We start from the raw sequence: 72,089 nt of genomic DNA, 5'->3' as shown, positions 1-72,089 counted from the left end.
CTATTTTAAGAATTTGCATCCAATTCTGTGATAAAATAATAAAGTTAGATCTTTAAAAACAAAACTTTAAACTTGCATTCAGTTTGTAAGTTTATTGTTGTAGCCAAAGGCCATGACAAACTTGTAGCAACAGTATTAATAAAATAATACAAAGCTTACATCCACAATATAAACCAACCTCCAAGATGTCAAAGAGGAGAAGCTACCAGAGACACCAACAAACTCAAATCCAGCTTCATTAAAGCTCTGAATTGTCACAACAGTTTGCAGCCATTTTATCTAACTCCTTCTTCCTGGACATCACTTGGAAGTTCCTTGCATGAAAACGCCTGAGTGGATGGATCTGCCTGAATTTGGCAGGCTTAAACTCTGTTTGCAGCAAAAAAAAAAAAAAAAGCCTGGTGCCTAAAGTTATGTAATGAAGGTGCCAGTTGAGCCTCCCCAGGGAGAGCATTCTACAAACAGGGAGCCACTACTGAGAAGACCTGTTCTCACAGTGCTGCCCTCTGGGCCTCTTGGGGAAGGGGCACAGTTTCAGTTTAATCTTTTTTTTCCCTTCCACTTTCTGCCTAGCTCTGTTAAGAACACATGGATAAAAGATATAGGGTGTTGAGTTTTTTAAAAATAATAAATGCAAAAAGAAATTAGCATTTTTGCACGGAAAATATTGCAAGGCCGCTAGTTGAATACCGAACATCTAAGAACTCTTGCATCAAATCCCCAAACTATTTCTTGAAACTGGGAGACTTTTAAAGAGAAGTTTGAGGATTCTGTGGGAACAGTCTCTCAAAAAGTAATTGCAAAATGTGCAGGGTTGCACCTTTCAATTGTAGCTATTAACTTTAATGCACAAAGCACCACAATCAATGTTATTTTTTGTGCTCAATTGTTACTGACAAATAAAGCACAAAAGACATGTTTCTTTTTAGAGATGTGTAATCTAAACATTGTTCATATCATAATTGGCTGACACATTTTGAGCAGTCTTTGCAACAAAACCAAAATGCTATTTCCCTCCTTTTTGTTTGTCTAGATGTTGCTTGTGTGGTTTGTTTGGGCACTGTTGTTTGGGAACTGTAATGTGAGGGCATGAGAAGGCAGTGATTTGGCTAGGCAACCAGCGATGCTTCATTTTCTTCTGTGTACATAATGATAGGAAGCTTGAACTAGTGGAAATAAACCACCCCCACTGTCTCACAGAGTTTCCCCACAGAGTTACATGTATGGCAACCACTTGATGGTCTGGGGCAGGCTTGGACAGGAGGATCAGAACAGCAAAGTCAAGGAAGTCCACTTAAAAATAAATAAATCTCTGACTCAGATTCATGAGTTGGGGAAAATATATTCTCATATATGGCTTGGAAAGGCTTTTTGTTCAGTCAGGTCAATTGTTTCAGGCAGAACATAAAAACATCAGGAAGGAATGGCAAGCTCTGAAACTGAATGAAGCAAAAATGAGGAAACTGTTTGATGTTGTTTGATTCCAACTTCTATCAGCCCCAGCCAGCATGGTCAATGGCTGGTGGTGATACAGTAGTGAGATTTAGATAGCAAATAAAACCTGTTCCCCAGTCTGGTGGTGTTTTACGGAGCAGTTGGCTGGACCAGAAGATGGGGGCAGAGGTAAACCTTGGGGTCTCAAATGTCAGTGGTGCCCTGTGAGATGCGAAAATTTTCCCCTGCCTCTCACACTCCATTCTAAAGCATAGTTGCAGCACCCCCGAGGCTTCACACCCAGTGTGACCGAACCAGTCATGCTGCCCTAAATCCGCCTCTGACTCCAAATAAAAACCTGGCAAACCAAAGGCCTATATCGCCTAATAGACTTTTATAAAAATAACAGACCTCTGTCAACACAAGAAATACAGGACAATCTAGAAGACACCCAAATGCCCTGGTTAGCACAGCACCAATTAAATGCCCTCTTAAACAATCCAGCAGTAAAATCAGCAGCAACTAGACCCCTGACAACCTTTGAAAACCTCATCCTAATGACAAAAGGACACAGCAAAGGGATGGTATCTGCAATATACAAAATACTACTCAAAAATCCCACGAGCTCCCTAGACACAATCAAAAAACAATGGGAGGATGACATAGGATATGAAATCAACCCTACCCAGTGGACCAGAATGTGGTCTAACCCCCCCTGTAAATCCATATCAATGAAAATAAAAGAACTCACCCTGAAACTAACCTACAGGTGTTACCTAACGCCAAGAAAATTAGTACTAATACGCCCAGGAACCTCACCAAAATGCTGGAGAGGATGCACCTCCACAGGCACATACCTCCACATGTGGTGGGAGTGCCCCAAAATCAAACTATTCTAGACAACAACCATACGAGAAATATGTAAGATAACCAAGCAAGTGCTAGAAATCACCCTAGAATTCGTCTTACTAAACATCTTCCAAGACAACAATGCCCACTCACACCACAAAAAACTCATAACCCACCTACTCTCAGCAGCCAGAAACATCATAACCAGACACTGGAAAGACCTGTCAGGAGTAAGCATGGACCAATGGTACCAAGTAGTATGGGAAACAGCCCTACTAGAAAAACTAACCAGTAAGCTGAAACTGACACTGGGACAAACAGAAGAAGACGCCTTCACCCAGGTATGGCTCCCCTTCATCACACACATCCCAACAAGACAATGACAAAAATCTACCAACAGCATACAAATCAATATGGCTAACCTGATCAAAAACACTCACCCACCCCACTCACACAGGAACCAAAGACCACCACAGCCAACCATAAATGAACAATCACACCCTACGCCAACCCCGACCTCTCTCACCACCAAAGGAGCAAAAGCGAACAACAGAGAACCTGCACAAACCATGCTGACACCAAACCCTACATATATTAAGTAAAATAGAAACATCATCACCCCACCCCACCCACCTCCCCATCCCACCCACCTCTTTCCCCCTTTTCTTCCTAATGTCTCAAGAAACGAAATTGATTCGTAAAAATGTTACATGGAAAAAATATGAGAGAGACATTGCACTACCTTTGTAAATCAAGAAAATCTTTAATAAAAAAATACCTTTAAAAAAATCTGCCTCTGATAGAGGTGGGGTTGGAGCTGGTGTACTGACTGACCTTGATCAGACCTGATTCACAAGGTGGCAGCAGGGCCAGCTCTTATCAGGCTGGCTCTGCCCGGTCCTTCCTCTCTCCACAATTGGGGCTCTCAATTGGATGCAGGCAGTGTGTGGATGCTGCTAGCAGCACTTCCACCCACCCACATTCTCAGCAGGTAGAAAGGTGAGCTCTCTACCAGCAGAGCAATGCTTGCATCACAGGGCAGGTAGTGGTTGCCAGAAGGCCAGTGGGGCTGAGTAAAGGGGTTCAAAGAAGGCTTGGATTGCTGTGCCAGTCCAACACCTGAAGTGCCACTGGTTCCCCATCCCTGAAGTAAGTGGTTAGTAATCAAGTTCTGGGCACATACCTATAGTAGCAATTGGTCTTGTCTGATGAAAGCCGGCCTTGCAAATACAACAGCAGGCCATCAATTTGAAATGACTCCTAATTTAACTGTGAACAAATTAAGAGGGTTTGTTTTTGGGGGGTGTGTGTGCATGTGTTGACAATGCCACCCATATAAAAATGAGCACTGCAAGCAGCTATTGGCAAGTCCCACCAACTTCTCTAGTTTCATTTGCAAGGTTTCCTGATCACCCCCCTACCCCCAGAGACGTTTTGTTGGAGGCATTTCACAGTGCACTTCTCCCAGAGATGGAGGCCCCTGTCTCAGGAATGATATAGTGTATATCTGTTTGACAGAGTTTGAAGACTGTCTCTTTTGTCTGGCAACAAGCCAGATTGACTGAGTCATTACTGTGCAGGAGGGCAGTGCTAACAATGAGGTAGCCATTTAAATTGGTGTCAGAAATCATCACACAATGTACTTGATCAGACTCCTTGCTGCTGTTCAGCAGCACTTTTCCTTTCTCTGGTCATTTATTTGCTCTTGGGACCAATCCTCTTTTTAAAAAAAAAAAACAAAAAAAAAAACCTCACACAAAGACAACACAAAACTCTCTTTTATTGATTTTCTTCTACAAAGGAAGGGGGAAATCCCTCCAGCATATAGAAAAAAAACAAGAGACACACAGAGATGGAACTTTTAGAAGTATGTGGTCAAGATACCCTTTCTTTGTCAATAATTTCAAAAATCCATTTCTAAGAACTTGAAAATGCAGTTTATTTGTAAATAGCTTTGATTTAAAATCATGCACAAACATGTGAGACACCAAGGTCTTATATCATGAGCTTTTGTTCTGGATAGGGCTTAGTATGCTCACATGAAGAATCTGAATGTGTTGTATTGCGGCAGCACATCTTGCCTGTTTAGTTTTACTATTTTAAACTAATTCCTGCACTATATATACTACAGCACAATCCTATGCAGGTCTTCCCAGAAGTAAGGCCCCATTGAGTTAAATTAGATTTCCTTCCAGGTAAGTGTGCATTGGACTGCAGCAGCAATTTTCCATTTACCTGGGGCAGGGGGATTGGTAAAATTTTGGACCTTATAGTAACTGAAGCAGCAAGAAACTGAATTATGTCTAAACCTCATTGAAAGTCAGCCTCTTCTCTTCACGTATGCTTTGATCGGTGTTGACTGTGAACTTCAGAATGTGGGTGATGGTGGAAATGAACTCCTCTAGTTCAGAATTTCTGTGTCCACAGCTGAGCCCCACTGCCCAAAACTGACTTGTATCTCCCCATGGCCTTCTCCATTTCCCATTTATGTTACCTTAGAGGGTTCAAGTTCTTCATCGAAGAGCAAAGCGTTAATTCAAGTATGTACAGAGTAATTCTAGTGCAAACTGAGGGTATTGGGGAGAGAGTAAAGTCTGTACAGAAAATGTGCAGGTCACCTTCACCCATGCAAGTAACTATGCTAGCATGTGGAAAGTGTGCGTCAACAGATCCTCCATAGTTTCCATATCTGGCTGTGGTCTGAGGCATTTGGCAAGGGCTGTAGGCAAGTAAAAGCACAACATTTTGCTCTTTCCCTATTCTCTGCATGTCGAAAAATATTAAACTCAGTTTTCTAAGGGTTTGATGGATCTTCCTGTGGTTTATCCCATCCGGCTGATTCTGTTGGCACAGGACTGTAGGTAATTTATGGCACTTTACTGATTGCAGGCAGGAGACAATGTCAAGGCAGTGAAATTCAATAAGACTTTGTTAACAGGAAAGAAGTCTGGGGAAATATTGACTTGAGTGCAATACACTATGCTTTGAACACATTTAGCATGAAAATCAACATTTTTCCAGGTGAGTTCGCTACAGAAATAAGAATGCTAATACCCTACAACACTGTGTGACAAGCATAGCAATTGTATTTTAATAGCTTACATACTTTCCTAAACACACAAAGGTAGTTTTATTGAAAGGCTTTATTGTATGTTTTGATTTTTTTTAAAGGATCCATTTATAAGCTTTGATATTCTTAAATAAGAATGCTTCGGTTGCTTGCTGTAATGAATAGTTAAGATAACAATATAAGAATCAGAAATGGAAAAATAAAAAAAACCCAATATCCAAGCAAAAAGACAAAGAATTTAACTGTGTAATCTTGTGCATCCTTACTTGGAAGCATTTACCATTGTCTTCAATAAGGCTTCCTCCCAGGTATCTGTGTATAGCAGGGAAGAGGAATCTATAGTCCTCTAGATATTATTGGCCAGAATAAGTGACTTTATCAGTATCTTCAGACATGGAGGGCACCCCTGCTGTAGTCCTTACCACCCCCATGCCATAGGCAACGTGACTACCCAATTTTCCTCTGAAAAATAGACAGCTCCTCAGAGGGGGTGGATTTAACAGCAAGTCCAGAGCAGCCAACTTTCAAAAGGTCTCAGAACGGCTGCTGAGAAAACTGTTGTCATTGGGTAAATTCCAGTCTGCATTTCACATAGTGATCTGTCCAAGGTTCTGACGAACAGGCTGGGCTTTTCCTTGCCTATTCTGATTCTGCATAGCCTATCTTGCCTCTGATCTATTGAACTTGATTCTGCTCTTCCGGATGTGGCCCTGGCCATCTAGTAATTAACTCTGCTTCAAGCTAGCTTCCTCTAAGAACCTGGAGCCCAATTAGGGCAGGACAGCTCTCCACCCTCAGGCAGTTTGTGATCAGGATCTGTCCCATAGTAGAATATTCCAGGGTATAACACAGCGTTTTTTAATCTGCATCATTCTTTTCCTATGTCCAAACATTGTGTGGCCATTTCAGTTTATAGATTTACACCAGTCATTTTTCAAGTGTTAGCTCCTATTCAATTAAATGGAATAAATGTGGCTGTATCATAAGTTTGAGCTATAGACAACAGAAGCTTGAAGAGTTTAGGGGGACATGGGGAAGTCTGCTGGTTTTGACTATAAGGTGTTGTTTATATGCTTATCATATTGCTGCATTGATGTATCTGGAAAGTGAACCTAATGCATAGACTGGTCGAGGGTCATGTTGATGGGGGTGGGAAGAAGACAGTTTTGGAAATTCTGCCCATGGATTCAGATGGTGTAGATGTAACCAATATATCTCAGGTAGAGGAGGGACTCTGAATAACAAGAGCTGAGAGTGCTGTTCTAAGTCAGTTAATATGCTGGCATCCTGTGGAATATCCATGTGAGTAATCATAGCAGCGCCATTGACCTGAAGATAGAAATTCTTCTGAAATACTAGTGTGTGAGAACAAAGAGGCTAGCTGCTCCCTAGCTTCATTGGGGTTAATAAACTGGATGGTTTGGAGTTCCCAGAATTCTTTAGGGAAAGCTTTAAATGTATGGTGTGGATGTGACCACAGGTTTGCACTCTGTGGGGATTAGGTCTTAATCACATCTAACTTTGTCCTACTTTCACACATGTTCATTCATAAGCCCATTCTGTTCCATTTCTGCATTAATCTGTGTTTTTTTTTTTTAAAAAAAAAAACCAACAACACAGACTCGTGCAAAAGCTCACATTTAAATACATATCTATACATGCATTTTGAACGTTAATTTATGTCACGCTAGGCATTCTAGATGGTCATACGTTATTTGAATCTGAGAGCTATGTTGCAAAATTTGGAGAAATGTAAAATTCAAAGGTGAACCACATTCGGATCCACACATTAGTCCAGGAGGTGTGAATCAAGTCAGTTTATATCAGAATTTGCAAAAAAATAAAAATAAAAATCAAACTCCTCAAGCATCTCTACACTCAGCTAGGCAATTTATGACTAACCTAGGTATGAGGTTTATATGTAGCTACTGTGAATTCATTGCTTCAGTCAACATGATAGGAAAACTTTGTTTCTTTTCTCTCTTTCTTTATAAAACCTGCTGATACAAGCTCAGTGTTGTGAAAAGTAAGACCATATAGAGCTTCCACCAAATACAAAACTGTATCTGTTTAATGTTCTAGCTTGAAATCAAAAAAGATAGTTCAACAAAGAGCTGCAATTCCTGTGAAACCGGCTGTGTTCAAAGGTCTGAAGGAGCAATAAAACTGTGAAGGGCATCATTGTTTACCACGATGCTACCTCCTCTGTGGGCCAGCAGAATGATTAATGAAAAAGAAGACCAAAATAATAGAATCAAAGAACAAGATGAAAAGTGGCAGAGAAATAAATTACACAAGATCCATTCAAGCAGAGTTTAAAACCTTAAGGGGGAAGAAAGAGGCTTCTGCTAATAAACTGTGAAGAGCTAGTGGGAATGCAAAAATAATATGGGGGAAAGTGTGCTGTGGCAGATATTTCTGACATAAAAAAAAAAATTACGCTTTTTTTCACTTTTTAAAAATATTGGAAGTGTCTGCCATAGCACACCTTTTCTCTGTATTGTTTTTCATTCCCGATAACTCTTCACAGTCTATATTAGTTGAGGTCTTTTTCTTCCCTGAGGGTTTTGTTGGTCAGGAGATTTTTAGCTGCATATTTACAACTTTTCACTTTGAAAATATATATATATATATATAAATAAAGTACAATACCTAGAATAACATTTATTACACACACACAAACACACACACCCTGCTGCTTTGAGGAACTGTTTCCACACAATATCACAATATTACAATATCACAACATTACCCAACAAAACACAACAGTGAAAAAGCTTTATAACAACAGTGTCAATGAGAGGATCAAAGCATACATATGTAGATGCTGAATTGAGTTCAGTTGGTCCAAAATGGAGGACACAGGTGGGCAGAAAGAGAAACAAGGCTTGAATATTATATATATAAGTCAGGGGTCAGCAAACTTTTTCAGCAGGGGGCCGGTCCACTGTCCCTCAGACCTTGTGGAGGGCCAGACTATATTTTGAAAAAAAAATATGAACGAATTCCTATGCCCCACAAATAACCCAGAGATGCATTTTAAATAAAAGGACACATTCTACTCATGTAAAAACACGCTGATTCCTGGACCATCCGCGGGCCGGATTTAGAAGGCGATTGGGCTGCATCCGGGCCCCGGGCCTTAGTTTGGGGACCCCTGATATAAGTGATCAAGGTGTCTCCCCTGCCAGGTAAGTATGAGTATAAATTACTCAGTACAACATTGTTAACTATTGTAGTAACACTGACACCTCTTGTTTTTATTAATTTTTGTCACTGTGGAATAGATTATGTTTAAAACTAATGACTAATTAATAATGCACACTGTGATTTGTCTTGTTTCCATGCGACCCTGTGTCAACCTTATATGATAGATCAATATTATCATTGGTGAGAAATAGTTCTGACATGGGAAAGAGGCTATTGGACTAGACTAACTGGTCCCACAGGGTTCTTCCTATGCTTTTATTACTGAAGATGGGTGTTTGTGTGTAATATATATGTGTACCAGTGGCTGATATATAGAATGGCTGTTCTAATGTCAATGAGGAAGTCTGTGGATTTTTAATTGGGCGTCTTCCCAGCTTCTACTCTTGGCTTAAGAAAACATTCTCTCTAGTACCCACCACAGGTGGATCCCCCCCCCCAGTGGTGGAGCTTCCTCTTCCTCCGCCACTGTCCCCCCCACCCCAACCCTGCTTAATGTTTCTCAAACTTTTCTATGCCACATATCTACCAATACATTCACAATACTTTCGCAAAAGTAGTTGACTGACTTTCTTCAGGCTAAAGTGCTAGAAGAAAGAATACAATATGGGCTTCCTTGGGCAGTTCAGTGTTAGGATTTGAATATTACTAAAGTGAAAGGTGAAATTCATGATATACCGTGTGTGTGTGTGTGTGTGTGTGTGTGTGGTGTTTGAAGCTTTTAGCTATAGGTAAAATCATATTAATCAGTTTGCCAGTGAATGTTTATACAATACCTGATAATACCAGAGATGATAAGACTCTAAACCTACCTTTTCACCTTACTGCTGTTCCTCCTGCTGGAGTCAACACCAAAGCCATTACCCTCACCCTGGGACTTTTCCAGATGTCTCAATTTCAAAAGGCAGATTTTGCCAAAAGGCTTAAAAACCCATGATATAAAATAAATAAAAACGTGGTTGTGATCAGTTACTTTAATTTATACTGCTGTTGGGCAGAGATATGAATGACTTCAAAGTGAGTAAATATAAGTTCCATAGACCAGTTTCTGTTACGAAAGGTAGAAAGTTTTGAAAATACTGGGAATCACCAGCCAAAAAGGATGAAGGTCAAAGTAAAACTAATGGTGGGATGGGATTCTAGCAAAATGGGGGAATGGGGGGAGGGATAGAGAGAGAGAGAGAGAAATGAAAGAAACTGCATTTCTACTTCAAACAGGCAGAGATAAATGGATGATCATCAGCAAGAAAGAGTCAATTCAATTCATTTCAGTAAGTTACCTAGCTGATAAGAGAGGTTACTGAGTGGCAATTCCCTTGGGATTAAACAGTAAGGCATGGGCTTCTCCCCACTTCTTGTTTGTTTTGAACTACACAAAATTCTTTTGAAATAGAGAATAGAGAAAATGACTTTTGCTACTAGCTAAACATGCTGGGCTCATCAGTACTCTGTTTTCTGCATGATGGAACATTGCCTATAGGGTGAAAAAAAATCTACAGTGTTGAAATGTTAAAAATAACAACAGCAGTCAGTTGTCACAGGAATGTAGATAGAAAAGGACTTGAGAAGAAGCCTCTGCATTTTGTAATTCTGGTGGAAATATGTACCATAGCTTCCCTTTCTCCCAGTCATTTAACAATTCAGAAGAATTTTAATAATTTTTAACATCTTTTATCAGTTGCTTAATCTGGTAGAGACTTGGATTTGGATTATGTTTTTGCCAGAGGAAGGGATTTTATGAATTTGTATTGAGCAAAATGATTATAGTGTTCCCATAAATTTCATTTGTTATGTTGCATGTTCATTAATTGCAACTCTGTCAATTCATATGTGATTTCAGAATTGGAAGTTTTATGGTATTGGTCAGAATCTAAACATCTTGGTTGTTATTACAGAATTCCTAATTGTTGTTGTTGTTCAGTCGTTCAGTCGTGTCTGACTCTTCGTGACCCCATGGACCAGAGCACGCCAGGCACGCCTATCTTTCACTGCCTCCCGCAGTTGTTAGGACTTAGCATAACAAAGACTGTGATGAGCTATCTGAGATGACTGTGATGAGTTATCTGAAGAACTGTGCATGCACACGAAAGCTCATACCAAGAACAAACTTAATTGGTCTCTAAGGTGCTACTGGAAGGAATTTATTTATTTTTTATTTTGTTTTGTGATGAGCTAGTTTTCCTTTATTATAGTGGAGCCCAGTCCATTAGGGGATTGGGGCGTTGCCCTGCCAACTTCAGCTCGCCCTTATTTGTTGCCTTCTTACTTAAATCTAGTTCACAGGGTGACACTGGCTGTAAATTTCTTCTTCCTTAAACTCAGCATTGCCTCAACAGGAAGGAGCATGGGGACACCACTAGAATTAGTTGGCTCTGCCTGTCATTGGCTTTGGCTCTACCTACTAGTGGCCTACATGCCTTCTATCCTACTAGGCCCAAAGTGCACCAGACACAACAACCTCTTATTTTTTTTCAAGGTCGATCAATGCAGTAAACACTTCACTCACTCTTCAAGCTAAACTGCTGTGTTACTTTTTGTTAAAATCTCCACTAAGTATATTTCTGTCCTAATGAATATTATTCCAAAGACAAGCTATTCACACTTGTCTTTTATTTTGGTACATTTCTGTAGCACCAGATGCATGCTTTTAATGATGTTTTCATCTTAGTCAGTAACGGACACCACAACTACGGCATGCTGACTACATTTGAAGTGTGTTTGCATTTGTCATTAATCACACACACTGATTTTTCTCTTCAATTAGTTTTAACCCTTTATATCAGATGTTATCCCTCCAGATGTTGTGGGCCAGCATCCCTGGCCTGTGCTGAGCTGGCTGGTGCTGAGGGGAGTTGGAGTCCAATGACAGCTGGAGGGCCACAGGGTCTGCATTACTGCTTTATATTATCCTGAGAAGTGCTGTTAGTTGTCACCCATGTTACAGAAACTAGGCTGACCTTAAGCAGAAGCTGGGCATTGAGTGTTGCTGGCCCTGTGCTGTGGAACACTCTTTCAGTAGATATTCATCAGGTTTTCTTGCATCCAGGGGTCTCTTCGCCTTTTTTGTGTGCCAACAAGCCATTGCAGTTCTTTAAATTTTCCTGGCATAGCCAATCATCTTCATGATTATTCTATACAGTCATACCTTGGTTTTCAAACAGCTTAGTTCTCGAATGTTTTGGCCCCCGAACGCCTCAAACCTGGAAGTGACTGTCCTGGTTTGCGAACTATTTTTGGAAGCTGAATGTCCAATGGGGCTTCCACAGCTTCCGATTGGCTTTAGGAGCTTCCTGCAGTCAATCAGAAGCCACACTTCGGTTTCCGAATGTTTTGGAAATCAAACAGACTTCCGGAATGGATTCTGTTTGACTTTCAAGGTACGACTGTATTGCTTTTTAAGGTTTTTTATGTGCACTGCCCTAATGCTTTGTAAGAGAGAAGTGTATACTTTATATTATAAAAACAAATATACTAATATAGGAACTTAATTATGTTGCTATGAAAAGATACAAATTACAGTACATTTTGACAATGTGAAGGGCTTCATATCTAGCATATTTGCTTTTGCTTTACAGTAGTTCCATGCAGATGACTAAAATTTATTTACAATCAACGTGTGCATGAGTGAGCAGGCTTCTGCCCATTGGCCTCACTCCCACCATATGTTAATTAGTTCTTTGCATAAGTTACATGAGGTGTACAGGTGTAGGCTATCTCCACATGACTTGAACCCTTGTCCTTTTGCAGTGTATAGATCATATGCATAGGATCTACACATATACAACTTGAATGAGTAGCCACAAAGTGTTCACCCTCAAACACTGCAGAAGAAGGGTGGGTACAGGCTATGCACGGATTGCGTGCAAAGCTGGGAGGGTTTTCTAAGGATGTTTTACTGGCGTGAACTGTGTGTGTGTGCACCTGCAGACTACTTCATAAAACTATTCAACACAGTTCAAGCAGAAGCATGTACGTATGACTCCTCAGATTTGTGCCTCATCAAATGCCCTTTTAATTGCAATTTTACATTATTGCTTGCTGAAAATTAATCTTGCTTACAGTAAGAAGAGAACAAGAATTTTCCAGGATCCAGTCTCTAGCTGCAATGGTGGCTGCTGCCCATTGGGACTGGTAGGGCAATATATGAAGAGACCAATAGTAGGTGAAGCCAGAGCTGTTGATAGTCACAAACACCCTGTGATTGATTGTAAGTAAGAAGGGAAACAGATGGAGATTGGCTAAGGGCAGACTGAGGTTGGTGAGGCAGTGTTCCATTTGCCCTTATGAACCAGCTTCCACTGCCTAACTGAAAAGTGCAACCAACCTCGCATTGGCTCACCATGAAGTTACCTAATTCAGGCTTCAGTAGACCACACACAAAAGCTCCAGAAGAGTACATAGCTTAAGATGACTCAAACACTCTCACTTCCTAAAAGGTTTAGAGAAAGTGAATGGTTTTCACAAATTGACGTTAATCCATCTGGACATCTTGCATGTAAGTTAGATCACTTAAATCAATGAAATGGAGGGAACAGGCAAATCCTTAATCAGGGTTTCTACAAAGTTACACTATTGAGGATTCTGCAGAAGCATAGACCTTGAAAACATCATGAAAGCAGCTCTTCCAAGGTCACTCACTTCTCTGGGTTCACGCTGTGAATAAAGCTTTATAATGAAGCCCAATTTCCTCTATGTTTAGTTATTGTACACAGTAGGAACTATGTTTTGTTGGACTTCCAGAGGTAATGTTTCTCAAAGGCATTTCTCACTTCACATTTTAAAGAAAAGACTGCATTTTGCATAGGCTCTCCTGTGCTCTATCTCATTTTATAACGACGTGGATGTAAAATTATTTTACATTTTAAAGTAAAGGGTGTTCGAGATATCATTCCTGTGTTCCACCTCACTCCATTTTATACATTACATAAAACCTTTGGACACTTGCAATTAGAGCATGCTGAGGTGGTCTGTTTAGCCTAAGAATCCAGTCTGCAATCCTCACTGCTCATCAGTCTGTATTGGGACAGTGCATCCTAGCAAAACAGGTGAGGTATGGTCTGGTTGCACCAGATTATCACAGAACTGTAAAGTTGGAAGGGACTACAAGGATCATTTAGTCCAACTCCCTCCAGTGCAGAAATATTTTGCCCAACGTGGGGCTTGAACCCATGACCCTGAGATTAAGATTCTCATACTCTACCAGATGAGCTATTCCTCTGCTCTTCTGTTTTTCAACTGACTTTGTCTGTGTCTGCTTCCTAGCACAGGGGCCATTTTTTTAAAAGGGATATGATGGTAGTTCACAGTATATTCTATAGATCTTTCAAGATTTGGTGAGGGGGGGGGAGGAGAAGGAGGCAAAGATAAATATGTTCATAAACCCTCTGCGTCTCTTCTTTTCTGCTCTTCCATGTGCGACTCCAACTTCCATCTGTCCCAGCCATCATGGCCAATAACCAGAGATTTTGGAGTTGTATTCCAGCAATATCTGGAGGGCACCAGGTTGGGGAAGGCTGAGTATTTTGCCAAGACAGAAGGGAAGGGCTACCCTGAAGATTGCCTCCATGTAAGTGGCAGTTGCAAACCCTTTGCTACCCCAAAGGAGCCAATCCACGTTGTGGAGTCTTTCCTCTCTGCCTCTTTCTGCAGAAGCTCCTATAAATTGACCAGAATAGGGAAAGAACACTGTAATGAGCTTGGAGTTAAACTAAACAGAGTTTGGGGGTTCCCTCCAATCCTATGATGGATTTTACAGAAGAGGGCTGCTAAAATGGTCAAGCCAGTTTTTGTTAAGTAGGTGTTGGTGGCTGTCCTTCTACAAATCACCTCACCACTGGTTGACACTCTACAGCCATTAACAGGTGTCTATGCTTCAGTTAAGGCCCTGGGGAAGATATCGTGAGGTAACTCCTCCCATGTAGCCTTTTCAGATCAGGTAGCACAGACAGCCAGGAAGGTTGCAGAGTGCTGAAGAAATGTTTACTGAAAAGCAGAACACTACCGCAAGCCTCCTCATAACAAGGCAAGTGCAAAACCCCATGCCCACCAAAATTCAATAGAAATTCACAAAGTGTATTGAGAACGAGGCAGGAAAAATGGAGTCCTCATTCACAGAATTGAGAAGAGATTTTGGGATAGCAAGTGATAGAGATCAGACAGAAAATGTGGTTTTGAAGCAGCAGTCACCTAGGATGGCTGCAAACAGGATGAAAGTGTGTAATAGTCACTCTGAACAATTCAGTGGAAAACATTCAGCACAGCTATACTGAAATCTAGTTGCTTTCAGTGCTCATGCCCCTCTCTGTGTATTCTGTTCATTCTTTGAATCCAAACAGGCTAAATGTCACCTTCCATTTTCCAGGCATGTCCCCAAAAGAGTTTTGAAAGTCACAATTTCTGTTAGTTTTAAACCTTAATGGTGTTGGCTTCTCCTTTGATTCCTGCATATTTTCTGTGTACAGGACAGGCACTTTGCTAAGATATCCAGGATTATAAATTGCTGCTCACTTCTTGAATGTGACAGAAAATAATTCAGTGTTCTCCTTCACTTTCTGTAAAACAGCCTATTAAAGGCTGACAGGCCTCCTGAAACAGTATGCAGTGTAAGCCCAGAAATGAATGATAATGTAAAAATCATCATTATAGGCTTAGAGAAAACAATACGAGTAGCCCTGGCAGCTGTGATCAAAGCTATTTCTCCTTCTCTCTGAGGTAGCAATCTCCAGGTGGCAATCAGGTTTTATAAAGAGGGGCTTATAGGCTACATTCCTAGTGTTCTACCGCCAAAGCGGAATAAGTTGCAAAAAGAAAATCTACCACAGGCTTGGTTGAGAGAGTGATTTATTGAGGCATTAAGCAGTTTTCCAAGTCTGATTTGAAAGCAAAACAAAAAGTCTAGGAGGCTTTTTGCAGCTGGGCCCAGGAATAAAGAGGTGAGAAACAAGTGATGGGTTAAACAAAGGGCATGTTTTATTTATAATATGTGCAGGGGAAATGAGAAGAGTGGGAACCTAACTGAACTTCAGTGTGGGTGAGCCAAACCCTGCCCATTCCAAAGAGTGCAAAGCCTGGGCAACACCTTATGGTGGGTAAGGAGGCCTTCCTGCCCTACAATGCAAGGCAGGTATGATAGGCATGCTGCAAGGATGTTCCACATCCCAGAGAATGGGATGTTCTACAACCCAGAGAAGCTGGCCTTCAGAAACACTCTTCACTCCCAAAGGTGCTCAAGGGCAGTGGCGTAGCAAGCCTCTCCGCTGCTGGGGGCGGCGGCGGCGGCGCAGAGGCACCCCCCTATTATCATGGAATAGGACGTCCCTATTTTCATCAGAGAATTTTGTTGGAGGGTATGCTATTGAGAACTACTTTAGAAAAAGAACTACTTTAGAAAAAGAAAAAGAAACAATTCCTGCTCACCCCCTCCCAACAGGTGGGGCAGAGTTTGTGACCCGTGCGGGCCTTACTTGGCTGGGTGTCTTTGGCCCACCCCTGCCTGGCAGGCCAATGGGCTGCTGGCTGTGGTGTGGCCTGGGACACTAGGTACAGGGGCCAATCCTTTGGCCAATGCTAATTCTTCTTCCTTCTTTTCCAGGATCAAGATGTGTTCTGGCTGACTGGTGGAAGATCCTCCTTGAGGTAAGTTTTTTTTTCCTGTTTTTTTGGGGGACACACACACACACAAAGCGACCCATCCGATCAGCCAACGCAAAGCTGGAAAGAAAAGGCCGCCATGCTCTTTTTTAAAAAATTTAAACCGTATCTTTACATTGCACCTACTATTCTTTAAGAGTAAGGAAAATACAGGCAAATCCACACACCTATTTAAACCAGCATTCTAAAAATACATGGTTGATGGGGCTTCTAATTTTTGGTATGAATCTTGGACTTGTGCTCAGTTATCCACAACTTAAGAGGTCTAGTAGCCTGAACCCCACAAGTTGGAGGCAAACATCTGCAGTGGGGAAGCTGCTCCAGCTGTATAGACTTCTCTCATAATTTATGACCCAGGAAACCCATGTTTCTAAATTTCTTTGAGAGTCTGAACCAGCAGAAAAGGCTTTCTCATCAGTAGTTATCCCTCCAATTCATGGAGGAGGACAGCAGAGGGGATGTAGAGCTAGTGTGCTCATCCCCTCTTGCCCCATGTGAGGGATTAGAATGCTTGATCTGAACTTAGATTGTAATGGAAGATCACACGAACCCCAGGATCGCTTTCTCGAAACTGTTTTGTAACAAGGCAGCAAAATAATCTTTGCACTGCAGATCTTTCAGGCTGGGCTCCTGCTGTCTGTTTTGCAGTAGCAGGCTTGTAAATAAATACTTCGAACAGCAAATGGAGTACAAAGTTGAGCCAAAGGTCCTGGGGTGCAGCAGGCAGCAGAGAACTGTGTGTACATATAATAATTACTTCCAAGGAATTATAAATGAAGCAGCTGTGGCATTTTGGTCCTATTTTGATATTTCCCTTTATAATAATGCAAACATTCTGAATGTGGTCACACAATACTAGCTTATTTTGGTCCTGAGCCCATATTATTATTACAGCACCAAACACACATTCAAATGAGCTCCATTAAACCGCTAAATGAATGCACAGGGGTTATCTTCTGAGTTACAGCCAGTGATGGCTCACGGCTGCTACTTGCTGGGATGCATTGCCCTTGACACTTCTCTGTCGGTAGGTTCTTAGACTGGCACTGTGAGCATCAGTAGAAAAGACTGTTTAAAATACTTTATGGCTTCCCATTTAAAGTGTTTACTTCCTTTGGGTGAATTTTATATATCTCTTCCAAGAGTCCCTGTCTGTCTCCCTTCCTAATTGTTGAATATTATGAAATAAAGTTGCATACCAGTATTGGTGGTGGTGCCCACCCCCCATACAATCAGTCCAATTAAATACAAAGAGCTGAGCTAGCAGCGCTCTTTAGGTTCCACAAATTATTGCAAGGCTAATTTAGACAGATGCGCTATCATTTGTTTTTGGAGTATTCATAGTTAGCTGGAAAGTAACCAGTATCTACAACATTCAAAAGGCCTCTGTCACATTCAGAGCACACCGCATGCTGGAGAGAGGCCTAAATAGCCCTGCCTGTTTCACTACCACTCTGTTCAGAATGGAATGGAGGGCAGGTGTCCAATCCTGACATCCAATGAAATGTGGACACGTTTAAGGGGCCATGTTCTATGTCAGGGGAGCTGAGCCAATGGAAACAGGAACTGAACTGGAAGAGCAAACAGTTTCTCTTGCACTGTGGATTTTTGAGAATATATTAACTAAGACCTGCTGTGGGCACCATTGGAGATACTGGCTGCTGTAGTGCCATATTGCCAACCCCTGCCATGCATTACCAGAATTACAGAGAAAGTTTTAGCTTAGCTCTCTTGCCTATATGCTTATATGCAGAAGGAAATCCTTACATTAGGGAACTTTAAAAAATAGGAACCTTGATCATCTAAGATGTTGCTATCTAAAATGTTACCGTATCAGTCTTAACATATTGGTCTGTGTAATGTATAGATTGGCTTTGTTTTTCTGTGTGTGCTTTTGCAAGGTTCTTTTTAAATCAGCTTTTAAAATATACAACAGAGAACAAATTACATTTATATGAATAATAAACAACCCATAAAAGGATTCTTGCTTTGCAGAGGTTGTTTTGTGTTTCTGCATAACAATAGGAAGTCTAAGATCCCAGCTGGAAGCTTTTTTTCTTTCTTTTTCTTTTCATTATTATAATTGTCAACTGAAAGCTGTAAGTTTTGAAATGCAGCTCTATAAATAACGGCCTCCTATTCTGCAAAGCTTTAGTTGCCGTGAAGAACTGCTTCTAATTAGGTTAGTTAAATGAAGATGACATCTTTCTGATAAATTGCAGTTGGCGTGGCCTTCACCAGGGGAGTGAGAATGACAGGATGTACCAAATTGACTCAGATGTTTTATAAGAAGTAAAATATTAGGAGGAATTAAAATAAATACCATAAAACAGAAGGCTGGAAGAGAAGTGGCGAGGAGGAACTAAATGAAGATGAATGCGAAAGAAGGGGGAAGAAAGTTTAGCAGCTGTTGAACAGAGAACCAGGGCAGCCTGGGTTACAATTTAGTGATGGATATTAGGAGCATATGTGAAAATACAAGGGGGGTGGGGGCTCAGCAAAATGTTGCAATGTTACCCTCCGTTTTCACGACAGCCAGACAGCATTCTATGCTCACTGAGCATGCTCAGTCCTCACTGGGCTTTTTGGTTCCATAGCTGTCAAGTTTTCCCTTTTTTTAAGGGAAATTCCCTTATTCCGAATAGGATTCCTTGCAAGAAAAGGGAAAAGTTGACAGCTATGTCCCTTAGTGTTTGTTCTTATTTATTTATTTTTGCTTTAAGTTCTGCTTTATATTAACGTATATCCAAAGCAGTGTAAAAAAGTAATAAAACACACCATAAAAGAAACAAAATGATATGAACCAACGTACAGGAATTCAGTGCAATATCCACTATACATGGCTGTGTGAGCCAAATCAATATTAATGGTCACAGAATGCTTGGATGAACAAGTAAGTTTTTAACATACGGTGAAAACATAATATCGTTGGTGAATGCCTGGGGAGAGGCTAGTCTACATAGCGGCTGCAATTCTTTCAGAATTTCTGGTAGCTGCAAGATAGATTTTAGCTCTATTAAGAGGGTCGCATCTCAAGACTTTGGTCAATGGGCAGTTCTGTTAAGGAAAAAGCATTCTCTCAAGTAAGCTCATCTAAAAGTCGAGTATGGTTTTATAAAGCAACAGCATGTATCTAGAACTGGTGGCTGCTTAAAACAGATTATTAATGCATAGTTCTGAGAATGTCACATCCAACATCATATACTGTTCTTTTTGCTTAGAACAGCTGTACTTGTTTTTATAGTTATAACTGTTTTATCTAGTTTTATAATTGTTTATTATATTGATGTAGGATTTTATGGTGAAAGACAGAGAATAAATAGGATATGTAAATAAATATATATTGTGGTGGGTGGGATGTTTTCACATAAAGTTGCCACAAAAGTCTGCCAAACTAACCTTTCCACCCCCATTTTAAAGCACAATGGACCATGGGAATATTTTTCTGTGGGTTTCAATAATTGGGTAAATGTAGTTCAAGGATGCCCAATTCAATATTTTTTATAATACTAAATGTAGTTCAAGGATGCCCAATTCAAAAATACAAAATAATAACTTATAAAGGAAAAGAATACATGTTTCAAATCCTAAATTCAACTCCCAACTTTCCCATAAATCTCAGTGGGTGATTTTGGACCAGCCACAATCGTTCAGCACAATCTCCCTTAAAAGGGTGTTGTGAGGCAAACCTTGAATACCACCGCAAGCACCTTGGAGGAAGGGGTGGGATATAAATCTAATAAAGAAACAAACAATTGTGTTTTAGGATGCATTTAACATCTTAGCTAGGTGTGGCTAAAATGAGATACCCAGGAGACTTAAAACACTGGTGGGTATACTAGCAACGTGCTATATGCATAAAGCAAAATATACAATTAACTTCAGCAATGGTCTGAACATCTGTCCCTTCTGAATTGTAATTGGCAAGTGAAGTACTCTTGAAACATTTAATCAAAACTGAATTATCTTCAAATTAAATTAATATAAAACTTCAGGAGATTAGCAATGAAATGTAATTTAATGCCATTCTACTTCTGTGGGCTTTTATGGTAGATTAAAAGTGATCAGACATCCCAGCTTTACCATGGGAGTTTTATGGCACTTTACTGGGTGTTTTAATAATTTGTAAGGATATTAAAATGTTAATTAGAATTTCTTCTAACAAAGCATCTTTTTCCAGCCATCTTCACTCCTGCATTCACTGTAGCATGTAGGGGCAGGTCCTGTGTAAATGAGCCCTTATAATGGGTGAGAGATTTTCTACCTAAGGCAGAGTGAGAAGCATAGAGATAAAACTAGGCTACAGAAAAATGGACATGGTGAGTTCATGCCAGAGATATTGTACAAAATGAGTATACATCTGCACCTGTTTTAGAGCTAGTCTGGGAGGACACACATCTATCCACATCTTCTCAACAATGTGACCAACTTTTGAATGCACAACATCTTGCCCATTTAAAAAAACGCATTGGCCAATCTGTGCAGCTGATCCTTTGTTACTTGAGTTGGGCAGTTTTCCCAAGTTGCCTAGAGGGCAGAAACATCCATGCTCAGTTAATTCATCAGACATCTGTACAAAATTAATTTGAAGTGCATCAGGATTGAGTCCAGAACAAATTGGGCAAATGATTGCTGCATCCCAGGGCCTGGGAACCTAAGGTTCTGCTGCAGAGCTTTCAGGAACACTCCCTACCAAGCACACTTTGTTAAACAGAATATGTTCCTAGGAATGCTAAAGCAGTACCTTAAATCCTGAATGTTGTCAAACATGTTAACAGCATCCATGGATGCTGGAAATAATGGGAAAAAGTACAGTAGTTCTCAGCATCCCAGTATTTAAGTATCTCTAATAATGGCTCAATGACTTGTGGATATTGAGGACCTACAACATGTTGAGATATTGCATGTTGGGGGCTACCAGTGGGAAGGGGAAAGAAAACAAAGAATTGAAATGGGGATTGGCTTTTTCAAGGCCCTAGGTAGCAGTATACAGTGGGTATCCTAGAGTTGGGATTATCCAAGAAGAGAGAGGGATAACACACATTCTCTCTAAAAAATACTGGTAATACCAGGAAGGAGGCTTGGGAAATGCTATCCAGATATCCAGGCAGCTCTTGAGTAAAGCAATTGTGTTGTAATATAGAGTTAGTGACTCATACTTGCGTGCATGACTGTATATGAAGGGCACATGTGAGAAGGCACAAAAGAGGGTGGTAGTTGTTGGGGCCACATTTCCCTAAGCTGTGTCACCTACACCTGTGGTAGTAAAGCTCTGGCCCACTAGACCTTGGAGGCTGACTGACCATGCTGTTTTGAGTAAACCAAGAAAGAGGAATTAGGAGCACACTTTGCATGGTGACAGAAAAAAGGCACCAGATTGATGACTTGACTGCATAGGAGTAAAATGGGGCATAGAGTGGTACCTTGGTTCTCAAATGTCTTGGTACTCAAACGCCTTGGTTCTCAAACGTCGAAAACCCGGAAGTAAGTGTTCTGGTTTTTGAATGGTTTCAAAACTGAACGTCCAATGCTGTTTGTTGTGGGGGAGGAAGGGAAAGGAGAATGTTAGCCGCTTTGAGACTCCTTCGGGTAGTGATAAAGCGGGATATCAAATCCAAACTCTTCTTCTTCTTCTTGTCGGCTATTTGATATCCTGGGCACCTGCACCAATTAGAAGCTGTGCCTTGGTTTTCAAACATTTCAGAAGTGAAGCAGACTTCCGGAACAGATGAAGTTTGGTGCTTTTGTTTTTGCTATTTATTTTGCTTTTTTGTTTTTGAGACTTTTTCAGTTAATTTGTTTTTGTGACTGTGTGTAACGCAGATTGATTGATTGATTGTGTGACTGTGGAAATGGATAAAAGCCCCCCATCCAAACAATTACTATCATCAGTGCAGGTAAGAAAAAAAATTAATTTTATTATCTACAATACTGTCTTATTTATTTTATAGTATAGTACATTGATTATTGCTTTCATTTTATTGATCAATGGTCTCGTTAGATAGTAAAATTCATGTTAAATTGCTGTTTTAGGGGATTAATTCGTTTTGCATTACTTTCTATGGGAAAGTGCGTCTTGGTTTTGGAATGCTTTGTTTTTAGAACAGACTTCTGGAATGGATTAAGTTTGAGAACCAAGGTACCACTGTACTTTGAGTGCTCCTCAACTACTGAAGGAATGTTCTCTGTGCATCTCCTCTGTTAGAAATGTAGCGAAATATTGTTCCCAGCATTGAATCATTCAGCCTCAGTTAATCAGTTTTGTTGCTGGTAGGTCTAGCTTTTGGCTAAATAGGGCAGGAAGATTCTGGAGTTTTCCTTTGCTTTTATGTAGAACACAAAGGCATATATTTGTTTTGTTATTGTGGAGAGCTCTGTAACGGGAATTAGTTACTGGCTATTGCAAGATGAACTCATTCAGTGGATAGTTGTTGTTTTCCAAGAGGCTTTTAAACTGGTCCATCAATACTGGCTACTGCATGTCTGAAGAAAAACTAAAAAGACTCCATAATAATCTTCCCTGCTGGGGAACCCTGTGTGGTACATGCAGCAGAAACTCGGAACAATTCATATGAAATGATTTTCACCTTAGCGTGAAGGTAGGAAATGTATCTAACAATGCATAATTACAAATGATTTAAAGGGTGTTCTATCAGATGATGCACTTATCTTTATGCTCATTACAAATCAACTGTCACTGTGCAATATTTCCACAGTGAAAAATTAGCAACCACTCCTTTCATTGCTGGGATAATGTTTCAATTGTTCTAAAGCTTTGGGAGGAAGAATACGTTTTACATAAATAAGGAAGCATAGAGAGAAGCCACAGAAGAAAAGAAATAGAGGAAAAGTCACAGGACAGATCCATGTGTGGAAGGAAAATGTCTTAGTCATGTGGGTTTCATTTAAAATGATCAAATATCCATGGAGAATATGTTAATGAGGGAATGATAAAAGCACTCAAATAGCTTTTGGTTGCATATACTAAAAGGGGTACATCCTCAAGTAACCCTTTCTATCACACAGTATGCCATAGCAAGGAAGGAAGCAGGACACTAATCCAAAAACAATGATAGTGGGAATCTCAGAGAAGCACTGAAGATACATTTTATTGAAATTGCAAAAGCATTTCATGTGAGTTCATTTCAGGGGTACTGATTAAACAAAGCAGTCATCTACACTGCCTCAGAATCATTTTGAGATATTAGGTAAATTCCAACATAATATTGAACCATGCTTATTATGCATGCTTCCCTTTCCTCTCTTCCTCTGGTGCAGTCATGGGGAGAAGATTGGAAGGAACTGCTTCCCCTTTCAACTAACTGCAGTTTGCTGTTATTTCTGAAGCAAAACTCCACTAGGAAATCCAGATTTTTGGATGTCAGTAATTGCATAGGTTTGGGGGGGGGGGAGAAAAGGTGTGTGTGTGTGTAATTTAAAATAATTGCACTTTTTCAAAACAAAATCGAAAATTCTTTCTAGTAGCACCTTAGAGACCAACTGAGTTTGTTCCTGGTATGAGCTTTCGTGTGCATGCACACTTCTTCAGATGCATGCACACGAAAGCTCATACCAGGAACAAACTCAGTTGGTCTCTAAGGTGCTACTAGAAAGAATTTTCGATTTTGTTTTGACTATGGCAGACCAACATGGCTACCCACCTGTAACTGCACTTTTTCAGAATATTTTTTAAAATAGAAAACTATTGCACATTTGTGTGGTTTTATAAAAAATAAAGTGTGCATTTTTTTGATTGTACAATAAACAATTTAAAAAATAAATAAAGTGTGGAACTGTGCAATTCAAAAATACAATACACTTTTTATTTTAAAAAATCAGCAAAATAGATTATTAATTTGGTGGGGTATTTTGCATGGGGGGGGAATCCCCAGATTCCTGAGAAATAACTTGGTAGGTTATTTCTGGTACATTACATCTGGCAAATAATTCTCATAGGTGTAGGTCCACTCCAGAAAGCAAACTGGAGAAAATAGAGACTTGGGGAAATATGTGGGAAATCTAATAGGAGATAGATTCTATAGGCATTCTTACTGGTAATGGATTTGTATCCCATATAAGAGATTCCATTACACTCCTTGACATTTAGCTCTAATTTTTAGTCTCTAGGTAGATTAGTGATTGGATCAGTTTGGATACTTTCATAACATTGGAACATACTGAAGGTACTTTTCACATGTGTGTCATTCTATAACCTCCTACAAATAGTTGTTTTCTCCGGGCACCAGCCATGGTAGAAAGCTGGAAATTTGAATGCCCATGCCAAGACAAACACCACATAAAACCATGTAAGGGGGCAGGGATCAACCAAAATGGATAAGATACCAAACCAAAGGTCCATAGTTGTATGGCCTCTTCATATAGTTCACAGTAATGAGAGTAAGTGGTTTAAGATTTCAGATTTTTTTGTGAATCCCACTTTATTTCGTTAGCAGAACCTTGGGATGGAGGATGCTGCTATCTTTCAACATTATGAACTAGACAAATTCCATAGTTCACGTAATGAAAGGTGTTGGTGATGTCACCTAAGGGAAACTTGCCTTAGAACATATCTTTTGAAAGATGTCAGCTAGTGGCTCATAAAAACACCTAAGAACAAGGTCTGAGTGAAAAGTGTGTATCACTATGTGAGGCATATCTAGTCTTTTTAGGTTTTATAGGGCTTAACACCAATCAACACTATAAATCAAAGGTCATTTCTTCATAGTGTATAAAAGCTAAAAGGGCACTACTTTGATTAATCTGTGCAAAGGCAACACAACTCTTTTTCATGCTATTAAGTAAAAATATGTTTAATGACATTTTTGTACCCACATTCACCAATGAATTTCTTTTCTACCAAGCCCATAAACTTGAACTGTTCAGAACATGACATACAGAAAGCAGGAAAGGGTCAGATCAATTACTAGACATTAATTCACAAATCCTCCACCTATATTGACTCATAAAAGCTTCATGGTTTCTTCACATTAAAATACAAGAGCATTATATAGCTAGCAGCAATAAATGTGATGGCATGCACAACTATGGATTCATTTTCCTTCTTTGCTGTTTGTTTTTCCCATTTTCTTCCTATAGTTAGTTTAACCATATGCTTCTTGCCATCACTTCCACTTGGGGGATAAAAGCTCTGTTTGTGATTGTTTTTAGGACCTCAGAGAAAACAAGTCAACAGTTCACTTGAGAGTGTTTAGCCATTACAGAAAAACCTTTGTTCCCCACAAGCAATATGTAGTTTTTGTTTGAAATGAAAGCAAGAGCCCCTACCCTCATTGGAGCTGGTAGGCAGGAAGAAGCTAGCTGGAAAATATTCCCCAGAGTATGGTACTGTGCAGAAGTTCTAAAAATATTGAACTGCCTGTCTCCAGAGAAAGAATGTGAGAGTGAAGGATAATATCGAGAGGGGAACCTTCTCCAAGTAGCTGAGTATATTTTCAGGGGAGGGATGTGTACTTCTGTTGCAAGGTTCCTTTAAAAAGTGGTGGTTTAAACTGCTGTGTTTGATTGCTTTCTCTGGGGATAGCTGGTAGAGCAAGAGTAACTGCCATTAACTCACATGGATTGGAAATATAAGATACAAATATCAGTCCGGAGCTTAAAAATGTGTTACATTTTTCCTTCCCTTGGGAGAATGTTCACAATACGCCAAGACAGCATCATGTGTCTCTGGGATGGATATGTATAAGTTGCAGACTTTGCCAGCAAAATATACATCAACAAGAATCCAAACTAGGAAGGACCAAGGTGGTGCCTTTCAGATGTTGTTAGACTTCAACTTGCACCATTATGCCTGACTATTGGCCACTCACTGAAAGTGCCCAGCATTGCCTAAAATTACGAAGAAGCCAACAAGCAAAAAAGATTACTAAATGGATACGGTAATTTGTTAGTTTTAGGGCTGCTCTGTCCCCCTGCCCAAGGCCCTGACCTTAGCTGGTGAATGCCCAACCTGTGCATGACTTGTGTCATGTGATCAATTATGCGGGATGGGGCTTCCCCCCCATATTTTATTCAAGTTGGTACATCTGAGTGAAGGAGACCCCTGCAGCCAACAGGATGACACCCTTGTTGTGTGATCCCTGCATTGCCGCTGTGCATGCTCAGCTGTTGTGTCAAGCCTACTTAGCCTCCCCATTCATGGGTCAAAACCCTTTCCTTTATCTCCGGAACTGGCATGCCAAATTGGGTGATGATATCTCCTGAGGTGTGTGAATCAGTGTAGTTTTGAATGTTTCAGAATGGCATAAAATGGCTTTGAAATGTAGACAACAAATGGAATATTTGAAAATTGACTTCATATTATTCCTGCTTAATTCCTTCCCTCCCCCTCTTATCTAAGCAATTCTTCTGAATTTAGATCTTAAATAGTGATGCCCAGAACTAATTATAACATTCAAAATGTGTATAGCTAGCTACTAAAATGCTCCTGATCTTTTAAGTCCCATTGGGTTTACTGGCAATTACTGCTAGGTAAATGTGTATAGGATTGCAGACTTAGTTCATTGCACTTTTTTGGACTTCATCCAAAAGGTTTGTAATTCGTTAGGAGCATGTAGTTCATGCTCTTTATAATAAAAAAGGTAATTTCCATGGTTAGATAGCAATATGAAGAACTCATCTCCGTGGTGGAGAACATTAAGCAGCACAGTGTTTTGGTGTCACACTGTTTTTGTTTTTCTGTGCTGGTTCCTCTCAATGTTGTTAGAAAACCTGAGGGCCAGGTGGTGGTAGAAGACAGATTTCCACTGTGAAGCAAATGGAAGCCTATCACCAGCAAGCACCGGGGCAAGGCTAGGCAGGCACACTCAAAATGCATCACCTTTGATGCTTCTGTTTTGCTTCTTTACCAAGTTCTCCACTAGTATGGCTGAAATGAATTCCCTTTTATGATAAAGGCCAAATGGCTTAAATGCTCTTGCTATCTCCCTCCATTCCAAAGATCCTTCTGTTGTCAGTACTTGGGACAAACAGTAAAAGACCTCCCTACCCTGACACAACTGTTGGTTTTCTTCCTACTCTGCCCCACAGTCACAGTGAAACGTGATTACGGTGATTTCTCCTGCTGCTGCATGACTGGAGTGTTAAGGAGCAGAAAAAGACACCCATCTAATTATTTTATGCAGCATGCTCAATATACCTTTCCTCAGCTGGGAATGCAATGTGTTCTCTGCCTGGCGCAGTATGGTACTGGAACAAAATAATTAGAGGAACCCCGCTGCCAGTTCTTTCACTTTACTTGATCTGATTTGGGAGATTCGTAGAAGCTTAATTGTCCAAACTAAATTATTAGATGTGCCACTAATTGCAAAGAACAGGGCGCTGTTAGGAGCACAACTATCCTTTACACTGATGTAAGTGCTTGTTCACACTGCTTGCTTTCTGCAGGGATTGGGGGTTTAACAAATAACCTCAGGTGAATGTTGCAATAGCCCATGCTGATCAACAGTCCCTGCCCAGCCCCTCTGTGGACTCTTATATTGAAAGCAGAAAACATTCAAGTCAGAGATCCTAAGAGACCTGACAACACAGACATATTTACAGAAGGAAAAGCTGGGCAGTTGCCTGAGGTGGCATTTGGGCTTCACAGGAAGATGTGCATTGGAGACTTTTGAATACGAGTGACTGCCATTTATTCCATGTCAGGACATTTTATGTTCAGCAGCCACTGCACATGCAAGCCAAAACACTTTCACTTTAGAGATGAGATCCCACAGCCTGTGCCTTCTTGCCAAATGTGACCTGCAAGAAGAAGCCTCTACAGCTTTTTCCATGGGTCTGACCTCTCTCCACTCCTCCATGCTTATGGGCTGATAGGACAGATGGGGTTTCTGTCCTTTCTCTGCAAAGGTGATACTCTCTATATTTGCATAGCATTTTCTAAAGCTCCTCCTCACCTCAGTCGCTTATCTTCTTACGACACCCGGGTAAAATAGGTCAGTGTTATTCCACACATACTGCAAAGTGTAACAGCGTAGCTGGATCTTTTGCATGTTTACTCAGAAGTAAAACCTAAAGTAGTGTAGCATGGAGTAGCAGCCTCTTCAGAGAAGGTGACTCTCTAGCATATTCATCTAGTCTTTGCCTACAGTGGTGGACTTGGGGCTTTCAAATTTCAGCAGTGCCTTGTGTGACATCAACATTTGGCACCCCCTGCCTCTCACCTTCCATTTTACATCATTGCTGTGGCACCCCCTGCAGTGCCCTCTTGGCTCAACACCCAGTATGGGCGAACCAGTCGCACTCCTCTAAATCCACTTCTGCTGCCTGATTATTTCCCTCCTTCTCTCACATCCTCTATGCTCATCAGACTGCAGTTTCAGTTATTTGCAAAAATCATACGGCACAATCCAACCCAGAATTCACATTTTTCAAATACAATTCCTTTTAGCAGGACCTAAAGTTATTTAAACTGGTCCTAAAGTTGTTTAAGATTGGTAATGCTCCCTAGTTAAACACTCACCCACCCACATCCTCTAACCTCTAGAAAGTGTTTCTTCTCTTTTACTGAAGTAATATTTTCATTTTTATAAAAAGAAAAGAAAGCTATTTCTACATTCATACACTTTCCTCTTCCATGGTCTAAAAGTTTTAAATTTGCCTAGCAATTCCACCAGGCCATTTTCATTCAAGCTGCAGCACTGTTGAGTTGAAGGCATGGGGCTGAGGGTCAGTGTGCACGGCAGGGGTGCGAGGAAGAGATCTAGTTTTTATATTGAAAATGAGTAATGAAAAAAATGTTTTAAACATTTGTAAAAGAAAGAATATGCTAACAATACTTTAACATTATTTGCTGAAACCACATTATTGCTCTTATTCACCAATAATTTATTATTGAAGTAGGAGTGGGAAATCACTCCCAGGGGTGGCAAATGCAATAAATACACCACTGAATACCAGACATATTCCAGCCCTATGTTGGGGAATCTGAGGGCTGCAGGACAAATGCGGCCATCCAGGCCTCTGCCTGTTCCTTCAGATACTCTACAGGCCATAGCTCCTCTCCAGGAACACTCCTTCACTCCAGGCCACACACGCCACACACCCTTTAATATTGCTTCCTTACTTATCTGAATCAAGGCAGCAAGGATAATCAGGTGGCATTGGGCTCCTACCTTCTCCTACAAAGATGTAGCCAGTGGTCAAATAGGCTACTTATGCCTGATTCTTTTTTCAAGCCCAGTTCTCCTTCGGAGAGCCCTGGAATGTTCTGGGTCATCCAACCAACCGGTAGCAACCTGTGTCTGTCTCAGCCTGACTCAACCAATGCTCAAATCCCTCTGAACAGGCCCAATTTGGCTTGAAGCGCATCCAAAAGCCAAGAAGCATTGCTTCTCCATTGTGCCTACTACTTGGTTCATGAAGCAATGAAAACAGCGATCTTGTTAAGATACCCCCTCCAGCAGAGACTGGAGAGGTCAATAAGGCACATCACACAAGCCATTTCTGCATTCACCTTACTGAGCCAAGGAAGATGGAGATCCCAGCTTTCTCCAGAGGTCTGACTTCAAGGCCTGCTTGAGAAATATTTGTGTGAGCTACAGATGAGCTACCTTTGCATGCATTTGTGCATATGACCATTCTGTTTTGTTAGCTTGCATTTAAATATGCACCTATACATACTTTAAAACATTTTCCATCATGACACACAATTCTAAAGCTAGTTTCTCTCAGTATACACATTTCTAACCTTATTTTGTCATGTTTCTTCAGGTGAGCTGTATTGAAACATTTGGGAAGGGCAACAGCCAGTAGCTGACAAAAATCCAATCTGCCCATTAGTCCGGGTCAGTTTGCGTGATAATTCGCAGAGATCAAATTCCTCAAGCTTCCTACTGTGAACACAGACAGGGTGGGGAAGGGAAGTTGACACAGCTTTCCGAAAAGACATTCACCCTTTAAATAACTTTGGATTTATGTGCACAGCTGTTCTGCAACAGGAACATCACATAAAACAAGAATTGCAAAAAACAGAGAGAGGTTAGGATGACTAACACCTTCCATTCGCTTATAATAATTAAGCAGGGAATGCATGTGCTCTGATCAGCAAGTGAACTCTGTTTACATTTTTAATGGGTACAAAATGATGAAAGAGGTATATTCGTTACAATTAAAAAGACATTGTGTGACAAAAAGTATCATTATGGGTTATTTGTATGCGGCTGAGTATGGCATCCTCTGAGATTTGTAACAATTAGCACGTGTCACTCCTTTCCGTTGTGAATCTGGGGGCTTAAATCACATTTTTAAAAGCATGTGGAATTCTGCTGATTTCACCACAGTGCATGCCTTTCTAAGGAGAAACTGAATTTGAAAACTGTGCACCCTTTCAAAAACTGTGATTTTTTTGTGTTTTTTTCTTCACAGAAAGGTCACTGTTTTTAATAAATGCACAATTCAGGGCTCAGATGTGTTACTTTGCACACATATTACAGCATTTTTACCATTTGCGAAATTCATTCTTCCCCACAAGTACAATCTGTACCTCAGCATAATTTCTCTGAGCCTGGTATACATTATGTGACCTGGGTTTCCTCCTCACAAGCTTTGTGTGTTTTGAAAATAAAGAAGTTTGATTGATATTTTTCAGTTCCTTTAACTCCTTGTGTTTGACCTTTCAGACATTTCTGGCTGCCTTCTTCATATTTATACATACATACACAAATGTTCTTTATGCATGGCTGCAAACTATCTTCATCTTGTCTTTTAGCTTCCATTTATAGCTGTCAAGCTGGCAAAACAAACCAACCAACCTAACAACCAAGGATAAAGTTCATGGACTGACCTTTCTAGCTCTCACCCTTCACCGGAATGAAAAAGAATGTGGCATAAGAGCCTTCTGAATCAGGCCAATGGCCATCTGGTCCAGCATGTTCTCACAGTGTCCAGTCAGATGCCTGTGGGAAGCCTGCAGACAAGACCTGAGCGCAACAGCACTCTTCCCACTTCGTATTCCCAGCAACTGGTATTCAGGGGCCTACTGCCTCTGACAGTGGGGACTGAACATAGGCATAATTGCTAATAGCCATTGATAGTTCTCTCCTCTGGGAATTTGTCTAATCCTCCTTTAAAGCCATCCAAGTTGGTGGCAATCATTGACTCCTGTGGGATCAAGTTCCATAGTTTCACTATGTGCTACATGAAGAAAGTACTTCCTTTGATCTGCCCTGAATCCATCTTCATTAAGTTTCCCAGGCTATGGAATATGCAAAAGCCAATCTCCTCTGCAATCTATTATTATCAAGGCAACATGCTATTCATTAATCAACAATACCAAGCCCTGAGCACTTTTCTGACTTAGCTGCAAACACACCCATCCAATACCTACCACCCACTTTTCAGAAAGTGGCCCTTGCCCCCTTACCTCTTTTGTTTCTCCTTTCAGCAGACACCCTTTCTCCTCCAAACAGATACGGGGAGCCTTCAGCTCTTCGGATATTGCTGTACCACAACTACAATGATCCCTGGTTATTGGGCTTGCTTACTGAGGCTGACCGGAGTTGCGGTTCAGTAACTTCTGTAGAGTCAAAAGTTCCCCACTCCTGCTATAGCTGCTTGTGAGTCTCTGGGTTATGTGTGCTTCTCAAGAAAGTTCTGGTCCCATCTGCTCTGTTTGCATGAACATCCTGAAGCATGATCTATAATTTAGCATCATATTTTTTTCTTGGTAATGATCTTTCAGTCCAGGGTGGCCTGTACCTCAGGACCTGGGTAAAGTGGAACCTCCCCATGCTGCAGTGTTTGGGCCTTGAGCATAATTTATCACTCTCCAGCATGGCTTCAAAGGCTAGTAATAGACAGCAGGGATTTTCTTTAATGACTTTTCATCACTGCGATTTCTGTTCATAAATATTCATGGGTCATTTAGATTGCATGGCAAACACATATTTATTGGGCGCAGACACACACATCTACCCACAAAACATCTAGAGAAAGATATTGGAATAATTCAAGGATTGAAGTAATTGAATAGCCAGTTATCTTTCATTTAGCCAGGATAACTAAATGGCATCTGCATAACAGATGCAGCTGTCACTCCATGCAAAGCCAAAAATGACTGAAATACAATATGCCCAGGTAATCAAGGTCAAATTGTTTTTTCAAAACCTTTCAAAAACTGGTCACTTGAAGCAGATTATTGGATACATCTTGAAATGTACATGTAGCCATGGTAAATGCAAGCTTTGTTGATGAAATGCACAATAGTCTTTATTATTCACACTATATTAGATCTCACCCATGCAACTGAAGCTGAATGTGTAAGAACACCATGAATAGATACCTAAATGGGGCACTGACTCTTTCTTTCACTAGGTACGCTGGGCAACCAGCGTCAGAAGTGTTCAAATACAAAAGATGATGATGATAACATTTATTTATATTGTATCATCCGTGTACATGGTTCTGCACAGTTTAGTTCAGTTCAGTTTATTTGAATGAAAGACAGTTAAAGACATTCTTAATTTTTCTGTAGCAGTCAGAACGGCTTCCATTAATTTGGCTGGCTTGTAACCCTCACATTTCTGGATCAGAAGGGATTGCATTTATTTATTTATTTGCTCGCTCGGAAGGTAAGTCCCACTGATTTCAATGGGATTTACTTTGCAGTAAGTGTGTTTAGGATTACTACCTTCTACATGATCAAGGTCACTTCCGTGCTGCTAACGGATTGGTCTGGCTTCACCTCTGGAGGTGCATTCCATTCTCTCTCGAGACAGACAAATGCCAACAATTATATGCATATACACTTTAGGTTTCCTAACATAATCAGCACATAAAGCAGATACAGCAACGTATCCAACAACCAACAATGCATGAGCAGCTCAGTGCGGAATACAAGAGGCAGACAGGTACGAACAAAGCTCAGTTGAGTCTGAACCACAAAATTCTATGTATAAATTCTTTTAGAACTGATTCTTCTTCTGTCTCTAGTCCCTGTATTACAGTGCTATATGATTTTGTGTGCAATCCTCTTTAAATCAGTTTCCCCTCTTATTAACTTGTTTTATCTATCAATGTAGTTTATATAGATTGTTTCCCTGAGCTTCCTATGACCTCAATAACAGAACTTGTCTTCTTGAGCAGAATTATTTTTATCTCAATTGTCATTGTTGATTTTACACACTCTTCACCTCTCCCACATTCATATTATAATGATTTTTCTTTTGAACTAATGATCTTGGGAGCTTAGCATTTTTCAGACGCAGGTACATTTCCATTTCCTTCTTCCATGTGGTTTGCTATTTTTATGATCACACGCAGTAGATATTCTGTTATTTTAATGCGGTACTATTAAGCTGCCTCCTGGCTCATCTGGAGATTCAAAATTATTTACTTCTGCCCTTCCCACCTTTTAAAGTACTCCTAGGCAGTTCACTTTTATGATGCCTGCTCTATAAAGACAAACAAGCTTTATAGTACTGTTTCCCTCAAGAGTTTCCTAATGGTGAAACTGACCATTTCCCTCTTTTTATCTTTTTTAAAAATATATATATATTATTGATTTTTGCAGATAACAAAGAGACAAACCAACAGAAACCCCCAAAAAGAAAAGGAAGGAAATGGAGGCAAGGAGTCCCAAGGTATCTTAAAGAATAGTCCCAATCCAAGGTGTAGACTGTGTAATAGATTCAGATCTTCCTAACCCTTTTCTGCCTATGCTGAATGCCAAACGGCCAAATTATCCGAAATCAGAAGAAGATGCTCTGCATCACAAAGTAGGGGGGAATGGGGAGTCCCAAGACCCAACCAGAGTCCCCTCCCCAATTCCTACTTGGACCCACCAAAAGACAGCTAGCTGAAGCCTACAATGTACAGGGAGGGAAGGTAGGCAGATGCTGCAAAGGGAAACAGGGAGAGGAGAGGAGATTGGCTCCAGGAACCACGTGGCCTCCAGGCCACCTGCAGAGTGGGAGAAAACCTCATTTCTCCTTTCCTCTGTGGGGAGGTGTGTCAGGCAAACCCACCCCCGCCAAAGGCCTGAATGGTATCACCTGGCTAACAGCATCCTCATGCTGACCTTGGAGCTCTGAACTTTTTATCATTTGGCATGCAACTCTTGACACACACTGAGCATTTATCTTTCAGAAGATCTTGGACATCTTCTGCAGACATGGAACTTGGATATAACTGAATCAGAGTACTTCCTTGCTTCTGAAAGTTTATCCATAGGTTTTTAATGTGCATTTGGCTTTACCATAACTATGTTACAAGCCGAATGTTGATAAGCCTTGGGAGCTACAAGGCATTGACTGATAAGACCATAAGAAGAGCCTGCTTGATCTGGCCAGCAGCCATCTAGTCCAATGTGTTTTTTCCCCCACAGTGACCAACCAGATGCCTATAAGAAGCCCATAAGCAGTCCCTGAGCACAACAGCACCCTTCTGTCCCATGATTTCCTTTTTTTTTTTTTTTGCAAACTTCTTTTTATTTTCATCCAAAAAAGAAAACAAAAAAGAAACACTCACAAATCCTCATACAAACAATTACAGTAATACATAAACTCCGCCGAGTTTTTTGGACTTCCTTCCTTCCTTACTTTGGTTTTCTAAATTTACATCATTCCTTCGCTTTACCTTCTTTTGTACTTATTTCAATTACTATCTGTAAACATTTTTCTTTCCATGTTTTGTTCTGTTACAAGATTACTATCACACCTGTAAGTGATTTCAGATTTTATATTCTTTCATATAGTTTATAAATTTACTCCACTCCAATTGAAACCTTTGATCTCTTTGTTCTCTTATTTTTCCTGTTAATTTCGCCAATTCTGCATATTCTAATAATTTCTTTTTCCAATCATCTATCGTTGGTACTTCTTTTACTTTCCAATTTTGCGCCAGCAATATTCTTGCCGCTGTGGTGGCATATAGAAAGAATTTTTGATCTTCTTTTTTAATCTCCTCCCCTACTAGGCCAATCAGGAAGGCTTCTGGTTTTTTGACAAATGTGTATTTAAATATTTTCTTTAGTTCATTATAGACTGCTTCCCAGAAATTTTTCACTTTTTCACATGTCCACCACATATGATAGAACTCTCCGTCTTTAATCTCACTCTGTCCCATGATTTCCAGCAACTGGTATTCAGTAGCATGCTGAAGTAGAACATTGCCATCAGGGTTAAAGTCAAAGAATGCTTTGTTGTGAGTTTTCTATCCAAGCCTCCAAGACAGTACTGTATATAGCAACTCATTTTCAATGGTGGGGTATACTTCCTGCTACGAGATTGATTTTCTCATGCGCACTCTTTCTCTTGGCAGTTTTAAAACCGTGCCACTTTTTAAAAAGTAGTAACTTCTAAATCTTACTCATTCCCCATCTTTGAACTTTGTATACGAGAAATATTTTGCACTCTGGGTCTATTTTTGCAAGCCAGCAAGCTGGTGATCATTCTGTTGAAATTGGCCACTTTTATACTATCCAAGAAGTTGACAGTGCAATTAACTCCACAAGAAGAAATGTGCTTTCCCAGTAAGAATTTATTTTTTCTTTGCTCCCAGAAATGGTTTCTGTTTTTATGCTACTTAGCCACTGCTTGTTCCTAAATTAGAAAAGGGGCAGAACAAATTAATGTCACCAAAGAATTTTCTGTGTAACTCACCCATTGTTCCTTTAATAGCCATCATTACTGGTTCAGTGTTTCCAAGGAAAGGACACACTGCTTGTGCTGAGGGAAAATGCATATGATTCTCCGTTTAGAAATTCATCTTTTTGACCTACAGCCACTCAGAACTGCAATATAGATCGTTTCTATGGTATCGCCCAGTCTAGCTTGAAACAAAATCTAAAGTTTTGATAGCAGGGACAGCTAAGAAACCAATAATCGAAACCTATTGATTTGCAACATTGCTTGTTCCCTACACAGCCAGGTATTAAATTTGTTATGTGGCCCGTGCTTCCCCTCCTACATTATACACAAGAGAAAACACTGCAGAATGCATTTTTTTTTGTCTTGCCACCACACCTAGAATGAAGACTTGAGACTGGAATATGGACTTAACTTATTATACTAGAAAACAGGGGTCAACCAAGAAAGTTGCATAGTAGAAAACTCAGAACAGCACATGCAGAATACAGCATCCTAAGGTGTAGTGATGATTGTCAGCTTGGATGGCTGTGAGAATAAGGCTATCAATGGCTACCAGAAGTAATTCTGGTCAATACCAAAAATAATTCAAAAACATGATGCATTTGAATGACCAGTTATTGGGGGTCATTGGCAGGAGAATGTTATTAGGCTCATGTCCTGATTATGAGATTCTGATAGATATCCAGTTGGAGACTGTAGGGAAACAGGAATTGGACTAAATGACCATTTGCCTTGATCCAGCAGGTCTCTTCTTATGTTAAGTGTCAGAGTAATGTACAGCAGGTGAAAAGCAACACCTGTCCATTGACCAATCAGGGATTGGAAACCTGCTCTTGCATAAATAATATCTCCCCTGTGTGGATGAAAGTATCAGAATGGAAGTTGAGGCAGAATTGGCTTTCAGTCATAGAATTGGAAGGGATCCCAAGGCTCATTAAGTCCAACCCCATGAATCTCAGCATGCAGTCCCTATCCAGTTTTATTGCTGCACCACTAGCTCAGTTTATGAATGGCGACATCAAATTTCCATATCTATGCTCTTCTGGACGTTGTCCATCGTGAGCGCCACAACCTCCGTTTCTTAAGATGAAAAATTTGGACTTAGGATTTGGACTTGCTTCAAACAAGAAGGGATGAAATATTTTGCTAAACAACCTAGCCTCTGAGGTGCTAAAGAAGACTGAGAGGAAGAAGTTTTAACATCTAATCGGTATGTGGGAATGCGACGGAAAGTGTGTGTGGAGGGGTGAGCCTTCTTTGCCATCGTTCTTTATTATATTACCGGGCAAAAACCCCTCCAAGAAGGACTCTTTTCATCATGTATAACAAGTGAGATTTGAAAGTTTGATATTCATTGGATATAATATGGCTTCAAAATTCTAAACTGTGTGGAAATGGAAAATATATAATAACGTGTTTTGATGTTTGATTTGCTTGGAAGAGGATAAAAGGTTCTCCAAGATGTGGATATTTTCGAGAGGCAGAGCATCGTTAGCTGTTGGAGGTCTTATCAATGAAATTTGGACGGTTTCCTGGACATTCTTTGCTTTGTGGGGAGTGACGCAGCTCTAATTAGGAAATCCGCCATGTTGAAGAGTGAGACTGGGTTGCGAAATCACAATGCCATAGGGGGAGGTGAGCCTTTAATATCTAATATCTCATTACACTTGCTTGCCCAGCTTGATTTGGCAATCCTCCCATGAAAAGGCTAAAGACTGAAGCAGCCAGTCTGGAAAAGTTATTGAGCTGTTGCTTAGTTTGGATTTTATCAGAACTGTTTGAGGTGGTGGCTGCCAGCTGCAGGACCTTTGGATTTAACAAGCACCAACATGCGAGGACGCACTGCAATTTATGGGAGAATCATAGACATTAAATCCAAACAGAAATATATCTTGGTTTGTTTAATCTCGCTTGTCTGAAAAACTCAGAGGCGGTGACAGAAAGATAAAGGATAATATCAGAAAGAACTAGGGGGGATCATCGGAAATGACTATGGAATGCAAAAGAAATTTGATGTTGATCAGAGCCCTTCAAGTTTGAAGCATGGGAAGTGCAAAAATTTATAATTTGGCAGAATATTTGGACTATTTTTTATGTTTATGTATAATTTGGAATATTTTATGTGATTTGATTGGTTTGTTAAAGTGGAAAATTTAATAAAAATGATTTAATAAAAAAAGCAAAGCCAAGTGGTCGAACCCTTGTCACTGCTGACCAAAAGCTCACAATCGCTTTTGCCTTTGAGTTTGATAGACATGGAGATCCCATACCACTAAAGGGCAAACACTTTTCACCAACCTGGATTTGAAATGTTAGTAGATCAGCTATGCATTTCAAGGACAATTTCTATGCTCAAAACGTCTCCATTTGAACCTGCTGAAATCTTTTATCAACTGTAATCATATACATACATATTTTTTGACACAAGGCTGGATTGCCATGTCATTTCCTGAAATTGGTGTGTCTTGCACAAAACAGCTGGCATTTGACATGATTTACAGATAATTTCACATGCAATTTTAAACTAACTAGCAATGTAAACTCCAAGGACTATTGGTATCAAAGTCCTTATTCTGTGTTTAATTTGATGTTTTACAAATAGATGTACACAGTTTCCTTCTGCATTCATGTCCTCATAATATTCACATGCCAAATGTTCTAAAGGAGTACAACTCCTATCTATGCTGTGGTTTTGTGAAGGATCCAGATGTTTCAAAAATAAAGAAGCATATATTGAATATAGGACTTAAATGGAGACACAAAACATTTTATATTATATATTTTAAAAGAAATTTGAGGTAAGAACTGGAGCTTCAGATAGCTGTAACTGTTTAGGAATATATATGTTTCCATATATACAATACATACAAAAAATTATATCATATCTATTAACACTGCTAGCTCTTGTCAGCAGTTTATCATATAATGATTTCACTGAATGACAAATTTTAAAGGAGGAGGAGGAAGTGGTTCATAAATGTAAATAGATATGGCATTATTGGATCTAACACAACACATTCGTACAATTAATCAAATGACAACATATTGCTAGGGTTACAGTTTTCAGGTAGTAAAGCCACAGGTCTGGAAATCTAAACTGGCCCTCTGGGTATTTGCATTGCTGCTTTATAAACTCAAAGGTGTGTGTGTGGGGGATAATCTTTGCACTCATGAATATATTTCTATGTATCTCCCACAGCTCCTCATTGGTATTTTTCACAACTCCTGGAAATGCTCATGCATTAGAAATAGCCAGTTGAAGTTTCTGAATTTTCTGCACGCACCAACAGTGGAATACCTATATTTCATCAATAGACCTATGTGATTCTGAATTATTTATCTCCGAAACACACTGGTGTCTGAGAAAAACCTATTAAGAGCCATGAAACTCACTTAGATGTTGGTGCATAGTAGTAACTAAGTCAACAAACTTCTTTTCCCTTGAGGCTTATATTGGTGCCCTGACCCTGGCAATGGTTTGGATTCTGACATTTGTAGAACCACACACCATGTTGGTGCTAGCCTGGTTCTGATTTTTTTTTTAAAAAAAAACCAGACTATTTTTTATTGATTTTTACTACACATTTTAATAAAATGCAGACATGCAAGAAACATTTCACTACTATAATTCACATATCTTATCATGCATTTGGCTTCCTTTAGTCTCTGATAATTAGGAATGTTAATGAATCATGTGCGGGATATTACCAAACAAATATCAAGTCAGAGCTGCTGTTCTCTAGAATACCTTAAAACCTGCAAACGACAACTCAATGCACAACTTCCATCTGCAAATTATAAAGCCAGATGGTAATATAAATCCCCAAAGAAAATATACAGCTGTCAGTTCTTCATGTTTATATTGAAGAGGTGATTTAATCATCTGGCAGCACAGCTTACTGTATTGCTCTTGTTACCGTAGCATGTAATCCTCTCATATCATGAGCACTCTTTATTTTGAGTATACACAGAAGATTATCATTATTTCCACTCAGCAGATGTGGCAGGTTTGTGGATTTTAATAGCAGCAGGCAGGAGTGTGATGAGGAAATGCTGATGAATCAATAAAAGCAACCCAAGGTGCCCATCTTTTTGGCTTTCATCCAGAGTGCAGAAGTACTGACGTACCAAATTATCATGCATTGCTACAGTATGTACTGTGATTGCTTTGCATGCTCAGACTCATCACCACACTTGCTCCAGTGCACACACTGACACATGCTCACACACAGACCATGCAAAACCATTTGATAACTGACAATGCTGTGTTAGATGGCTCCTCAGTGAACCATGAGACGGTACTTCTGTATGATGATTATTTTAATGGCTCCCACATCTATTCTACTGGCTTGATAAATACACACACATGTATTTCAAGACAGTGAATATGCTATCACTGTGTCTGTCTCCTTCATCTTAACCTCATATCAGATTGCTTTGCTCCCTTTTCTCTGGTTGCACTAGAAAGCCTCTTCAAAATAGGGAACAAGTGGGTAAAACCCATTTTAGTGCCAATTATTTACTTTAAAGCTTAGAGACCTGTTCTAGGGTTATTCACAATAGGAACTATCCAGAGAAATCAACTGGATATAAGTACTTCTTTAAAAAAAAAGAATGAAATATGGATGGGATATGAAGATGAAAGCTATCAGAGGAAAGACTCTCCTACCTAAAAAGGTCAAGATACCATAGGAACAAGTTTTCGTAAAGGAACTTTAAGAAGAAAGCATCCTTTGAGTGCTTGCAGAACACGTTGATTCGGTTGAAGAAATTGCAGATTAATGAAGATTTTAGAAATTATATGTTATCCTTCATATATAGGTAAATTGATATTAAAATGCTAGACTTCCAACTTCATCCATTGTTATTAATGTTTTTATTGATTTTTAAACTTCTTGTATGTAAGCAAACCATTCCCACTTCTTCATTCCCTACACACACACACACACACACACACACACACACACACTGTACTATGCCATACATTCTGGATGTTTCCAGTGCTGTAGAGAAGTTTGATAGCCAACAACAACTCCACTGTCACCATGTTCACCTGTCATCCTCAAACCCACCGCTCTTCATTTAGCCTCACCACCCTGCTGTCTTGCCCTACCCCTTTCACAATTTGACAGTGTATCAGAATGGAAAACAATGGATAGGTAATGATGTAATGAACATTACTGTGCCATACAGTTTAACATTTATTGTAGCTTTCCACGTAGGCACTTACAAGACAAATATAAGAGTATCACCAAATGAAATCAATCTTTATTGGTGTTTGCAGCATGAAAATATATGCTACGAGCAGTTTCATTTAAAGTCATAGGTAAAGGTAAAGGGACCCCTGACAGTTAGGTCCAGTCGTGGATGACTCTGGGGCTGTGGCACTCATCTCACTTTACTGGCCGAGGGAGCCGGCGTACAGCTTCTGGGTCATGTGGCCAGCATGATTAAGCCGCTTCTGGCGAACCAGAGCAGCGCACGGAAACACCATTTACCTTCCCGCCGGAGCGGTACCTATTTATCTACTTGCACTTTAATGTGCTTCCAAACTGCTGGGTGGGCAGAAGCTGGGACCGAGCAATGGGAGCTCACCCTGTTGTGGGGATTCGAACTGCTGATTGATTGGCAAGCCCTAGGCTCTGTGGTTTAACACGCAGAGCCACCCGCATCATACATACCATCTAATATTGATGGGAAATAAAATATGTTACTACTAAGTGTTAAAGATTACTGATCCTTTTGTGTATAACCTGTTTTTAAACTTTGCTTTTTTATTGGTATTTTAAAAGAATATTTTACACTATTCCAAATAGCGTGGAGATCTTTTGTTCTAGTAGGTTGTAAACCCATTTTGTTACAGAAATAAATGAAATAAATACTAAGTGTCTCTTCTGAGGATCAAAATGATTGAGCAGGGGTGCACAAAGTAAGGTGTTTTCAGAAAAGTTAATATAGTCAATGGCAGGTTTTGATCTGGAAAAAAAATGCAGGTCAAAAAGAAAACATTTGATGTAAAGATCTAGAGCTCTCCTTCCCTTAGTCTTTGCTTTTTTCTGTATTGCAGACAGGTTCAAATCTATATTCATTCCCTGGAAAGATGTTATTTGTTTGTACAGAAAAACAGTTAGATATTACATTAACTTCTGCAAAGGCAGATGACAAAATTAAATAGTATTTCAACATTAAAGCACACCACTGCCAATTTTAATGAGATTTCAGGGAACAAAAACAGATGAGGAGGAATTGCAGCTTAAATTGACGGAGAGTATAAAGAGTTTCATTATCTGTGCTGCTGCTTTTCATTTGTTTTGGGTTTTGTTTTTAAATTCATGTGCTTGCTTTGCTGAAGATCCTTTTTCTTGTAAAAACAAAACAAAACAAAAACCCTCCCAACAGTCTCCCAATGGGGAAATGTTTGGGTAGTATTAATTGATGTTTAAAAAAATTAAATAAAATAAAAGTTTGGGTTGATAATAACAAAACTAAACCTTAACAAGTGTCCTTTTACAATGCTGACACAAATATTAGTGTTGTTTGATTGGCTGCTTCACACCCACATTTTTGTACATTCTAGTCTCTATATCACATCACTTGTTTTTTGCCAGGCCCTAAAGAAACTCTTCAGGTGAGAATATTTCCAGGGAATGAAAAAAACTAAGGCCTGTTTTTACATGCATTCATGGTTTAAGATGTACCTATTCAGTGCTATTTTTCCAGAAAAAGAGGTGCCAGAATTCAGTATGAACACCTCTCTTGTTCTCTTATAATCTGGCAATGGCACCCACCTGAAAGGTGCCGGAACTGAGTTCTAGCCAGTTCCAGCTGAAAAAACCCCTGTACCTATTTAAGATGTTTTGTGAGTCCCTTTCTCACACACAAAAGGAAAGCACAGTAAATTATTACCTCCCCGCCCCCTGAAAGAACAAAAAATAACCCTAGGCTAAAAAAATAAAAAATAAAAATGAGCTATTCAAGAGACAATTAAAAGGAAGACCATAACACAGTTACATTTATTGATATTATTATTATTATTATTATTATTATTATTATTATTATTATTGATATTATTATTATTATTATTATTATTATTAAAATGTGCTTCTACTCAATGCATGATTTAATATGTTTTCCTTTCTAAACATTTCCTTCTGAATTCTTCCTATTCTGTTTTACATTGGACATCAATTTCTTTACTAAATTGCCGGATTGTAGCATAGATGAAGAAGTGTGCTTCAGACTCACCGAAATATCACTGAATTCATTTAGTACCTTTTAAGTCATTAAATTAATTTATCTTATATAAAAATGGATTTCCGGCCATAGATTTTTAATTATTGTATGCTCTAGTATTGGAGAACTGTAGAGTTTTTTATGTTTTTGGTAATTAAAGCTAACAGTAAAAGAGACATAAATCAATAGTTGCAGGAGGATTTTCTTTCTTCTTTAAGAATTTTATTATCACAAATGGCAATCTATTTCACTTCTCGCATGGGATCTCTTAACTCCTTCATGAGAACTGTTTTAAATATGTATGGACAATAAAATGATGGCCATTAGTTACAGAAAACCGATACTAAAAAAATAAAAATAAATCATAATCCCCACCCCCAAGTAGAGAAATTGTTCCTATGTCCTCCATGAAATCAATGGCATCGGTTAGCTGCACCTGATTAAATAGGTTACATTTCTTGGGAGCATTGTTTAATATATCAGAGATCAAAAATACATGAATACCAAACTTCAAATATTTGATTTCTCCTTAAGTGTCTAAATCAGGGTTGGGCAGCCTATGACACTCCAGACATTGTTGGACTTGAACTCTGATCAGTTGCAACCAGCATGACCAAAGGTCAGAGGTGATGGGAGTTATAATCTTCCAATATCTGTGGGACTTAATTAAATTGAAGAAAGAGGAGAAAACACGTTTGCTTCTCATGCCCCCTTTCAAAACTAACTTTGCAGTCTCTGTTAACTGCATGGTACTTGCTTTTGAATTATGGTGCTGGAGAAGACTCTTGAGAGTCCCATGGACTGCAAGAAGATCAAACCTATCCATTCTTAAGGAAATCAGCCCTCAGTGCTCACTGGAAGGACAGATCCTGAAGCTGAGGCTCAAATACTTTGGCCACCTCATGAGAAGAGAAGACTCCCTGGAAAAGACCCTGATGCTGGGAAAGATGGAGGGCACAAGGAGAAGGGGGTGACAGAGGATGAGATGGTTGGATAGTGTTCTCAAAGCTACCAACATGAGTCTGACCAAACTGCAGGAGGCAGTGAAAGACAGGAGTGTCTGGCGTGCTGTGGTCCATGGGGTCATGAAGAGTCAGACACAACTAAACGACTAAACAACAACAATACCATTGTGATGGCTTTTGTTAAAAGAGTAGATATTACATTTTCATTCAACATTACCAAACTATGAGTTTCCATTCATAACAGCCAGGCTCACAAATGAAATATTTGCCCACATTTAAACTGTGATTATACGACTCATGTTAGGGCTGTGTGACTGAGTGCCTTCTAATTCCTGGATCCAGCAAGGATTCAGTTGTTGAATTAGCCAGGCAAGGGGCCAGACCTCACCACCACCCTATCCTGCTCCACCCCCTTCTCAGAGAAAGCAGTGCCACCTCCACTGAGAGGGCACTGCTGTGGTTCCAGCTCCCTTCATGTGCTGCTACTGGTGGTGATGCAAATGAAAGAGAACAACACTGTGCAACAACCTAATTGTAATGATATAAAAAGATGCTTTTAAAAACTTCCCAAAACCTAGTGTTCGAGGAGAAATATTATTATGCCAGCCAATGGGGCATTTGCAAAAAAATGAAAAATGTCATCATAGCATTATAGAGTTGGAAGAGATATTGGAGGTCATCTAGAGCTGCTGGGAACTGGAGTCCAACAATATGTTGGTGTAGACAATACAGAGCTAGATGGATCTACTTAGTTGTACAAGACGGTGTTCCATGTTTCTTTGCAGAAATGTGAAGATCACTATCACGTCTTCCTTTAATTTTTCTCTAACCCAAGCAAAACATACCCAGCTGTTTCAGCTGTTCCTCGTAGTTCCTTAGTTTCCAGAGCATGCATAGCCATCCTTCCTGCACCATCATAGCCTTGCAGTTTTGAAGTGGATTGAGTGATGCACTTCCTTTGAGGAAGGGACAGGCTGGCTGGTACTCTATTCATACAGTTTTGTGGAGCTATTCATATTGTAGAGCTAGTGCAGTTGCTCCATGTATTCCAGTAGCACAAGGACAATTTGGATTAGTCCAGTCCTATTCATAAGTCTTTCAATAGTCCTAGATCTAATTTACTTTATAATGAAAAACACAATGGGCCACAGGCCACACTGGGAGGAGATCAATACTCATACTAGACATATTGCTCACAAAATATGTTCTGAATCTTCAGGTTGTCTCTGATTTGAACTCAGAGGACCATTCACAGCTTTCCTTTTCAATTTTTAAATGCACAGGGTTACAGTTTCCTCAAAGTCATGCACATTGTGACAGATCAACAGGAGTCCTGAAGCATCAATATTGGTGCCTGCATCAAGTCTGGAGTGCACTTTCCCTCCCTCTTTTTAACATTCCCTCTTCAGTAGAATTCAAAATGCTATTGAAAGGGAAGCAGGCTTGTTCTTGTCTGTCCTTTCTTCTGATGATCAATTCCCAAATGGCCTAGTCCCCATTAACAAGAATACAATAAAGGGTAGTGTCATGTAGTGACAGCAAAGGGGACTAAATCTGCTGGATCTTCTTAAAAGGGAATGAAATCCTGTTCAGTTTCCAATTAATGGTTATTAGAGATGTACCTGTGAAACACGCTTTTTTTTTTTAAGGCAAGCAACCAAATTCCATGTTGCAATTTCTGAACTGTTAGCTGATCTGGCCTCTGTTTCCATGGAACTTACTGCACACTCAAAACACAGCAAATAGTTATTTTATTATGATTACTTGGATAACACATAGTGTGGATTTACAGAAGGCTTTAATTTTCTGTGGGCACAATTCACCTAATGAGCCCTGTCTGTGGAAGCCCTGTGCAAGGACTTCTGCTTATATAATGGATCTTCCCTTCCCCACTCGTGTGCCTCCAGAAATTGGCTGGGGATGTTTTGGGAGAACCCCCAGAATAGCACACAGAGGGAGGAAAGCAGAATTGTTCCATCTGGCCACCTGAAATGCTTGCACAGACAGAACCCGCCCCCACCCCCCGCTTCATTATGCAATAAATGTATTCAGGGAAAGCCTACCCTTCTGGTGAGAAACCAAGGGTTCCAAGCACTTACCCAGGGTTTGGTTTCTTTGGAACAAAGTTCAGTGGAGACTGTGGGGTTATTAGGATATATGGTTTTATTTTCACATACATACAAGCTGATGGAGGGGCTCACAGTATTAACATCCCAACAGATTTTGCTTCCCCATTATGTTCCAGAGAAGCACCAAATCTTTGCATAGAGCAAACCTGTCTCTATGTCTCTATGTTTACCTGCTTTCTGCCCAGCTCACACCATATTCCCCTTTGTTTTGTGAGGTGGGGAGGCCCACCCGTTTGCCCAGAGGGCACCATCACTTAGTTGTAGCACTTGCAGCCAAGCTAGTTCTTTTGGGATGCTAATGAAAGACAAGTAAGTGACCGACTAAGCCCATTGCCTTACAATTGCCTAGTTCAGCAATAGAATATCAGAGATTTTAACCCTTACTGGATGCAGGACCCCAAGAATTAAGTGGGACTCGGGGCATCATCCAGACTGATCCCCAGGAGTGGGGGAGGAATGAAGTATCCACGATTTCAGTAGTGTGTACACACTGCACATTCACATTTAAACCATAGTTTATTTTAACTATGGGTTAAAGTGGTATGCAAACCAGAGTCTAAGGAGTTTCTTAAGTTACCTCCATAGCTCTTCAAAGACTCTCCAGTTTTTGTCCATCAGCACACGGAGAATACACAGATCACTCACAAAGGTAGACTTTTTTGAGACATTTCTGAGCCCATTTAAAAGTCCAATTTGCACAATCACCTTGTTTCCTTCAGGAGGTACTTTAGAAAATTATTAATTCCTGAATAATGTTCGCTGCTCTTTAGACTTAGTGCTCAAGGACAGATAATCATCTCTGCTATATAAAATTGTGTTTACCTGCCCTGATGCCATGGGATAAGGCGAGCTATACATTTAAATATAACACATTAATCATTATGTCCCACTGAGAAGAGCTCTGTAGCAAGTTATATTGCAGGCAATTGGAACACACGTTCTTCTCTTCCCCTAGCCAGTCTGATTTTAAGAGTCTCAAGATTTTAAGAACCCAGCATGTATTGGGTCTATTTGTGTGATCACACTTCAAGTAATAGTCACCAAAAACTGAATGTAGACAATTACCTGCTGGAAAGAGAATATGTTTGTATATGAATCTATCTTTAGTTTGCTGGCAGCAAAAAGAAGGATTGAATGATTTTGGACCTATTAAACGTATGCTCTAACAATGATTTATTACATCTTATCATTCAGCTGCTAAGTTTCTGCCTTGTCCCATTGCACTGCTCCCCTGCCCTTTTGCAGATAAACAAGCTAGAGGCTTGCCTCAGGCAGGTGGGGTGCTTGGATGGTAAATAGGATTCAACTGATGAAAGAAGGCTGCATTACTTGGAGCTGTAAGGTATGTGTTGCTGAATGCTCAGTCTGGGATATAAATCCTTTCCCCAGTCCTATGTAATGCCATCGTGAACCAACCTGCAATGAAAAGTCAAGCACAGAGGTCAGCCTTGCCACTGTGATGGATGGGGATAATAAGAAATGTACATGTACAAGAGAGTCTGGGATTTGAGCATCAGATATGATCACAGTTAAGCACAGGCCCATAAAATTGGGCTAGATTGATCTATGGGTGCTTTCTAAAGGAACATATTGTGGTACAAAATCAGGATTGAGACTTGGTAGGTCCAGTCCATACCACTGCTGTGTTTCCTGGTTGGCCAAAACTACACATGATACAGAAGATCCATGTCTGGAATGCCTGATGCCTTCATTTGGACATAAAAGCAAATCCAGGGAAGCCCTGGCACCGGGGAAGGTGCTTGACCGTTCCATTATTGTTTTGTAAGGAACAGTAGCAACATCTTCAGGCACAAGTAGAGCCCGGGCGATTTCGAACGTCTCCTCTCTGCAGATGCTGAAGAATATCGCCATCTTCTTGCCGTCATTGGTGACCCCTTTAGCTTCTAGGAGGAAGCTGAAATGGTTGGCGTACCCTTCCCAGTCTCCTGATGCTGGGTTGAATGACGAGAAGCTTCTGTCGGTTGCCATCTTGAGTTCCTTGCGACCCAGAGCTGAAGCCTAGATACACGGTGCGAGGCAGCGGCGTGGCAAGTGGCGGTGCTGCTGTGCTGTGTGTGGCAGTCAGCTCAGCGGGATCCCACCTTCGTCGCCAGTGAAATATACTTGGAGTCACGTGTGGATTTCATGCTCTTTATTCAGCTCATGGTAGCAAGGAATGGCAGTTCCCCCAAAACGTCTGCTTTATATACATTATTTACACAATGAGCCCCACATGATTGGCTAATTCCAGGATACTCCCGTATGCCAATCAGGTTGCGGATTCACTTCCATCTGGAGCTGGATTGGGTGGCTCCTGCAGACCAATCAGACAGCTGCATTCTGGATCCTATTGTTCTAGGACCAATCAGACTGCTGCATTCTGAATCCTATTGTTCTAGGACGAAGCAGACTGCTTCATTTTGGATCCTATTCAACTCAGTACATAACAGTGCTTTAACCTCTTTCCCCTGCACTGTCTTCCCAATTCAAGTTTTTCCTCTTCCAGCTACTGTTCATCCAGATGAAGGAAAATACAAGCACAGCATTCTGTACCCATATTTTCCCCTTAGTGAAATACAGAAGCTTTTTGGTGGTGAGGGGGGTGGCTCTCAATTGAGAAAGCAGAAGGGAGGAAAGAGTTAATTATCCCAGTTCCCCAAGTGGCTTTGCTACAGTCAGAACTGGAACTCACTGCATTTGCTTTCAATCACAAACAAAAGGATGTGAGTCAATTCTGATGACAGATTTCCCACCTCATTTTATATGCAGTTTGGCCTTTAGAGACTCCAGTGTTAGGCAATTAATTTTAACAACACCCATAAGCTGAAATCTGAAGAGACTCAAGGGCCAGCAACAACAAACTCCATTCTTCGGTGTGTCATGGCTTTGGCTGCTTTCTCTCCTGTGAGAAAAGGCATCACAGGAGTGAAAAAAGTTTTATCTCCAACCTGCTCAGCTCACTCTCATGTGATCTGTGCAGTGTCAAAAACCAATTGAGAAAAGTTACAGGTAGGTAGCCGTGTTGGTCTGCCGTAGTCAAAAAAAAAAAAATCAAAAAAAAAATCCTTCCAATAGCACCTTAGAGACCAACTAAGTTTGTTCTTGGTATGAGCTTTTGTGTGCATGCACACTTCTTCAGATACCTGAAAGCTCATACCAAGAACAAACTTAGTTGGTCTCTAAGGTGCTACTGGAAGGAATTTTTTTTATTTTTTATTTCAATTGAGAAAAGTACCAGTAAGTGGAGGGCTCTGCTAAGGTCTCTGCTAGTGTTCATGCTGGGAAGGAGATGACTAAAGATCTCTTGGCCTGCATCTCAGGTCAAATGGGAAAGGAAATTATTCTGGTGCACAACAAGGGGGAAAGCAGCAATGTTGGGGGAAGATTGAGCTCCCAGGCTTATCTCTATTTAAAATAGAATATAGTCCAGTGGCAGAGAAACTGCTTTGCACACAGAAGGTCTAAGGTTCAGTTTCCAGCATCGCCAGGTAGGGCTTAGAGAGATCCCAGTCTGAAACCCTAGAGAGTTGTTGATAAGTAAGGGTAGACAGATGGACAGATGGGCCAGTTGTCTTAATATAAGACATCTTTCTATGCTCCTACGCCACTATGACACTGTGCTTAAAAACAACTATAAGTGGGTGCATTCTGTCTTTTATTGGACATGCTCAAGGAAGCCAGGGAGGCGTTTGTTTGCAACTAGATATAAAGTCCACAACTGGGTGCCTTCATCTGCCCCAGCTGCAACAAAACATGTCTCTCTTGCATCAGTCTCTACAGCTACAGCAAGCACTGCAACCTTCCAACAGTTTGACTTCACCCTCAAAGATGCTCTCCTCCATTGTCTCCCGAGACAGACAGATGCCAACAACCAAGCTATAAAGTCTGAGCATTTTGACCATGTCAGGGCACTGAAAACTGACCTGCTAATTGATGTAAGTTTTTTTTTTTAAAAAAAACTTGATTAGAAAATGATTAATTAGCAATGGACTCCAGCAGGGGGGAGAGATTTTGGCTCTGAGCCTTCTAATTAACCTCTGGGGCCTTTTGTACATGGAGTACAACTATGAAACGGATCATTTATTTGTGTGTTCTAGGCAGGTCAATGCCCTTTTATCAGATTCCCAATGGGTACAGGTGAGACGTCACTCCAGTACTCTGTAGGTGCTACCTTCTATTTAATGTGCCAGAAAATTCCATGGTAAGGAATACTGCAATAGTAGTGTCATATATCTCTCTGAAAGGAGGACACATTAATATCTTCACTTTGCCTTTCAGTGGAACCAGATAACCTGAACTATTGAGTCATGTCCTTCAACAGAATAAAAACATCTCACAAAGAACCAAGGTTTGTGCTTTCTACTTTGCAAGAACAACAGTGCTGCTAACAACACAGTCATCTGCTTTCTAAAAATATTTATTTAGAGGGCTGGATTGCAAACAAAAAAAACTTCAGTGTCATTTACAAACAACAAAGAACTTGCACTGAGAGTTTTAACATTTAAAAAGACAAATGGCCAAATTAATCTAGTCACTCTCTTTGGGGTATTGTTTTGTGCATAGCAGGCACAGTCAATAATTTTCAACATTGTTTGGTTTGTCATTGAAGCTCTGAAAAATCTGTAAAAACCCACAAGATCGCTTCACTTCATAATGGCTTCTGTTCTGATATTTGACTTCTAAGAATTCATCTAAGCTATTCATCTGGGCAGGACATTCTTTGAAAGCTCAGGTTTCAGCGTATAAATAAAGGGTTTCAATGAAATACAATGTTTGTATGAAGGCATTCCTTAAAATAGTGTTGCATTGCACCAAGGAAAAATGGTTTTAGAAAGATGTGAATGAGGATGTGAATAATAAGGTTTGATGTTTTCTTGTAAGAGTTCGCCCCCACCCCATCCCCTTAAAGAGATATGTCTCAGTCAATGATAGCTTTATTCATCCAGAGTTTCAATTATATGTGAATGTCCTGTGTAGTGCTGCTCTTGGACATCTCTTAATCCTGGTCATGATCAAAAGAAACACACACCATCAAAAAATTTTTTAGAGTATTCCACTCAGCGAGATTTTTTTTTTTTCAAATTTCCAAGAACCTGGGGATTTGTGTGTGAGAGACTTTTCGAAGGGCATCAGCGCAATTGTTTGGGACTGGAGTTCAGATAGATCTTTCATTCACTCACTCTTCAACTAGAAAGGCTCCCTGAATGGTTTACAGATCAATAAAAATACCCTTGGGGAGTTTTTCCATTTAGCGCCACACTAGACGTGATATTAAATGTGTATAAGCATTTAATGTGACCTATTTTTGTTTTTTACTTAGCAGCTGCCATGGAGGGCTGAGGGGGACCACCAGGACTCAAACTCAGGGGCAGGAGGGCTTTAACACTTGCCCACACTATGGTCTTGATGTCATTAGCTCTGGGAGGGAACCCTATGCTAGAAAAGTCCATCCAGCATGCTTGCAAAAATTGGCTGATGAATTCCTGGCACCCTTGCATTATTTCTCTAGCTGCTACCTACAGGTTGTGATACCTTCCTAAATTATCTTTATAATAATCTAGGTGAAAGAGGAAACCTCCCTAGAAAATGGCTTGAATACCTCCCCCTTGTTTTATTCACCTCTCCCCAAACACACTGCATTCTGACCAAATTCTGCCAACTCTGCATAGCATAATTAATTTAATTTAAATCCCAGATTTTCGTCTATCAAAGGAATGCATGAAGAAGCATATTCTACCCATATTTATAACCGTAAATATAAGCATAAAGCTCAAGACAAATTCAGAGTGAAACTTTGTTCAAGTCAGTCCAGCTTGACCAGACTTTCAGCTACATAACAAGGAAATGCTCAGATCTGAAAGGCTCCTCTTCCAGGAAGACTGGAGCTCTGAGAAGGAAATCAATTCTGAGGGATAGAGGGAGCACCCAGACTGCCTGAGCATTCATAATGATTTGTTCACATGGAGGTTATATGATGTTGCCAGCTAGTGGTCGTTACCCTGCTCTTTCCAGTGTAGTTTTTTAATCAAACTTAATTGCAGTTAGAAAAGTGATGGGTTGGTGCAAGCTGGAATGTGTGCAGAGGATGGAAACCAAGATGATCATGAGTCTGGAAACCAATCCTTATGAGAAACAGTTGGAGGAGTTGGGTATGTTTAGCCTGGAAAAGAGGAGACTGAGAGGAGATATGATAGCCATCTTCAAATATCTTAAGGACTGATACATGGAAGAGGGAGCATGCTTGTTTTCTCCTGCTCTGAAGGGTAGGACTCAAGGCAACGGCTTCAAGTTACAAGAAAGGAGATTTCGACTAAACATTCGAAAAAACTTTCTGACAATAAGAGCTTTTTGGCAGTGGAACAGACTCCCACAAGAGGTGGTGGGCTCTCCTTCTTTGGAGGTTTTAAAGCAGAAGTTGAATGGCCATCTGTCATGGATGCATTAGCTGAGAATCCTGCATTGTAGGGGGTTGGACTAGATGACCCTTGGGTCCCTTCCAACTCTATGATTCTATGATTCTAATTTCTAACTATGTTGTTTCCAAAGTTTCTGAAGTTTGAGCTGGTGAGAAGTGGTCAGCAATTCACAATAGGCACACAAGGGAGATTGAAAATGTAAGTAGCTGAAACGTAGAAGCATTTGATAAATTACTGCAATCAACACAGGCTTTCATGAATCAAATACAATGGATAAATACTTCTGTTTTATGACAATTTGTTGTCCCATATGAATGAAATGAGCTTCTTCTTTTGTCTCTTCCCAATTGATATTTGTTAAATATAAAGAGAACCTGGTAAAGCATTCACAATATTATCAGAAAAGAAAGCACAATTGCCAATAAGAAATGTGATTAGATTGCATGTCGTATCCAACTGATTGATTGTTAAATAAATGCACAGCAATTCCACCAATCTTTGGTTTGTTTAATATATGTTGTGTCTTCAGCAGATATTTATGCTCTGTTGGTCTTGGAGGTGATGAAAAAGGCTGGGCATGGACTATTGAAAACAACTACTGAATGCAAAACTGCATCCAGAGCAAAAAGAACTGTTGCATTGTTGACAGTTGTGCATTGCAGAGAGTTGGGTATTTAAACTTTTCATACAAGTAAGGCAATGGATATAGATGGGAATCTGCTGTTTCTTGAAAGGGGCCTATTTGTGCTGCTAGATATTAACCAGACCAAAGCCAAAATGCTATATAGAGAGGTTTGCATTAAGTTTGCTCAAGAGGTTTGTCTTTAGAAAATGTGGCAAGGAGAATGTTCAAGGCTAATGGATGACTTATCCTGGAAACCCAAGCAGTGATCTCACATGGCAGGAAGATAAAACCTGGGAACTCAGCATCTTAGTTGGAGCCAGCAGCATCATAAACTCCAGGTGAGCGATCTTGAACAAGCAAGATGCTTGCATATGACCTCTCTCTCTGGGAGCAGAGAGAGGAAAGTTACTGAAGTGTATTAAGGATTTAAAGAATACAGAATCACATTGTTTGCTTGTTTAAAAGCAATGTATTATTTTGTATTTTGCAACATTTATTTGTAACTGTTTTAAGACTGTTTCCAGTAAAGTTTTGCAGTTGTTTGTTGTGATGGAGAACATTCATTTCTGCTCTGCAGAAAGTCCATACCAGGGATTCTGCTTGCAACAACTCTAACAGTGCATGTGTAATAGAAAACCAAAGAAAAGTGTTTGTGTGCATATTTGCTAAGCTATTCACTACTGCAGTATTAAATGTGCATATTTTGCTTCTGCATGTGTTCAGTAAATATCCCCATATTAAGACCTGTGTGACTGTAAGTTACCAGATAAATCTCCCAATATGTGCTACCATCACTATCTAGAGATTCTAATTCACAAGGCTCTAAAAATGTGTGAAAAAACCATCTACCAAAGGAGCTCGCTCACACCGGTTAAATGTGTACAAGACTGCAGCTCAACTTTTATTATTCCAGACAAAATAGAACCATAGAATTCTAGAGTTTGAAGGGACCACAAGGGTCATCTAGTCCAGCCCCCTACAATGCGGGAATCTTTCTCCCAACATGGGGCTTGAACTCCAGGCCCTGAGATTAAGAGTCTGAGGCTCTACTGACTGAGTCATCCCCTGCCTTCCATGACACCTCTTTCCTTTAAACATGTGGAGAAAAATCCCCTCTGAAACGAAACATGGTCTAAATGGCTGACATACAGAGACAGCAGCACAGGGGAGCTACTGCTAGGTTATGAGAACCAGGCTCATGAAAATCCTAGCTCCAAAAAGGGTGAAGTAGCAGCCATTATTTTTACCTCAGCTAGTGGTTATCACTTGATCTTGTTTAGCTCCTTTGACCTCAGCAGCATCCTTTGTCTTTTGAAAAGTACATTACTTAGCACCATGACGCATTGGCCTAAATACAGCTCTCACATGAAAACACAGGAGACCTTTTGCTGGCAAGCGACAGAGGTGTGTGGGAGCAGTAGATAACTTCCCCTCAGTTTATTAGGAAGAGGTCAAACCTTAATTGCTACTTCCAATGCTGTGTTAATGTAATGTATAGGACTGCACTGCTGGCCATTCTTAAAGGCCTTCCTGGCATCTGAGGACTATGCACAGAGCCAAGAATCGAAGAAGGCCAACATATGGCTTTAGCATCAGCTCCATTTTCCTCAGCTTCCGATTTGTTATTTTGTTTCTATGATAAATAATTCATCCCAATAAAGATAGAACTGCCAAGGGCCTTGTCTGGCTTTCCCATCATATGGAACCAAGTGGTCTCGGAGTACATCAATGAGGCAAATAATTGAAGTGGAGGGAATTTAACTACCATACTGATTCTGAGCAAAAGCAAAAATTCTGCTTTGGGAACTTACAATAATTGCAGTTAGAAGAGCATGATGTCCTTGGTTGACTATCCAGTACTACTGGTTTCTATGGGAATTGAATGCAGGGTAATTGTTATTACTTAGTAGCCATTCAGTTATACCATTGATCTTGAAAGAACATCATTTTTCATTTAAAAAAAACCCTTAAGCTCTTAAGATGCCTAGCCTTTTGTTCCTATCCAGCCTGTTCGTAAGAGGTTCTTTTAAATAAAGCTCACTTTTGCAAATGTGCCACAAACATGAGCTTAAGAACTTTTAAAAATTTGACCTGGTAATGAGCATGGGACTTTTAATTTTGTCAGAGATATGACAGAGATCTGTGTTAGATGAAGTACAAAACAGTTCCCTCTCCTTGTGTAAATGTTTACAGCTTTATACATTTAATTCATAGGAAAGCCCCAATACTGTGTCACTTGTTTAGAGCAGTGGTCCTCAACTGGTGGTCCGCAGACTGCAGAGGGTCTATGTAACCCACCCAGGGGGTTTGTGGCACCAGTTACATAACAGAAACTACCACAGAGATACCAACATTTTCAAAAGTAGGGGGTCCATAGCTTGGCTTTTGAAAAATGGGGTCTGCAGTACTTACCTAATTGGGAATGGCTGCTCTAGAGGATGTGATTGACACATCACAATGAGGGTCCTATTTTGGATGTCATGTACCTGTTTTCATCGGGTAGGAATTCAATGTAGTGCTAAGTGGGGTATGCGTGCCAGGTCTCCTTGAGCAATGGAACTTCCTCCACTCTCTTCCCCCATGAGTCTCCACGCAGTCCCCAAACGTATTATGAGGCTTTCTCCAACCCATTAGAGATAATTTAGAGGGCACAAGTAGCACATGGGAGGAGGAGAGAAAGGAAAATCCTGCTGTGCAAGTTGAAGAATGGTTTTAAAAATTGTAGAAATTTTCAGCATAACCGTAGTTTGAAAAAGGAATGTGTTTAATAATGGGGTCAGCAACATGGTGCCCTTGAAAATGTCTCCTGATATGTGCTGCACAGTCTATCAATGTAAGCTTTAATTTCTGTGTAAAATAATGCTAGTTAAAGAGGTTCTATTTTAATACTACTGGCTTTTACTCAGACCTAGAGATGGGGAAGAAATTTGATTCAGTTCACACTTTGAGGTCATTATACTTAAATCTCACTTTCAGAAATGATAGGCAAACCAAAACACATCCTTCCTTCAAAATGGGACTTTCTCTGAATTTCGCAATGCAGTTCTCCAACCAAAATGTACAAAAATGTATATAGATGCTGTGGTAAAGTATCCATATAAATGTACATATTGGTGGAAATAACATACCAAAATGCATTATTTATTGGGAAATTGCCTTGCCAAGATGTGTACATTAGGCAAAATATCATACAGCGTATGCAGATTAGGAGAAATTCACATTAAAATGATGGTGAATTTTCATGAGGGCTTCTTATTTTTAGGTGCAAAGTAATGCGGAAGTGTGGAGAACTGAATCTAAAATTAGAAAAATGAGCAACTGAAAAGAATGCCTCTTTCTGTCTATTGTGGGGATGATGGGAAGGAGGGAAGCAACCCAATGGCAGTTTCTTAAAATTCCAAATGTACCCAAGGCACTCCCCCCCGCAAGTTTGATGATCCTTGGTTTAATCCATGACTCATGAGGCCCATAATAATTTTAGTATATGTGTGTTTGTGTGTGTATTTGTTTCGATTTTTGCTTAAAACTCTGTAGACCATGGCAAATTTTAACTCGCACCCCCCCCCCCAACAAACAAACCATTAAATATTCATTAACTGGAATGCTTAATTTCTCCTGTCTCATTATAGAAAAAGAGAAAAACAAGCAACTGATTTCTCTGAGGAAATTCAAGCAAACATTATTTTAATGTATGGATGACAATGAAATGGGGTATGTAAAATTAGAAAGACGAGCAATTAAAACTGAGAGCAAACTTAATGAATGTTTGGTAGTGGCCAGGCATTGCTTCTGAGTGCCAAGATAAAACCAGATGAAGTTTTGCTAGATTAGACATTGTTTGCAACATTGGAGTCGTTGGATTCCGACACAGCAACTAGCAAGTAACATCCTTGAAAACTGACCTTTAAAGTAACCTGACTAGTGATGTCATGAGAAATCAAGTCGTGTCTGTGAGTAGAATTAGAACAAGAAGCATAGCCCATGTTGATCAGACTGTCCTCTGTGCCCTTGATTTTGCTCATATACTCCTCAACACACACTGGTCACACACTTGGTCACACACTGACAGAACACCTCAGAAGTTTGCCTGAACTGGGCTTGAGAGGCACACAGCGGCAGTGCAGATTGGTTGTTTGCAGCTAGCTAGTATAAATTCTCTGTCTGCCTCTCGGTAGATTATTGTTCTTCCTTGGTGACAGGAAACAAAATACATTTCCTGAGGCTTTTCTTTTACTGACAGGCACTTGCTTCTGCTATGTGCAGACACTTGAGCTTCTCACTGAGAATGCAAGATGTAGATTTATAGGATGTGTAAAAGAGAGAAGGTTTCAGCTGGATTCCAGCCTCACTGTGAACATTATTTTTTATTGTTGTTATAAAAGGAATATTATAAAATGTTAGCAACATGAGGACCTATGTTATTTTGATGGAAGTAACATTGACTGGAAAAAGTAGATGTGACACCCCTAACTAAACCTTTTGGAAGAGGAGATTTCAAGGGTACCATTTGGGTTGGGTTTTATTTTAATCACTGCTTCTTCTCTGTGCTGCACCATTTCATTTTCCCCTTTCAGCTTGACCTAGTTGACATCTGCAGCAGACACTTTATCAAAGACCAGATCACAAGAGACACACAAAATGGTGCCAGAAAGTCTGAGCCAATATCACATCTTTCTCTGTGGCAACACAGATGGAAGGCCTGGCATAAGTTCATATGAAACAGAGGGTATAAAACACTCTATGGGAAATGTGCCAAGAGTCTCAATCTTGTGTTGGACAGTGCAGTAAATGTTCTCAGAGTTTTGTGATTATGTGCTATGACATATTGCTCATCTGACAAGCATCCCTACAGGTTTCAGAATATGTTAGTCTCTGGAACCTAAATATTGCATTAATTACCATAATCATTATGCAATTCATACGTTTTGGAACCCAAATATCATTATCATTACCATAATCATTGGTAATTCCTACACAAACCTGCTTTAAAACAGCCATATGCTAACAGTTCCATATTCCAAAATTGTGGAGGCTAGTCATGGCCCTTTCACGGTGCAGGCAGAGGTGAGGCATACAGTGCCAGATCTGCATTTTTTGCTGAAGGGGGCATAACTCAACACTGCAACCCCACTCTCCCTGACTGTGAACTACGAAAAATGAATTCTTTAAAGTGCTGACTGGTGCCTTTCAAAGTTCCTCCAAAGTTCCTCCAAATACTAATTGCCACCCCACCCCCTAAGCACTGGCAAAACATCTTCTGGAAGCACCTTGCCTCAAGAGGCACACATGAAAAGGAGACCACATTTACTTTAAGCATCACACATCTTTAAATATGGAACAAAAATGTCCAGTGGTGCTTTAAGTGGAATTGTGTTACCAAAGCCAGATGTGGTATACATCTTTCCCTAAAAGAGAGGGGGGAAATGGTCTAAAGGGTATGTGCAAGGAGTCAAGGTCATCCCACATCCCAGTAATGATACTTAATCGATAGAAACAGGGAGATTTTCTTTATGGTTAACAGCTTGATATATTTCTCCTTTTCCCACAACCCAAAGTAACCCATACTCTTAATCATGTCCCAAAGATGCCTAAGGGGGGAATTGGTCTTTTGCAGGGGGGGGGGGGAGAGCACTTTTTAAAGCAGCAAATTCTTGAGGATGGAAGAAATTGTTTCAGAGTCATTATCAATAGCTCACTCTCAAAAAGTTCATTCAGTGACCATTGCAGAGAGAAGCTCACGGGGGCAACTGCATCCAGCATGACCTAATGCTTTTTGAGATAAGTACAGCTTCAGGAAACCAATCAGAAACACATCAGAGGGCAGTTATGGTACACTGCTGGCACCTGATACAATGTGTTTTCAATGCAATAGAGCTTAACAAAAGGGACAACTGTATTCTGCACTGATATGTTGATCGAAATTTTAAGGTAAAAAGTATTAAGGTGACTTAAGCCTGGTCTTACTAAATCTCGTGTGTGTGTGTGTGTGTGTGTGTGTGTGTGTAGGATAAAGTACTGGTATGTGTGTACAGGATGGAGTGTGCATGCATTTCCTTTATTCTGTTATATCATGCACCTTTATGTAACTATCTCCAGAACACCTAGAAGCCAGTACATCAGATTTATTATGCTGCCAATCACCCCCATTGCCAAATGTGATGCAGACTCAGTTGCACATCTTGATATTGAGCAAAGATGGTGTGTGATAATGACAGAAGGGAAGATTCTCATATATTGGTACGCTAAAGATTTCTCACCTACATTGGCTCAACCTGGGACTGGAGAAGCATCAAAGGCAGTAGCAGCTTGGACTTTCTGATTGGCTGTCATTGTCATCTGGCACAGGAAGCCAGTATGCAAGTCACTGCAATCATGATTGATGGGGAACAGAACCTTTGGCACAGTCATTTTGGAAATCCTAGTGGGGGAGTTCCTGGTGATTATGTACCAGGAATAGGAGTGTAAGCACAAGTGGTTGCCTAGCAACCACATCCACTATGCTTATTATGCTTTTTGCCCTCTGGAACTGGCAAAATTATTATTATTATTATTATTATTATTATTATTATTATTATTATTATTTTGTACCCCACCCATCTGGCTGGGCTTCCCCAGCCACCCTGGGCAGCTTCCTCATATTCACTGAAATAATTTGAGGACCACCTTTTAAAAGTGCCTATTTTGGAGGAGAAAGTGAAAAGAAACACCAGCAACGATGACTCGAAGCTCTTGGCAGTATGACAGCACCAAGTACCCAAGCTGATGTCCAGGAATTAAAGGACTTATTCCATTCCACTATTGAACTTCTGATATCCTGCTGTACATTTTGCAGAAAATTGGCTTCCCACAAAAAACACACCGTAAGGGTTGTTTTCACATCATGTTGTACATGTTTGTTCAAATGGTTGTACACATGCTCCACTGAAACATCACACATGGACTGAGCTGCTCAAGAATATAGATCACAGATTGGTTGTACAGATGCCCATGTGTACAACAGCGCAGGATTGGGTGCTGTGTTGTGTTCTACACCAATTGTCCTAGACTGCAATTCTAAATGAATTTACTAGAGTGTAACGAAATGGGACTTCAAAGTAAACCATGAATTGTGCAGCTAGAGAAGGCTCTGTAAGGCTGTAACAACTGGACTGCAATCCTATATACACTCACATGGAAGTAAATCTAGGGATTATAGACATACATGCAAACATTCTTTTCAATAGGAGTCACACTGTACCATGCTGGAAGCTGTTTTTGAGACTTGTAGAGAGTCCCGGGAGCAGCTTAGAATGTGGTGCAAAGAAATATTAATCACAGCCCCAAAAATGAAAGTCATTGGGAAAGTATGCTCATTTCCAACTATTAAGGTTAGTGTTAGTTCAAGGTTCAGTTCCAGATGATTTCCGTTGCTTCAAAGTTAAATGCAGAAAAGACCTATTAAATCAACCAGGCCATCTGCCTCCCAAAGCAGATATTCCCTAATGTAAAATTACACTTTGTCCAGTGTATGTTTAATTGTCCTGACTGATGACACTTTTACTTCTTCCTCTGGAAGATGCTCACACAAATGCTTAATAGAACACAAGGTCACTACATTTGGATATGTGGCCTTCATTTTCATTTTCTTAATATTATCAAATTACTCCAATGATATACTGAGGACCAGAAGACTCATTCTAACACACACACACACACACACACACACACACACCTAAAAAAAAACCCACAGTCCTTTGGCCATTTTTGACTAGAATACTAGTGTTATCAGCATACTTCTGGTGAGCTACCATATTGACAATGCCAGGGCTCTTCTTTAATAGCCCAAATTCTGTATCTGCATAGACAGCACTATAACCTATTGCCTCTTGCAATCCAAGTAATGGGGGACATGTTGTTTGTCCTATGGTTGACGTACTAGTATATGAACCAAAACAGGTGAGAAATCCATATGGCTTTCTTTCTGTGATTAGAACAGTAGTGTTTTAGGAGTAAAGGTGGCCCACTTTTCTCAAAGACATGTACAATACTCTAATTTGTAGTCAGCAGTCCACACTCAGCTTTGGGGACCTAGATCAGCCTACTAGAGATGGGGAAGAGATTTGAAGTCAAATCTATCAAATGCACACTTTCTGAAATAATGTGAGAACCAAAGTGCAGCCATTCTTCAAAATCCAGACTTATCCAAATTTTGTGAAGCAGTTCTCTAAACAATGTTTACAAAAATGGATTATATTAGAAAAAAAATGCTTGCAAAAATATGTACATTAGTTGAAAATGTGTTTATTAGGAGAAAATGCTTCGGATTTTCATTAGGGTTTTTTTTTTTTTTAAACAATACTGGATAGCTCAGTTGGTTAAAGTTTGGTGCTGATAATGCCAAAGTCACAGGTTCAATCACCATACAGGACAGCTGCATATTCCTGCAGGAGGTTGAACTACATGATCCTAATAGATTCTATGAATCAAACTTGCTTCAAAAAGGTGCAGAACTGAATTTAAGATTCTCGGAAAAACAAGAAACTGAGAGAACCAGAATTGGCAGATCCATCCCTAATTCTTCTCTTAAATCGTGTTCCTTCATGTCAGTTGAGTGACTGTGTTGATCAATATGTTAAAGTGGACAGCATTTACCATCTGTTTGGTGGGAGAATCTTGGCTCATCCTGCTATTATGCAAGGACACCTCAAGATCAGCATCTGAGTCCAGCCACATTTTCTGGATCTGTATTGTGTGATCCACAGGTCAGGAAACTCAGTCATAGTAAAACACAGTTGTGTTTTCCACTTTAGTATCAATGGTCAACTATGAATTCAAGTTCTTGCCAATATAATTCATTATTTCCAAAACAAAATAAAATAAAAAAATCCTTCCAGTAGCACCTTAGAGACCAACTAAGTTTGTTCTTGGTATGAGCTTTCGTGTGCATGCACACTTCTTCAGATACACTGAAACGGAAGTCACCAGACCCTTAAATATGGTGAGGGAGTGGGGAGGGGTATTACTCAGAAGGGTGGTGGGGATGGGTGATCAGCTGATAGGTTTCCAGTTTGTCTATTGGAATTTCCTCTTCTAGAGTTATTATTGCCTTAAATTACTTCAAGGTGCATCTTCAAAATGTGAAGTGTTGCTTTTCTTGATGCTTCATCTCTGTTCTAGAAATCTATAACGATTAACATACCGGTAAATATTTCCATTGTAGTAAAATAAGTTTATGACAAATAACAGAAGTGCCATCCTTATTCAAACAAGGTAGAGGTTAGCTATGTTCTGAATTATTCTCATTATCTTAATTTTTACTTGATTATTCATTAGGTAGTTGTACTTCTTCAAAATACAAGGAAGAAATGTAATGATACTTGGGGGGGGGGGGGAAGGAACTGGCTAGCAACTTATTGAACCATACCATTATAATTGTCCCACCCATTTCTATGTCATTTCTGTGGTGCTGCTAAAATGTGTATTCCATTGAACACTGTTTAGCTGAGGTGATGATAGTTACCACTAACATTCATTGTTATGTTTCTGTTTCTGTCTCCTGATCCTGTGTGTGGGCAAGGGTGTGTGTGTGTATTGCTTAATGTGGTAGCATTCTTTCACTCTCTCTCTTTGCAAAAGTCTTTGTATATGAGACACACAGACTTTGCCATGAAGTACAAAATGCTGTTGCTTTCACTAATGGCTGATATTAAAAAAATACAATTTATGTATTTTACCAGGTTAGTCAGTAATCCATTCCTAACCATGTCTTTTCAGCAGTAAGTCCCATTTAAAATAGTTGTACTTACTCTCAGGTAAGTCAGTTACAGGTAGGTAGCCATGTTGGTCTGCCATAGTCAAAACAAAATAAAATAAAAATTCCTTCCAGTAGCACCTTAGAGACCAACTAAGTTTGTTCTTGGTATGAGCTTTCATGTGCAAGCTCATACCAAGAACAAACTTATTTGGTCTCTAAGGTGCTACTGGAAGGAAGTTTTTTTTATTTTATTTTGTTTCAGGTAAGTCAGGTTAGGAATCCAGCCTTACTGCATTTTTTTTCTTTGAAAAGCTACTGCTAAGTATTACAGAAAAAAATCAGCCACCTTTTTTTCTCTGCTCCTCTTTACTATTTTATTGCTTGCCTTGATACCAAATTAAGAAATAAAATTTACAATAATAATTTAAAAGAGATGGGACTGTGTCCTTGTTGGTATTACACAATGATGAAAACAAAGACAAACAAATTACAACAGCCCTAGATGGATACCTTGTGATTGTGGGAACCAGTTAACAGTAAAACTGCAAATGGTGAAATCCATTGCATAAAGAATTCTTGCAACAGAACCCAGAAAATCAAAATCAATTATGCCATTTTTGAACAATGTGAAGGACTGAGCTGACATGCATTTTATGAGCTGTAGACTCATAAAGAAGAAATTAATGGGCACATGAATGTGAACCCCATCTCTAATACTTAAACATTTGTAGTTGTTTGCTTTACTTTTAGAAAAAGCTCATGAATGGGAAAGTAACGATCTGTTTACACTTGTTCAGTAATGCACAAAGGTATGGGATTTTGCCTTGATTGATAATTTGATTGAATGTGCACCTGACTGATGAACACAATCCTTGATAGATGGTTTGCATTTATTTCTTATATATCAACAATAATTATTTGGTATAATGTTTCTCAAGTTAATAGAAAATGTTTTGGAAGGACTTGAAAACACTTTCTGTGTTTTCTTTTATTTGTGTTTTTTTATTTGTGCCCATGGACCTCTCCATTGAAAAGTTCTCATCTAACTTCTGGACACAAAGAACCAACTTGACAATGCAAATATCAATATGCAACTCATATTGGAAAAATGAGTTTTTCTCTCCCATAGACAGCATTGAACCAACTACCAGTAGGTGTCCGGACAGCTTTTCTGCAATATTATTTGCTCTCTCTGGAAACAGCTGCTATTAATCACAGACTAACTTCTGGGTGGCTGTTCAGCAAGATAAAAACCCAATGCAGCTTTCACGGAGTAGTCTGTAGCTATCAAAAAGCTAGAATCAGCTCCAAACAGCTTTATGTTTATCACATTAGTTAAATGTGTGCTGCTTGTATTACCCACTGGAAAAAAACCTAGACCTAATATTAGCAAGCATGACACTGAATTACGTACAGTAACTTCTCAGAACATAAGCTTAAACAGATGGGTTGAGCTCATTGAAATTCTGTGTTTTAGGAATACATGCTTGAGTGCCTCTTAACACCATCTAAAAATACATGTGATGCCTGTGTGTAAGCAAGTGCTTGACAGACCAAGCAGATGCTGTTCAGACACCTATGTTCACTGGAGTCTATTAAGCCTGTTTGCTTAACCTTTCTATTTAATTGGAAGAATTGTTTTGCTTAAACCCCACCCCACCCCCACCCCATCTTGGTTAGGTTATGTATTGTCAATGAACCTTTCATTCAAATCAAGGGCAACCAAACATGCTTTTACCTCTACCTGCTTGCCTTAAACCTTGCCATAGCTTGTATTTCATTCATTTATGCTTTTGTTCTGTAATTGCTGGCTGACTGTTCTCATGGAGTTTAGTATTAATATTCCTGGCTGCCTGATCAATGAAATATTGCCAGAACCAAAGGCAGCAAAAATACAATTATCATGGACCATTGAAGAGGATCCACATGCAGAAATGGCCCAAGTTATTTGATACCTGAGGTAGAAAATCCATATGGTAACCCCAGGGCAATTAACAAGAAGAAGAAGAAGAAGAAGAAGAAGAAGAAGAAGAAGAAGAAGAAGAAGAAGAAGAAGAAGAAGAAGAAGAAGAAACTTCAACAATTCACTTGACCCATTTTGCTGGTATCAGTATATTTTTAATTTAATACAACTCTTGTGCATATCTTTTTTCATTTATGACAATTACACCTCAGCAAGGGAATCATTCAGCCCAACCCCACACATTCCTTGTGAACCTACTACCAAATCCGGTGATCGGTTGCTGCTGTAATAGTACAACATAGGATCAGGTTGTTGGATATTGCTTAGAAATCATGCAGACAGTCGTGTAAAAACTGATGTAAGAACAAATCAATTTTGTACACCATTTTGTAGCTTAAAAACCCCAAACACCACACCCTGCAGGTTACATGCTAACTGATTATCTGCAAACACAAAGTAATGTCAAAAGAATTTTGAGGTAACTCCTCAGGGAAAACAAACACCAGCAGAATTGATGAAAGTTTTAAAAAAGCATTTTGACTGCAATAGCAACATTTATCTCCATTTCATTTTGTTCTGACCTCATTTTTTTTTTTTTTACTATCCCACCCACTCATCTATATACTTTCAATTCAGGATAACACTTAATGCATTTGATGAAATGGACTGTACTCCATGAAAACTTATGCCACAATAAACTTGTTACTCTTCAAAGTGTCACCAATACTCACTGTTATTATTTTTCATAGGCTTTTTAAATGCATCTAGAGGTTTGAAGCATAAGGAAGTCAAGTCAAAATAATGTCAATATGTTTCATAAGTGGTTGGTGAGCAACAGGACTTCTGAGGCCTGTCCGGCCATGCTTTCTTATTGGCCATAGTTGACACAGGCTTCTTTCAAGAGAAGAGTTGATAACTACATATGTACTTGGAATTCTTGCTTCCTGGCTCAGATATTCAAAGCTTATAATATTCACCTCAAAATAGTTTTGTTTTTGTTGTTGTCCCCCGCCTGAGTACAGATTTATACTAAATGGAGTTCTCCTTGTTGCTGGTGATAATGTAACTATGATCACATTGGTTGTGCACAACTGATGTGCATCATTAGGGTAATAGAATCCCTGCTTATGTAAAGTTTGGCCAACCTAGTTGCACACATATAGAATATTTCCATTGCATAGCGATGAGCACTTACTGAAATACAAATACTTTTAGAAGTGTTGAAATGGAGAGTAACACAAAAGGCACCAAGAGGGTCATAACAATCTCCACCAGCCTGCTATAATGTCAAGCAGACTCAAACTAAATTAGGCAACTGTTCAATTTATTTGTATTAAGACTCAAGTTCTGTCTCTTTGAAACAACTACACAGGAATCTTGAAAAGCAATATGTGCTTCTTTTCACTTGCTTTACAGTGCTTAGGTCATATATCAGTTGAAAATTAGACACCAAGCAACACATTTCCGTTTTTCATTACAGTACTGGATATAAAAGTACTGAATAGGGCAAAGGACGGATGTTAAGAGGCATCGGCTGTGTGCATATTGTGGCATAAATACTATAATGCTAGCCATTCATTAACAATGTTAATTAAATGCCTTCAAATAACCTGATTTATAATGAACAAGAATATTGAAGTATTTCTGCCCTTGCTAATTTCAGCTTGTTGCATGCTATATTATTGTATTTAATTAGGCAACAGCAAGAAATTATAACCTGAAATGCTTATTACCGGAAAAAGCACAACTGATGCTATTTATATCAGCTGATGTCAGTTATATCAGGAAAGAACTTGTTGAAAAGATGGTGTTAATTTAATTTTTGCTTGATTGTGAGTGTGGTCGTGATACCTATCATATATTTTGCATGGTTTGCTTAACAAGTATCAACAACTGTATGCTATATTTGGATCAAGAATGATTGGCAGTCAGTTTTACTCCAATAGTTTTACTCAAACTATGACCTGCTATAGCTGTTTCACAGTGTCCCCAAATCCACATCAAATCCCTCCCCACTTCTTTAAGATAAATCTCAGATCCTTTAAATAAACTAAGTTTTCACACTGCTGTGAATTCCCATTTCTAAGTTTAGGAACATTCTTATTCCTTTTACATTCCTCCAACCCCAGAGACATCTCAGGAAAAGCTCATGGTCTTTTTAATTAAAAAAAATAAATGTTGACATTGTGCCTTGCAAACACCTGTTGGTAAGGCTTTGGGGAGCCAACTGAAGACCCAAGCAGTTCTCATTCCCCCCTATCACTGTTGCTGGATGGTAGATTTGCGGAAATGTGAAAGGGAAGGGAACAGCTTGGAAATTTTTGACTTTCCTTACAAGCCTACCAAATGTTCAAGTGATTTTTTTTTTACAAGTCCTCTCACCTTCTTACCAAAAAATGCATCCAGCAATGGGGAATCAGTAAAGCAATATACAACAGAGAAAGAGGGAGAAAAGGAAGGGAGAAAAAAAGCAGATAGGCTAGTTACGTTGTTCACATAAACATTGCCACAAAAGAAGAAACCCACCAGCCAAAAATAGGGCACAGATTTGCATAAAGCATGCATATGCAAATTTGTAAATATGGGTGCAAATTTAGAAATAATTATTCTTATTCAAATATTTTACAGTGCTACCTCGGGTTACAGAGGCTTCAGGTTACAGACTCCACTAACCCAGAAATAGTACCTCGGGTTAAGAACGTTGCTTCAGGATGAGAACACAAATCATGCTGCGGCAGCAGGAGGCCCCATTAGCTAAAGTGGCACCTCAGGTTAAGAACAGTTTCAGATTAAGAACGGACCTCCAGAACGAATTAAGTTCTTAACCCGAGGTACCACTGTAAATACAATGCAGCTCCCCATAGTAGGGAAGACTGGGGCTAGGTACTCCTGCTTGGTCCACTGTCCAGGTGCTAAATACTGGAGAGGAACTTTCTGCCTTCCCTTCTTACAGTCTTCTTCTCTAACCGGGACCAAATAGATCATCAAATAAATGACAGCCCTCTGTAAAACAGGACACTTGGCCACTCCAATGCCAGACCAGCTAATTCTCTTTTCTCTTTCTGCCACTGAGCAAAACAAATCAACAGTTTGCTCTTTCTGTGGGCTTGGGCAATACCCAGTTTTCTCTCACCTAAGCTGCATCCATAATAGCAGCAGCTTTGTTGATCACTGTGGGATTTGCATGAACAGTATTGTGCTGTTAATCTGAATGTTTAAATAATCTGTGACTAACTGAGACACAGTCTTATTATTGAAGTGGTTTTATTACACCAACATTTGATTCCCCACTCAGAGTAATTGTACACCAACATGCTATCTTAAAGCACATACCTTGTTGGTTTGAGTTTCCACCGTTTTCTCTTTATTCCAACATGGCAGCCAGTGTATATGGAATTGCTTGACATCTGTGTGACCCAGCTGCTAAGCATTGGCGTAAACTTTTTTTGTGTGGGGCGGTGGAGAATGCACCATCTGGATAATCATAATTCTTGCTCTTTTCCTGGCAAGCTAGTTAATTGTTGGGTGTTATTCATGATGGACCTATTTATAGGGATAATTGAGGGTCAAGCTATTGATTTCTTCTCCTGTGTACCTTGGATGCCACATTTGTTGATGAATTTTTGTTTATGACTGGTTGGCCTTAGAAAGATTTAAAAGACAGAAGATATACAGCATTTTTTATCCTTCTTATTGAAATAAAATGTTAGCTTTATATTTTTCTTAAGGCAAAAAATATTGATGCTAAAATAACTTTTGCCTGAATAATAGCCTTATTTATAAATCAATTTTATTGGAATATTTAAATTTAAGTAAGTTTAGTTCCATCCTTGACAATTTGACCTCGCTGAATTAAGAAGAGTAAACTGGCTAAGGTCTGAGTGCTGTGGCTTAATTATTTTGTCAGTCCACCATTACTATGGTAATGAATTATTTTCATACCTAATGGACCAATCCAAAACTTTGCTGCATCAGCAAATAAATGTGCTTAGAATGGGATGCACTGATTGCTGTGCCAGCTAATTTCATATCGCACGACTTATTGCAGTATTGCAGCTTTATTGTTCTGGATTTGTAAACAGAGACATTGAAGCACCTGTTTAAAACTCGGGTGAAACATACAGTGGTACCTCGGGTTACAGACTCCGCTAACTCAGAAATAGTACCTCGGGTTAAGGACGAGAACAGAAATCGTGTGGTGGCTGCGGGAGGCCCCATTAGCTAAAGTGGTACCTCAGGTTAAGAACAGTTTCAGGTTAAGAATGGACCTCCAGAATGAATTAAGTTCTTAACCCGAGGTACCACTGTATTTATATTCTGTGAGTTCAGCTAGTTTAAAAAGGTATGAACTCCAAATACTGAACTAAACTATTTAACAAGCCACTGTGGATCCATGCAGCAGTGGTGTAGCGTGGGTTGCCAGTGGCTGAAGCCACACAGAAGGGAGTGGGTGGGTGGGAGGAAGGAAAATGGGTGGAATACATATGTGCATTCAGCTGCCTAATGGCATCCGCATCACCCAGGAGATCGCAGCTGCTGAGATAAGAAAGAAGAGTTGTTCCATTGTCTGGAGAGGTCACTTCCTGGTTCCTACGGGGAAGCCGTTTTCAATGGAGTCCAGTGACAGAAGCACACAGCTGTATTGAGGCAGCACAGGGGGTTGACATTTTGTGCCCCCTAACAATTTTGCACTCAGGGCAACCACCCCGGGGGCCAAATGCTATGCCACTACCCTGCAAAAAAAAGGGGGGGGAGAGAATTAGAGACTCTGAAGCCATTTTGGTAAGATGATTTAAAAAAAAAAAGTCTAGCAGTGCAATCTCATACGATTGCTCTAAGAAAATGCTTGATAAAGGTTATATGGATAACATTTGACTGAGGAGACAGGAGCTAATTTATTCTCTCTATTTAAGATTCATTCATTTTTAAGGAGGAGGAGGAGGAGGAGGATTTAATGAAAGAGAAAGGTAAAAGTACAACAAAAAACACTTTTGGAAAATTGTTATGACACGTGGAACAAAGCTATCAGGAATGAAAACAGTCCCCTGAAGCTGTTGCTTTTCTGGCTGGTGGATAGAGACAGGTTGGCCTTCCTTTTGCAATGATGTGTTGGATGCTTGGTCTTCTGGTGGCAGAAGAAGAAGAAGAAGAAGAAGAAGAAGAAGAAGAAGAAGAAGAAGAAGAAGAAGAAGAAGAGTTTGGATTTGATATCCCACTTTTCACTACCCGAAGGAGTCTCAAAGCGGCTAACATAGAATGCCCTTCTGTCAATCTCTGCATTTCCAGATGCTGGCCTGGACTCTGTGTTCCTTACATACTGACAGTTCTGAAGAAGTGACACACAGAAGGGGTTTTTATGTGCCATACTTTTGGATGCCTTGAAATGATTTTCGCACCCCCTGAAGCTACCAAATTACTCATTCTCACCTGCTGAATCTTAGCCATGTGAATTACAGTGGCAGACAGAGGCTCTTTCAGAGCACAGTGACTTACACTCAGCTTCTCTGTGGGATAGATCCTCTCCAGTCACAAAAGAAGTTTGACCGCAGCAGGAAAGATATATTAAAGTTACTTCTTTTGCATTTCCAGCCTGTAAATACAGTGATGCATGGAGGAAAATGAAGTGTAATTGGTGTTAGAAAACTAGTTGCCACCATAACATGCAAGGCTACCTGGATTGCTAATTTTATGTCTCTCAGTATTTTATGTCTATAGTGATGAGTAATTATCCATTTAACAACAATTCGTCTTCAAAGCTGTTACAGCACATAATTAAAATCAGCTTTTTTTACAGTCTCATCACATAGAAAAGGAAAAAAATTGGAATTTTCTCTTCCTGTGAAATTTATACTGGACACACAGCACTTTAATATAGTGCCTATTCCCTGGTGGGGATGGTATTCAATAAATTTGTTCCATTAGCACAATAATTTTTGGCTGTGAAATGGAGCGTCTCCTCCCTGCATGTCTCCTGTACACACACACAAACCCTAAATCTAGTCTGAGATTTCCACAAACCCTCTAGAAAGGTTTTTGAGGGTTCAGGACACAGGTGGGGAGAGGAGAGTGGTGGAGTTCTGTTGTGTGGAATCCTTGCATTAATGGAACGAGGGCATTGAGTATAACCCCACTGCATTATGGGATGCAAGTCAAGTGAAATAGTAGGCACAGAATAGGTTGTAGAAAAAGAAGGTTGGTAATAGCTAGGGGTGAGGGAGAAATTTGATTTTCTTTACATTTTAATGCGAAATGACAAAATTTGCACTTCAACCAACATGCAAACCAAACAGTTGCTATCATTTGAAATTCGCTTGTCTCTAACCTATGCATGTTTTGGGGGGGAAGGGCACAATAATAAAAATGCATATATTAATGAAAATAGCATACATAATGCATTATTTTAGGGGAAACTGCTTGAAGAATGTGTATATTAGTCAGAATGTTATACAAAAATGTGTGTATTTTATTTAATAAAAATTTATACAGCTTGACTGTAAAACTCCCCAGAGTGCTTTACAAAAGGAAGAAAGTACATAATAAATTTACACTGAAGTACTGCTGATTTCTTTAAAAAATCCTAAATTGCTCTGGAAGTGTGGAATTTAAAATGTGATTTTAAAGTTGAGCAGACACAGAGGCCCTGCCTTGCTTCCTCTATATCCCTTCCAATCTTGATTGACACACCTGGGTTTGCTCCAGCTGAACAGCTGTGTCTCTCCACTTGACGAGGCACATGATCCTCACCTGCCCTGAACTTAATCCAACTGAGTGATAACAAAGCTCCTCCCAGACCTAACAAGCCCTATGGTCTCCACCTGAGCAACTAGTAAGCTGGGATGTGTTCCCTTGCCTGTCCCAGGCTCCTGGAGTGCACTTCTCACTGTTCTAGATGTCTCAGAGCCTGCTATGTCTGCAGAGACTGGGACACATCTGATTCTGGTGATGTGTCCTCTTCCCCTGGCTCCTGTGATCTGTCAGCTGCCCCTTCGACATCCTCTGATGCCCTGTGAGTACCTCCTAAGCCCCCAACCTCCCCTTCCCCATCTTCAGCTTGTACCAATAGTGGCTACGCCCTTTGCCGGGATCCTCTTCCCTTTCCTTGGTGTTATGCAAGTTCATGACATTTGGGGACCCTCCTGCTCATTCTGCTAAGTGGGGCCCTCGGTGCCTGCCCCCAAGTCCTGCACTGGAGGCATCATTGAATGCAGGTA

The sequence above is a fragment of the Lacerta agilis genome, chromosome 7 (genome assembly GCF_009819535.1).
Source record: "Lacerta agilis isolate rLacAgi1 chromosome 7, rLacAgi1.pri, whole genome shotgun sequence".
Taxonomy (NCBI): Eukaryota; Metazoa; Chordata; class Lepidosauria; order Squamata; family Lacertidae; genus Lacerta; species Lacerta agilis.
Note: the sequence above shows the minus strand (reverse complement) of the source record.